This window comes from Eretmochelys imbricata, chromosome 1 (assembly GCF_965152235.1).
Source record: "Eretmochelys imbricata isolate rEreImb1 chromosome 1, rEreImb1.hap1, whole genome shotgun sequence".
Taxonomy (NCBI): Eukaryota; Metazoa; Chordata; order Testudines; family Cheloniidae; genus Eretmochelys; species Eretmochelys imbricata.
Window position 1 is genome coordinate 169,693,279 of NC_135572.1, and position 72,089 is coordinate 169,765,367.

A 72,089-nucleotide genomic window follows, 5' to 3' on the forward strand; every position below is an offset into this window, starting at 1 on the left:
CAGAAAATATTGACCAGCTCTGGGAAGTAGCTCAAGAAACTTCAAACGATGAGTCATTCCTGAAGCATAATGTATATAGCTCTGCAAATCCATAGATATTCACAGATAACCACATCCGTGGATGCAGATATCCACCACCATTTTTGCAGATGGATGCAGATCCAAATTTTATATCTAAAGCTCTGGAAATCGGTGGCTATCCACTTTATATCCAGAGATATTGGCTTCCGCAGATGCGGATATCAGCTGATCATTTTTGTGGATCGGATGCAGATACAAGTTTTGTATCCATGCAGGGCTCTAATAATGTAGCCTTTCATTGCCAACAATTTCTGATGCTCGCAAATTACTGTAACAGGGAATAAGCAGTACCAGGTCTCAGAGAAATTAACTATTGAATCCAAGTACTAGTATCTTCAGAAAAACAAAGGATTGCATAGAGAAATGAACAGATGCAAACTTTCATTTGTGAACTCTCATCCTGGCATAATCATTGAATGATATAATTTAAGACTAGGGATATGTCAATTTATATTACTTAGCACTTATATGGCAATATTTGTGTTGTAAATGGTTTACAAATGTTAACATGCAGTCTAGGTGGTTATCTAAAAAAGTATTCTATTCTTTAAGGAGTTTCCAGGAATGCTGAATTCAAACCCTAATCTGACATTCTTTTAATTGCCTGATAATATGGTCCTGATCCTGCAAGAATTTACACATGCTTAAATATAATTCCTGTGAGTAGTTCCATTAACTTCCATGGACTATTTGAAGTACGTAAAGTTAAACTCTTATGTGAGATGACACATAGATGTCCTAACCTGCATGGAAAGCTAAGTGGCATGGGCTCTTGCAACCCTTGTAAATATCCTGATGCAATCTGTCCTTTTCTGGAGAACCTCAAAGGACACACACCAAATGCATCATACTAGACTCCTTTGCTTCAAGCAATGATTTATCTTTGAGTTACTGCAAATGAAAGTTGTGTGATTTGACCTTCTCTCAGGTAGGTGAATGGGAACAGCAGAAGCAATGCCCTCCTATGCCTCAGTGCCCTCCTTTTCTTCAAGTGGAACAGGTTAGATGGACATCCTCGAGGGATGGTCAAGGTGTACTTAATCCTGCTTCAACAAAGGGAGGCGGACTAGATGACCTCTTGAGGTCCCTTCCATTTGTAGTTTTCTATGATTCTCTGAGGCCTGGCTTATAGTGGGTATGTCTACACTACGAAAATAGGTCGATATTATAGAAGTCAGTTTTTAGAAATCAATTTTATACAGTCGATTGTGTATGTCCACACTAAGCGCATTAAGTCAGTGGAGTGCGTCCTCACTACCATGGCTAGCATCGACTTACGGTGCGGTGCAATGTGGTAGCTATGCCACAGTCTCCGCTGCCCATTGGAATTCTGGGTTAAGCTCCCAATGCCTGATGGAGCAAAAACATTGTCGCCGGTGGTTTTGGGTACATGTCATGAGTCGCCCCTTCCTCCGTGAAAGCAACGGCAGACAATCGTTTCGCACCTTTTTTCCATGCGGATGCCATACTGCTTTCAGCAACTGGTGCAGTAGGACTGCTAACCGTCGTCATCCACCACTTCCGCTGCAACTCTGCTCTGCTGCTATTGTCTCAATAGTGAATTTCTCCACGTTGTCTGTCATGAGCTCCCGGGTACGTGTGTTCTTCCTTGGGAAATGTGTGCGGTGCTAACCGTCATCCTCCACCGCTTCCGCTGCAACTCTGCTCTCCTGCTCTCATGAATCCACCTTGCAGGTCCTCTTGTCGTGCTCTATAAATATCTATTCTCATGGCATCCTTTGTCAGCCACCGCTTCCGCTGCAATTCTGCTCTCCTGCAGACGCCATACCACGGCAAGCATGGAGCCTGCTCAGATCACCGCAGCAGTTATGAGCATTGTAAACACCTTGCACATTATCCTGCAGTATGTGCAGAACCAGAACCTGCAAAAGCAGGCAAGGAGGCAACAGCAGCACAGTGACGAGAGTGACGAGGACATGGACACAGACGTCTCTCAAAGTACGGGCCCTGGCAATTTGGACATCCTGGTGGCAATGGGGCAGGCTCATGCCACGGAATGCCAATTCTGGGCCCGGGAAACAAGAACAGACTGGTGCGACCACATAGTGTTGCAGGTCTGGGATGATTCCCAGTGGCTGCAAAACTTTTCCATGCGTAAGGGCACTTTCATGGAACTTTGTGACTTGCTTTCCCCTGCCCTGAAGCGCAAGAATACCAAGATGAGAGCAGGCCTCACACTTCACAAGCGAGTGGTGATAGCCTTCTGGAAGCTTGCAACGCCAGACAGCTACCGGTCAGTTGGGAATCAATTTGGAGTGGGCAAATCTACTGTGGGGGCTGCTGTGATCCAAGAAGCCAATGCAATCACTGAGCTGCTGCTATCAAGGGTAGTGACTCTGGGAAATGTGCAGGTCATAGTGGATGGCTTTTCTGCAATGGGATTCTCTAACTGTGGTGAAGTGATAGACGGAACACATATCGCTATCTTGGGACCGGACCACCTTGACAGCCAATACATAAACCACAAGGGGTAGCTTTCAATGGTGCTGCAAGCACTGGTGGATCACAAGGGACGTTTCACCAACATCAACGTGGGATGGTTGGGAAAGGTACATGACACTCGCATCTTCAGGAACTCTGATCTGTTTGAACAGCTGCGGGAAGGGACTTACTTCCCAGACCGGAAAATAACTGCTGGGGAAGTTGAAATACCTATAGTTGGAGACCCAGCCTACCCCTTAATGCCATGGCTCATGAAGGCATACACAGGCACCCTGGACAGTAGTAAGGAGCTCTTCAACTATAGGCTGAGCAAGTGCAGAATGGTGGTAGCATGTGCATTTGGACGTTTAAAAGTGTGCTGGTGCAGTTTACTGACTCGCTCAGACCTCAGCAAAACCAATATTCCCATTGTAATTTGCTGGTTGCACACCCCCAGCCAAGTGATATCATGTGCTTTACAGCCCTCTGTGGAAAGGATCACTTCTAAAAGCCCCAACAACTTCCTATCCCCATTTAAAAAAAAAGGCATAAAACTGTCTCACCCACTTAAAAAAAATACACAAATAACAATAAGGTAGGGAAGGAACCTTGCGGGATTCTTGCGGCTTGCAGGCAGCCATGGTAAGCCCCTACCACCCAATTCTCTGGGATGATCGCTTCACCCCTCCTCCCACCACGTGACTAGTATCAGGGAAGATCCCTGCAGCGAAACATGAACAGCTCAGCGTGAACAGGCCCCCCACCCCCCATCCCCACCCCCTGGCGTGGCTAAAAGCGGGGATGATTTCTTTTCAGCCTCAGGCAAACAGCCCAGCAGGAATGGCCACCTCTGAATGTCCCCTTAATAATGTCCCTGGAGGATTTCCGCTCCATCCCCAGACACGTTAACAGACTTCTCCAGTAGCTGTACTGGCCATCAATGAATCCCAAGTCTCCAGGGTAAATTAATCATTAAACATGCTTGCTTTTAAACCATGTATTATATTTACAAAGGTACACTCACCAGAGGTGCCTTCTCTGGCTTCATGGTCCGGGAGCCTGCCTTGGGAGGGTTGGGAGGGTATTGGCTCCAGGGTGATAAACAGTTCCTGGCTGTCGGGGAGAACGGTTTCTCCACTTGCCTGTTGTGCGCTATCCTCCTCCTCCTCTTCCTCATCCCCCAGATCCTTATCCCTGTTGCATGAGACTCCCCCCTTGCAGGTGTCCACGGACAGGAGTGGGGTAGTGGTAGGGGCACACCCTAGAATTGCATGCAGCTCATCATAAAAGCGGCATGTCTGGGGCTCTAACCCGGAGCGACCGTTTGCCTCTTTGGTTTTTTGGTAGGCTTGCCTCAGCTCCTTAATTTTCATGTGGTACTGCTGCGGGTCCCTGTTATAGCCTCTGTCCATCATGCCGTTGGAGATTTTTTTCAAATATTTTGACACTTCATCTTTTGGAACGGAGTTCTGATAGGACGGATTCGTCTCCCCATACAACGATCAGATCCAGTACCTCCTGTTCAGTCCATGCTGGAGCTCGTTTGCGATTCTGGGACTCCAGGGTCACCTGTGCTGATGAGCTCTGCGTGGTCACCTATGCTGATGAGCTCGCCATGCTGGCCAAACAGGAAATGAAATTCAAAAGTTCCCGGGGCTTTTCCTCTGTACCTGGCTAGTGCATCTGAGTTGAAAGTGCTGTCCAGAGCAGTCACAATGGAGCACTCTGGGATAGCTCCCGGAGGCCAGTACCGTCGAATTGCATCCACACTACCCCAAATTCGAACCGGTGATGTCGATATCAGCGCTAATCCCCTTGTCGGGGAGGAGTACAGATATTGATTTTAAGAGCCCTTTAAGTTGACAAAAATGGCTTTGTGGTGTGGACAGGTGCAGGTTAAATCAATCTTATGCTGCTAAATTCGACCTAAACTCATAGTGTAGACAAGGACAATGATTCTTCCTTCCCTTCTAAGGAACTGTTGTACTGTTCATCAGACAATTCACCAGAGTATGGATAGCTTTACATGTTGTGATCAGATGAAAAAGTAAATGTGTGTATTGTGTGTGTGGAAGTGGGGGGATGATCTAAGTATTTGAAAGCATTCCAAAGGTTAAAGTAAGTGTTAACTCTTCCCCACCCTGTCTCCTCCCTGGGAATTGAGGGAAATTACAGCCCACCCAGACTAAATGACAGTTTGCTTGAAATAATGACAGGCGTGTGTGCAGAAGAATCACAGTCATACAGACAAAGGGAGGAAATTTTTTGCATTTTCTTCTGACCAGTAAATGTGGCAGGTTCTGCCCTGAGAAGAGAGGCATGAATCTCCCCAACTTCTAAAGTCAAATGTTTTAGAAAACCTCCTGCAGCGATCTGTGTCCCTGCAGTAAATACAGGAAGCAGTAAGTCACTGTAAAACACCGGCTTGCTAATTCTTTTTCCCGTTAAACAGAGCAACTCATCCTTTTTGCTGGTTGCACAACCCTAGCCAAGTGATATCATGTGCTTTACAGCCCTCTGTGGAAAGGATCACTTCTAAAAGCCCCAACAACTTCCTATCCCCATTAAAAGAAAGGCATAAAACTGTCTCATCCACTTAAAAAAAATACACAAATAACAATAAGGTAGGGAAGGAACCTTGCGGGACATGAGGTAAGCAAAGCTTAGTCAACCCCGATCAGTTGTGAAATATCAAACAGTTCCAGGCGACACTGTGGCTTTAAATGATTCAAAGGAAATCTTGTGTTTTTCTTAAACATTTTCTCCCGGTCTCTCTCTCCTCCCCTCGCTCCTTCCTCTCTCTCCTGCCTTCCTGTCTCAGTCCCTCTCTCTCTCTCTCTCTCTCTCTCTCTCTCCTTTTCTCCTCCCCCCTCAGTCCCTCTCTCTCTCTCTCTCCCCCCCCCCCCCCCCCAGTTTCTCTCTGTGTCTGATTAAATGAGAAGGAAGTGTGGGAGTGGTGGTTTTGAAGCTCTCCCTTTAAGAGGCAGCCTGCAGTGACGAATTGTTGAAATTGCCATTGCAGGATGGCATTCCGCTATAAATTCATTGTTCCACCTCCTCTCATCTTCACATTTCTCTCCCTTCTCCTCTTGTTCACATCGACAGACTGGGGATAACAACCCGTACTAGAAAGGGAGAAGCTGTTTTACAAAATCCAGGGCATTATTATTATTATTATTATTATTTTAACCATCTCACCGGAGACGATCGAGCCTTTTTTGGCGTGTGTGTTTCTTCTCCTCTCTTCAAACAAAAGGGGGCAAAGGAAGGCGAGGCACTTGCTGCTGAAAGGGCCGATCTGTAGCGGATCCGCCGGCCTCTGCTGAGGAGGATGGTGCAGTGACTCCGCGAGAGAAGTGGAAGAAGAGCGGAAAGTGCTCAAACTTCTCCGCTCGCCGGGTGTGAGCCTCCCTTCTTCGCCTCCTGGGCAGCAGTTGTTTTAGGATTGTGGCGCTCTCCTTCCATGTGCTCCCGACTCTTCCCTGCAGAGAAACGCAAAAGTTCACACGCGAGCTGCCTTTGTTGACATTTTTTCCCCCTTCCTCCCACTCACACTTGCTTCAAGCTTGGGAGGATTCCCCCCCCCCCCACACACACACACACACCACCCTTAAGCTCCGCTGTTGATCTCCACCGGGTGACTTTTTTTCGTTTTTTTTTTTTAAAGAGAGACAAATATGGTCCTGAAGTTTGTTTCCCTGCTGCTGGCTGCGGAGTTGCACTTTGCCGCTGCCAAGACCGGATCTCCAACAGCAACAACAGCAGCACCTGCTGATGATAAAACCCGGCCGCCTCCCGGGGCAGCAGCAGCAGCGTCCCGTCAGCCTGGCCCCCAGCAGCTGCCCCGGACCAGCGGCCCGGTGCAGAACATTGACCAGATCTACTCCGGGGGAGGCAAGGTGGGCTACCTCCTCTACGCGGGGGGCAGCAGGTTCCTCTTGGATCTGGAGAGGGACGAGCTGGTGGGTCCGCAGGCCCCTGTGCAGCACCCCCGCGGCTGGGCTCACTGCTATTACCGGGGCACGGTGGACGGCAGCCCCCAGTCCCTGGCCGTATTCAACCTCTGCGGGGGGCTGGATGGCTACTTCGCGGTCAAACACGCCCGCTACACGGTGAAGCCCTTGCGCCGGGCCAAGGGGGCGGCCCCGCGGCGGGTCTATGGGCCCGGCTCCGCCCTGATCCCGCACCTCTTCCGCAAGGACCAGTTCAGCTTCCAGACGGTGCCTTCGCGCCCCAGCTGCGAGACGCGCGGCTCCGGCCAGGCCCCGCCGCTGGAGGGCAAAGGCGGGCTGCGGGGGGGTCAGGAGCGCCCCGCCCAGCCCCAGCTGGCCGCGGGGCCCTTTGCCCCGCCGGGCGCCGGGCGCAGGAGCAGGCGGTCCGTCTCCAGAGCCCGCCAGGTGGAGCTGCTGCTGGTGGCCGACGGCTCCATGGCCAAGAAGTACGGCAAGGGCCTGCAGCACTACCTGCTGACCCTGGCCACCATCGCCTCCCGGCTCTACGGGCACGCCAGCATCGAGAACCCCATCCGGCTGGCCGTGGTGAAGGTGGTGGTGCTGGGCGACAAGGAGAAGGGGCTGGAGGTCAACAAGAACGCGGCCACCACCCTGAAGAACTTCTGCAAGTGGCAGCACCAGCACAACCCGCTGGAGGACGGGCACGAGGAGCACTACGACGCCGCTATCCTCTTCACCCGGGAGGTAGGTGGCCTGCGGCCCTGGCACCCCTTGCCCAGCCCAACCAGGGCTCCGCACAATGGGACAGTGGTCTCTAGAGTCATAGATTCCAAGGCCAGACGGGACCGTTGTGATCATCTTGTCTGACCTCCTGTAGAGCACAGGCTAGAGATTGTCCCCACGATAAGCATCTCTTTTAGAAAAACTTCCGATCTTGATTTCAAAATTGTCAGTGATGGAGAAGCCACCATGGCGCTTGGTCAATTGTTTCAGTGGTTAATTACCCTCCTTTCTTGTCTGGCCTGATTTTCCTTCCTCCTCTGTTGTTTCCCTTTCTTTTACAGCCACCTTTACAGTCCTCCAGTCTGCAGGGTAGGTGTCTGACCCTCGCTTCTGTTGGTGTGTAGGTCACTGCGCTGGACAGCAACAAAGTTGATTGCAAACCCCGGCTGTGTGGGATCCTACCTCATTTCCTAACTAGTTGCTTAGTTGACAACACCACAGAATCATGATGATTAAAAAAACAAAGCAAAACAAAACCCTCCAAACTTTATGAGTGGTGCTATCTAAACTGAGGTGTAATGAGTGCAGGTGCTTTGCAAGTTTCTCTGGCGCATCTGCTGATGCACTGCCTCCCTGGCCGGCAGCATCCCATGTTTATTCCAGAGTTGGGCTACTTTTGGATAGAGACTGCAAGTGTTTAGGGCCGGTGTTAATTTGTATAATCTGGACACATGGCTACTAGAGATGAGACCGGGGATCGGCAACCTTTGGCATGCAGCCCGTCAGGGAAATCCAGGCCAATGGGGGCTGCGGGAAACGGCAGCCAGCACATACCTTGGCCCACGCCCCTTTCCGCAGCCCCCATTGGCCTGGAGCGGCGAAACGCAGCCAGTGGGAGCTGCGATCGGCCAAACCTGCAGACGCGGCAGGTAAACAAACTGGCCCGGCCCGCCAGCGGATTTCCCTGATGGGCCGCATGCCAAAGGTTGCCGATCCCTGGACTAGACCAAGATCAGCAAATTCATCTCCACTTGAGAAATTACATTGCTGTCATAGTCTGTTTCACATTTCCTTGTTAACAGGAGTTCATCTTCCATCATTTATGTATAGTCACAGTAAAGAACTGACAACACCCATTAGACCAAATTAATCCAAGAATGAATTTGACCGATTAAGATTAGGAAAACAGAATGAATTGGTAGTTAACACCTTAAGGAGCACATGACTTCCCTGCTTAGCAGCTATAATTTAACATGGTATTCCCAGCATGACAGAAAAATGGCACTAGGCCTGGAGGAATACAGAACTTGTGGTACAAAACTAGGACTTAAATATAAGACACATAAACGAAGCCACATTAACTCAGTTCAACTCAGTTTGTGGAGGAGCATGTAGTACCTTGCTATCCATATAGTGAAAAATTGGTCTCCTAATCAATTAAAGGCCGGATACCACAATTCTCATCCATGCAAAACTCTGCATCAGTGCCTTAATTGCATTGCCATACATAGTTAAGGGGCACTGCTCCTGTGGACATGTGGTATAGTTTAGGCAATGATCTATTGTAAGAATATCCCGTTCAGTTATATTTTTTCTTTCCTCAGTAAGAAAATAATAAAAAACTGCAGGACTTTCTGTTAGTTTGAATTCTCTTGCTTTGCTGCATCACAGGAGGCTGCCAAAAAGGATTCTTTGGATGGTTTCTGGAAGGAGGTGCTCAAGAGGAAAGGGAAAGAAAAAAGACTGGCTTACTTTTGTCGCTGTAAATACTTGAAATATTAGGCTCAGTCTCTGTCATCCCAAACTTGTACAGCAGGTACTTTCTTGTGGCAGTTCAAACCCATCCATTCTGTTTGTTAAAAGCTGTATCAGATCTCATTTTAAAACAGTCACCTTGCTAATTACAATCTGAAGGAGAGGAAGCTAGCTTGATAGTATCAAACTGCTTTCGTTTTTGATCAATATTGAATGGCGATTCTGGGCCAAATTCTGTCACTCTCACATGTCTCTGTAAGTACTTCTGTCGATTTCAATGGGACTAATCGTGCTTCACACAAATAAGGATGGCAGATTGTGGCCCTAAACTTTGAGATGATCGCTAACAATTGGACTGCATTGCATAATATCTTACTCTGTGAGTTAGGTTTCAAAGGGACTACAGGTGGTAGAATCTGATCCTAAACATTTATATTAGATGAAAATATCACAGCAAAGAGCAAAATATCACAATTTCTGCAGTCTCAGTTTGATCTTAGTGATTATAGTAATAACATTCATAGGACACATTAGCCTTCATATGGAAAAATAGTTTGCACTATTACCAAACAAACGGAAATATGTTCCAAGAAAAATCATTGGCTGCGGTTTGCTTGGTATATGGTTTTTGACACAATTAATTATTTGACATATCCTCAGCTGACGTAAATCAGCATAGCTCAACTCAATTTAATGAATTGCTGCACTGATTTACATCAGCTGAGGATCTGGCCCTGTATTTTAAGCTCATGGAGGTTGCATCATAGGTATATTTGTCTTACTGAGAAAAAACACAGGTATTTTCTTACTATGTGCATTCCTGGACTGTTTTTGAAGGGAATGTGCTGAGATCCATACCGCTTTCATCTGACGGTGTTGGAAGGTTCAAAGTGAATCTCAGTTAGACCTCAGAATGTAAACATGAAAAAGGGTTAAAGGATCAACAAGCAGAAGAGGTACAGCTCTTAGAAAATAGGGTTTTTTTAACCTCAAAGAAAGATCCCCCCCCCACACACAGTTTTGTTTTTCAATGAGAAGAAGCAGCAGTTGGCATGAGGATCCAACTTTTACAACTGTGTTTTGAATGTATGAAGTAGGTTGCTTAGCAACTAGACGCCAAGCTATGGCTCCATGTTTTCCTGGGCTCTGAATGCTGCTGGGCTCAGTGTTTGTACATCCAGATGTCTTCTTCTAAATGGCTTGTTTTTCAGGCATGGAGCAAATGTGTGAGATACATTTTCCGTCTGTTTATTAGCCAAGCCCACCTTGATCTTTGCGTCTGTGTGTCAACAGAATAATATTGACAATTCATTTATCAAACTAACACATTTCACAAACTTTAAGTAACTCATTATGCATCATCAGTGTGTACATTAAGCATGCATATTACCATGTAGCTCTCTAGCCTAACACTTACATTGATTCTGGAAGGACTCTTGTACCAGAACTCACATTACACACAGCAAAATATTTGAAAGACATACTGATCTTGCTTGAATGTGAAAGTGCTTTCAAGGTCCTTCCCCTTGTTCTTGTTTTCCTTTCACTTTTTTTTTTTAAAGACAAATCAATATGTAAATGTTCATAGTACTGAATGCACCAAGGGCTTTCCCTCAGTGTAGAATTATTACCAGTAATTATGTTGTTAGTATTTAAATTACAGGTAGTGCCTATGCAATCTGTTTTTAAGCAGAACTACTGAGTCCTGATTTAGAAAAAGCAATTGACCTTTATGGCTCAATGATAGGTGGTCTATCTGTATTTAATCTGGTAAGTGCTTCAAAATGAGCCATGCTGCATAACACAAGAGGTCAATATATAATTTGCAAGGGATCTGGGTTTAACTCTCTCTAATATAGACAAATGGCCAGGCTTTGAAAGGTATTTAGACACTTAGTGGGATTTTCAAAAGCATCTAGGCACCATAATACCCATGGGCATTTAAAACTCTGGCCCAAAGTTTTAAGTGAAAATACTTCTTAACTTGGATCCAGGGCTATGCACTGATATCAACAAGTGCTTCTCCTGAGTAAGGATTACAAAATCAGACCCATTAGTTTCAATTAATCCTAACTCTTGTGTGACAAATTCAATGATTTGCTTCAATGTTACAGAAAAGTGTTATAGAATTTAATAGAGGTGAAATTTTTAAATCACTAGGTTCTGTAGAAATGTGATAGGGTTATACAGATATTATTTCAAAGCCTACATAATTTCATAAAGAAAAATATTCTTTCTGTAGGCCTGGTTCTGCCCCTACTGTTGACTGTGAGAGAACCAGGCCCCGTAGAGTATTTGAATTCTATAGAATGGTTAAAAAAATATAATAGGTGATAATTTTCCATTAAATTATAAATTTGGTAGTCCCTAAGATGCCACAAGTACTCCTCAGGGTTTTTTGGCTGGTACAGACTAACACGGCTACTAGTCTGAAATCATTAAATTCTGTAGGACTTTTCATTAGGCCAGATAAATACATTCTCCATAGATCTGTTATTGTCTTTGTTTACTTTGTGGCTAGGTCTCTAACTATGGTTCTAAATTTCTGGGCCAAATTCACACTTTTTGTAAATTCATTGACTTTAGTGGAGTTACACCAAGGATGAATTTAGTCTGTTTGCTTAAATCTCTTTTGTTTATGTCTAATGCTTAGACTCTGGAAACTATTTATTTGCTATATTGACAATGCTTATTAACATTAACAGTAAATATCAGACTATTTGTCACAACACAAACACATGAGTGATGTAGCTTCCAAACTGTACTTGAACCAATACCATTGTTTTCTTGGGTTAAGTCTTCTCAGCAAGTACCCAATAAAATCAGGCCAGATTAACAAGTGTGAACTTGCACAGCACTGTCTGCCCCTTTAAGGGCTTGCAGAGTCAGGGAGCAGCAAGCCCTGGCCTAAGGAGAATCCATCAGACTGGTGTTGGGAACCAGCTGATACAGCCAAGCAGCAGTTTTAATGACTGGCTCTGATTCCCACTTGGAAGATATTAGTAAGGACCCAGATCTGTGAGTAGAGGGGGCACAAGAGAGACAAACACTTTCCTGAGCAGCAGTGGAAGGCTGCAACAGGGCAGGAAGGCCCTGTGGTCCCCCCTGAGGCTAAGGTATGGCCTTGAGCTCCGTGGGTGGCAGAAGAACTGCAGTACCAGTCCAGTTCAGGACTATCACTTTTGTTTCTTGTCACTATTTTTTGCCTTTGTGGGGCGGAGGAATAGAAGAGCTTGTGCTGAAAGCTAAAACAGAGTTAGGTATGGCTGATTGTTACAGCCCCCACCCATCTCAGGAGGTCCCTGACCACCAAACCAGCCTCCCCCCAAAACCTGATTGATTCTATGAGCCCCTGCTCCAGGTCGCAACCCTACTCACTCAGATTTGACCAGTCATGACGGAGTGGTGGCCGGGGCAAACCTGTGTGAGTGGTGCTGTGAACTGGCGCTTGGGCCCTCCACTTCTCCCACAACCAGCAAACCAAACAGAGGTTTTGCTGCATGCCCCCTCCAGCCCCGAAAATTTGACCATTCCCTGCCCCCAGTTGAGACGTTCCCTTCAAGGGGATAGCATTGTTAAGAGCGTATTGTTAAGAGTTTATAGGTGGGAAGCGGCACAGTGAAGTTTTGCCTACGGTGGCAATTGTCTTCTATATCACATGCTCTGTGTAGTTTAAGGATGGAGTAATTTCCATAATGCACAGGGTCCCAAAATTATTTAATCCAGGCCTGTGTACAATTCCCCCAACCTGTATCATTCATGACCTAAGCTAAATTTGAATGCAAGCTCCCAGAGGAGAACTACTGAAAACATCTGGACAAAATCCCGTTCTCTTTCTTTCCTTTCATTCCACCCTGAATCATATGAAAACTAAAATAGATACTTCTCACAACAAATACAGGCAACCAGAACATGAAAAAGTCTTTCATAAGTACTGCTCAGCATAGTCAGTGATAGTACCGTCATGCCTGGCTCTAACAAAAAAGTTCACATTAGAGCCAGAGGCCACAGTCCTGCCCTTTTCCACATAGCAATTATATGGGTCCTGCTTATGTGATTTAGTTTAACTATCAAGCTGACAGTGCTGTTAAAATTTAACAGCAAGCATTGGATTATCTCAGCTCAATGGATGATAATTTCACTGAGTGGAGAACGTGCTTTCTTTGGCTCTCATTATTTCTTTTTATTTTACCATCTCATCCAAATTATTATCCTTTGTTAGTAAGCCAGAGGTCACTCTGTCATTGTGCCAATTGCCAGCAGTATCTCTACATAGGTTTTTGATGTTTAATGTCCAGTGTAACTGATCCTTATTACACTAAACAATTACAACATTTGCTGTCATTCTTACTTGCAGAGCAGTTCCATTGACCTTATATAAATATCATATGTTTTGTGTAGGAAATGTCAGTGGGGAAAATAATATGTGGTAATTTTGTGCATGTAAGTAGATGTGAGCAAACCATTGCAATATTTCACAATATTTGTATTGACTTCCTCCCCCCAAAAAGCTAGGCCTAATGCATTTATGCACAGACTTCTAATTGTCTGCCAGATTACCAATTTGGTAGCCCAAGGCACTTTTTTTCTGGCATGTCCAGAAACCTCTTTCAAATGCTTTTAGACAGCTTTTACAGTTCTAACATGCAAAAGATGTTACACGATGAAGAATTAAGTGTGTTTGAAGAGCAAGGTTTATGAATGGAAGAAATGTGGGGAAAAGTTAAACTTCTTGCTCAAAGTATATCTAGCTAGAGCTTAAGGCACTATTTAATGTCAGGATTCAAAATTTGCATCTGTTACAGATCAGTTTATTCCAGTTCTCAGACATACAACTAGAATTAAAGATTTTCAAGCAAAATTAGTTTCCAGTCTCAGTAGGGACACTTCACACTTGTCTTCATTCACAACAATGCCACATGGAGGTGGCAAAAGACCAGACTTTCTTGATGCACTTCAAGAATGCTGAGAAAACTTGGCCTTTAATGAGCTGTCTAATTAACAATTGATCTTTCGATGCACAGCTCATTTTTCCTAAATCATTTCTTTGCCAAGCCTTTAGGATTACCATCTATTGTCTCCTGTACAGTGAATGCGTTTCCTATTGATACATCATTTTGAAACTACTGCAATCTAGATCAAAGGGCATACTGAATTCTTTCTTTAGAAACAGCAAGAAATGTTTATTCTTGAAAGTTTCCACCACTATTTGGAGATAATTAAGTGAGATAAAGGTCAGATGAAATTAGACAGATATGAATGGGTATCTAACTCTTTAAATGAAAACCACACATTATGTGGAAATAATGCTTGGAAACTAACTAAAAGCATTATATGGGCCCATGCTTGCTTAGTGCTTTTGATGCAGTTTGAAAAATTGAGCAAGCCTGCAGATTTATTAGGTTACATCATTACATCAGGGCCTGATTTTAAGCAAGAATACTCTTCAGGTGCAATAAAAACCTCCAATGTACTCCCAGCAATTTTACTTTAGGAGCATCTAAGGTTGCATCTGACACCTCCAAGGGAAGCTAAGAATGTTATTGATACTTACAACTAACCATCAATAGTCAGTGGGACCACTGATGTGTGTACATCAGGACAAAATTTGTCCTAAAAGTTTCAATCTGCAGAAGTATAAACAGGCTAGGTTTTTAATAATATACATTCAAGTCTTTGCTATTGAAAAAGACCAAGCAACTAGGGAATGGGTAGCGAGTTGAGGTAAATAGTATGAAGCAATGTAATTGCAGAACAGTTGTCTCAGAATCATCACTTGGTAGGATTAAAAAATGCATAGTGTACATATACAGAACCACAGTAAAATGAGTTACATAGGTCAAGTCTGAGCAGCCATGGAGATGCAGGGGAAAAGAAACGTAATTGAGATCATGAGCTGAGAACAGCATGGAAATGCGTGTCTAAAAGTCTGCCTAAGTAAATATTGATAATGATAGCATTAACTTAAGTAAAAAAAAAATGCATCTATGCACAGTTACCCAGGATTGAAAAACAGGATAAACCGCTGCTGGCAGTATGTAAATCTAAATCTCCAAAACCCAGCCAATTCAAGTTTGACTCTAGTTACAGCCATTGTTAAAGAGCAACCCACAGCCACACTCTTCCAATAATCGCTCTACACCACGAAGCTAATACCAGACAGCAATTCCAATCCCCACACCACAGGTCCTCTTTTAACCCCCCACCCCATCCCCAACATACACACCTCTCGTGCCCAACTCTCTACCAGAATTAATAGACTGAGCCTGCAGTGTACACCCACCCTTCTTCCACATTGCCTGGCACCTACTGCATCACAGGAATGGACGCTTAGATGACCCAAATAACCAAAGTTTTTACCACCACCAAATACTGGATCCATGGGTCTGCTCTCTACATCCACAATTTCTGTTGTTCCCTTCATCCTTCTTCTTTTTCCTGTATAGGGGTTTATGATCACATGCTTCATTCCCTCCCTAAGAGGGAACACACACCCCTTCCTAATAGCATGACACCTTAGGAACATCATGGCTTGAAAGTTATGGCATTCAGAGTAATTGATCTCCTCCCTTGGGATTTTCCGGTTGTGACGACTAACTAATGCAGCTCATCTGGGACTCAAATCGCCTTATGTGAAATTCTGTAAAAACAGGAAAAAAGGTTAAAGAAAATATAGGGGACATCTTTCCAGCCTGTTTTAATTTGGCTAAATTCAAATGTTACAAAGACGAGCACGGTAGTGACATTTGTAGGTTTGACTTTGGCATGTACAGCCCTTTGGTCAACTACTGGAACTGAGAATAAATACACTTTTTGGGTGGTGTTGCAAAATTTCTGAAAACATGTCTGTTGTGTGGTGACACACAGCATGCAGTCTGATGTGATGTCAGCAACATGTCCATATTAACAAAGCATTGCTGAATACAGATGCCCTGGCGTGTTGAAAGCCACATGTATATATGTAAAAAGAAAAGGAAGACTTGTGGCACCTTAGAGACTAACAAATTTGTTAGTCTCTAAGGTGCCACAAGTCCTCCTTTTCTTTTTGCGAATACAGACTAACATGGCTGCTACTCTGAAACATGTATATATGTGAGACAAAAAGTAGGTGAGGTAATATCTTTTATTGGACCAACTTCTGTATATGTAGCAGTCTTGACATTAATAGAAGTGGCAGGATGAAATCCCCATGCACCACTTTGGAAATTTTAGAGTAATATGTATGTTCAGGCTTGATAGAAGTGGTGCATTTTAAATGGAGATTTGAAGGAAGGAAGAAAGGAATAGAATCTGAATTATTTTAGAGAAAAAAGGTACCAAGCAGAGAGATTTCTTTGACAGATCCATTTGAAAATATAGTTGTGTCTTCAAATGGCACTTTCATTCAACCATGCTGAAGTGGTAGATGGACTATGGAATAGGCATATTTTGGTATTTTCCCTTTAAGCCATCTGACCATCTCTGTCTGTTAATTGCATTTTGCACATTACAGTGTGCTAAACTTTCTGACGATTTAGCAGTCCATACTACATATATGCAAAATACATAAGGACCTGATCCAAAGCCCATTGACATTTCAATGAGAGTCTTTCTGTTGACCTTTACATCAGGCTAAATATGTATATGCATGTCCACACAATGTAACATTAATGCAACCATCTGAAAGCAAAAGCATTGGGAAAGGTAATATTGTTGTTAATTTTGTTGTCTCTTTCACCAACAGAATTTGGTCCACTAAAAGATATGACTCACCTACCTTGTTTCTCTAATAGCCTGGGACCAAAATAGAATCATAGAATATCAGGGTTGGAAGGGACCTCAGGAGGTCATCTAGTCCAACCCGCTGCTCAAAGCAGGACCAATCCCCAATTAAATCATCCCAGCCAGGGCTTTGTCAAGCCTGACCTTAAAAACTTCTAAGGAAGGAGATTCTACCACCTCCCTAGGTAACTCATTCCAGTGTTTCACCACCCTCCTAGTGAAAAAGTTTTTCCTAATATCCAACCTAAACCTCCCCCACTGCAACTTGAGACCATTACTCCTTGTCCTGTCCTCTTCTACCACTGAGAATAGTCTAGAACCATCCTCTCTGGAACCACCTCTCAGGTAGTTGAAAGCAGCTATCAAATCCCCCCTCATTTTTCTCTTCTGCAGACTAAACAATCCCAGTTCCCTCAGTCTCTCCTCGTAAGTCATGTGTTCCAGACCCCTAATCATTTTTGTTGCCCTTCGCTGGACTCTCTCCAATTTATCCACATCCTTCTTGTAGTGTGGGGCCCGAAACTGGACACAGTACTCCAGATGAGGCCTCACCAATGTCGAATAGAGGGGGACGATCACGTCCCTCGATCTGCTCGCTATGCCCCTACTTATACATCCCCAAATGCCATTGGCCTTCTTGGCAACAAGGGCACACTGCTGACTCATATCCAGCTTCTCGTCCACTGTCACCCCTAGGTCCTTTTCCGCAGAACTGCTGCCTAGCCATTCGGTCCCTAGTCAGTAGCTGTGCATTGGGTTCTTCCGTCCTAAGTGCAGGACCCTGCACTTATCCTTATTGAACCTCATCAGATTTCTTTTGGCCCAATCCTCCAATTTGTCTAGGTCCCTCTGTATCCTATCCCTGCCCTCCAGCGTATCTGCCACTCCTCCCAGTTTAGTATCATCCGCAAATTTGCTGAGAGTGCAATCCACACCATCCTCCAGATCATTTATGAAGATATTGAACAAAACCGGCCCCAGGACCGACCCCTGGGGCACTCCACTTGACACCGGCTGCCAACTAGACATGGAGCCATTGATCACTACCCGTTGAGCCCGACAATCTAGCCAACTTTCTACCCACCTTATAGTGCATTCATCCAGCCCATACTTCTTTAACTTGCTGACAAGAATACTGTGGGAGACCGTGTCAAAAGCTTTGCTAAAGTCAAGAAACAATACATCCACTACTTTCCCTTCATCCACAGAACCAGTAATCTCATCATAGAAGGTGATTAGATTAGTCAGGCATGACCTTCCCTTGGTGAATCCATGCTGACTGTTCCTGATCACTTTCCTCTCATGTAAGTGCTTCAGGATTGATTCTTTGAGGACCTGCTCCATGATGTTTCCGGGGACTGAGGTGAGGCTGACTGGCCTGTAGTTCCCAGGATCCTTCTTCTTCCCTTTTTTAAAGATTGGCACTACATTAGCCTTTTTCCAGTCATCTGGGACTTCCCCCGTTCGCCACGAGTTTTCAAAGATAATGGCCAATGGCTCTGCAATCACAGCTGCCAATTCCTTTAGCACTCTCGGATGCAACTTGTCCGGCCCCATGGACTTGTGCACGTCCAGCTTTTCTAAATAGTCCCTAACCACCTCTTTCTCCACAGAGGGCTGGCCATCTATTCCCCATGTTGTGATGCCCAGCGTAGCAGTCTGGGAGCTGACCTTGTTAGTGAAGACAGAGGCAAAAAAAGCATTGAGTACATTAGCTTTTTCCACATCCTCTGTCACTAGGTTGCCTCCCTCATTCAGTAAGGGGCCCACACTTCCCTTGGCTTTCTTCTTGTTGCCAACATACCTGAAGAAACCCTTCTTGTTACTCTTGACATCTCTCGCTAGCTGCAGCTCCAGGTGCGATTTGGCCCTCCTGATTTCATTCCTACATGCCCGAGCAATATTTTTATACTCTTCCCTGGTCATTTGTCCAACCTTCCACTTCTTCTAAGCTTCTTTTTTATGTTTAAGAACCGCTAGGATTTCACCGTTAAGCCAAGCTGGTCGCCTGCCATATTTACTATTCTTTCGACACATCGGGATGGTTTGTCCCTGTAACCTCAACAGGGATTCCTTGAAATACAGCCAGCTCTCCTGGACTCCTTTCCCCTTCATGTTAGTCCCCCAGGGGATCCTACCCATCCGTTCCCTGAGGGAGTCGAAGTCTGCTTTCCTGAAGTCCAGGGTCCGTATCCTGCTGCTTACCTTTCTTCCCTGTGTCAGGATCCTGAACTCAACCAACTCATGGTCACTGCCTCCCAGATTCCCATCCACTTTTGCTTCCCCCACTAATTCTTCCCGGTTTGTGAGCAGCAGGTCAAGAAAAGCTCCCCCCCTAGTTGACTCCTCTAGCACTTGCACCGGGAAATTGTCCCCTACGCTTTCCAAAAACTTCCTGGATTGTCTATGCACCGCTGTATTGCTCTCCCAGCAGATATCAGGAAAATTAAAGTCACCCATGAGAACCAGAGCGTGCAAACTAGTAGCTTCTGCGAGCTGCTGGAAGAAAGCCTCATCCACCTCATCCCCCTGGTCCGGTGGTCTATAGCAGACTCCCACCACTACATGGCTACAACCACACTGCATACAGCATAGTTTTTCGACAATCTAAAGGACAGCAAGAAAGGCAAAATGGTTCAGTGGTCAGGGCACTAGTCTAGTACTTGGGAGATCTGGGATTCAATTCTCTCCTCTGCCACAGACTTCCTGTGTGACCTTGCGCAAGTCATTGAGTTTCTCTGTGCTTCAGCTCCCCATCCATAAAATGGAGATAATAGCACTGCCCTTCCTCCCAAGGATGTTATGAGGATAAATCAGTTAACGCCTGTGAAGTGCTTTGAGATCTACTGATGAAAAATATAGGTATTATTAATTATAAGTGCCATTTAGGAATGCATAGTTTTGTGGTTACAACAGGAGACTGCGAGTCAAGAAATCTGTTTTCATACCCAGCTCTCTCTAAGTGACCTTGAAAAAAATCACTTACAATTCAGTTCCCTCATCTGTAAAATGGCGATTAATAATACATCCTTGGCCCACGCTGCTTCCCGCAGCCCCCATGGGCCTGGAGCGGCGAACCGCGGCCAGTGGGAGCTGCGATCAGCCAAACCTGCGGACGCGGCAGATAAACAAACTGGCCCAGCCCACCAGGGGGCTTACCCTGATGGGCCACGTGCCAAAGTTTGCCGATCCCTGGCCTAGCACAATTGGACTCTGATGTCAGTGGGAGCCTCTAGGCACCATAGTAATTAATTACGAGTCTTATCCAACTCCCCTCAAAGTCAATGAAAAGTCTCCCATTGACTTTCATGGGGGTGGGATTGGGCCATCATGCTTTTAAAGTGCATTGAGATCCTTAATAGATGACCGTCCAAAGTACTAGTAGTATTATCCGGGTCCAGCTGTTTGCAAAGGGCCGGTGACTCTACTTGTTGTTACCTGTGGGTATAAACATTTATCTTAATGACTTTTTTCTCTTTCTTGGCAGGATTTATGTGGGCATCATTCATGTGATACTCTGGGAATGGCAGACGTTGGGACCATATGCTCTCCTGAACGCAGCTGTGCAGTGATTGAAGATGACGGCCTCCATGCAGCTTTTACAGTGGCTCACGAAATTGGTATGCAGTGCCTTTTCTGTTCCCTTGCCAAATCAAACACTTGTAACAGCTGCATTAGTAACCAAAATACTTCACAATTAATTCCAGATTTCCCCTGGTTCAGATGTACACTTGGGGATTAAAGCTGTATACATATGCACTTTGGGGTTAACTAATAAGAGATCAGAAGGCAAGTGAAGGCGCACAGTAGGTGTTTCCTTTCTGACAATGTCAGTTTAAATCAGTAGTTGAAGTGAAAATTCAAGGACTGCTACTGTCCAAAAATGTCAGTACATGTCCCTTATGAGAAAATATTGGCCCGGTCTATTATGGTTTATATGCATCTAGCATACATACTGTGGGAAGTAACTTACACTGCAGAATCACTTACTGGACCTTTCAGGAGCAATCGTTATGAACATTCAGTCAGTATGTTTTTTTATTGTCTGCTGAGTGGACTGAAATCAGCTTTCATGGAATGGGAAAATGCTGATATTATTTTCACCCTATTAACATTCCAATTTTATGGTGAAATGCAATATTAAAATCAGTTCTAAAATAGCTGAAAATAGTATTTAGGTGCCAGAGACTTAGTCTCAAAAATCACTCAACCATGTGTCAGCTGATGCTCAGCAGGCAATAATTTACACTAAAAATCCACTCTGTGGCCTTCAGAAGGTGACATTTAAGACTGCATTAATGATGGAGGAGGGGTTGCATACCAGTAAATTACATCTGGTATCATATATTCCTCGAGACAGATTGCTGACACCTTCGTCAGTTTTAATTTACCAGTAGATCCCACACTATGTTTCAGATCTTCACTTTCCTCAATCATTCACACTATCATAATTGCTGGAGATTTGTTTGTATAAAAACTATTAGCTCTGTAGCGTGAACGGTAATGGAAATGGAAAACAATTTTTTTAACATTCTTGGAAGGAAATAACAAGGCAAGAGACTTTCAGGCAGTGCCAACTTCTGAATTGCCTTATACCTCATGCCAAACCAAAGTAAAGTTTGTTTTGGGAGTATCATTGCACTAGTTCAGTTTTCAAATAGCTAGCAGGTAGGGGGAAAGAGTCCTGTGTCTAATATCCCTAGAATGGCATTCAGAAGTCACTTGGGCTTTACTCATGGTTTTCATGTTAGTGGCTCTAGCCCCTCCACCAGACACCCTCAAATAATAAGGAGAAACTAACCTGGCACTCTTGCAGTGACACAGTCGAATGAAACTACAGATGGCTTGAGCTAAATCATTTGCTGTAGGAAAACCTATAAAATGATGTCAGAGTGGATCCTGATCCTGAAAGTTCTTAAACAGGGGGGCTGGAATCATAATAGGAGATAAAGCCCTTCTAAGTCACAAATTCAAAGCATTGGTAGATAGGTGCCACTATATGATAGTTATTCATTGACCCTATAGGAATTGTGTTTGCTTAGTTCATTTCCCAGCAAGAAGAGTCCACATCACAAAACCCACCTTCAGAACTGGAGCTGACTGATTCCCTCCTTGACACCCTTAGCAGAATGGCTAAGGAATTAAGGAGCATATAGACTGAATTATCCTCTGACTTCTAGAGATGGCACCTCCAGCTAAAGGTTAATGCACACTGGCAGAGAATGATGTGGAAGCTTGCACTGCTGCCACTCATACTAGATCTGTTCTGTGGATACTTTTCACCAGTAATAAATTCATATAATACTTTTAAATATCTTATACATTAAAGAGAAGAGAGGAGATGAATGAGTAATATGATACCTTTGAACTCAATTAGAAGAAAATATAAACATGCTTGAATTATTTTTAGTAATTTGGAAGCAGATTTTTCTTTGAAAAAAATCCCACCACTTTCTTACCTAGAGGTTTACCGTGAACCTGTAAAAGCTATAATTTTAAATATAAAAAAGGCAGGGATTGAAACTAGTGGATAAATAAGTACCCCACTGCACACAAGAACTCTAGTTCTAAGTTGTTTAAACTAATAGCCAGGTTTTCCTCACCATAAGATTTTAATAAGGAGGGGGTGTCCAGTCACAGATTGGTCTTTGTGTGTGTTTGTTACCCGAAGTGTGAGATGCTGGGAAGTGTGTGTGTGTGAGAGACCCAAAGTGGGAGACACTGGCAAAAAACACACTAACATTGCTTAGTCTGGTACTTAGATGACAGTAAAAGTCAAGAAAAATAAAAGTGTGGTGGGACTACCCTGTAGTTAAACTCTTTGGGAAAAACCCTGATGTGTCTAAGCTGAAGGCCGAATTCCTTCCTACCATACTGGAGTCTTACAGTTCCCTTTTTTTGCAGGAAGGGAGTGGATTTAATTTTACAATAACTTAGTTATTCAGTGGAATTCACCTAGCAGGGCAGAAAACACCCTCAGGACAGGGGTATTCTAAGTATTCCAAAGCTAGCTGGTCTTTTCTATTAGCAGGATTGGTTAAGCAAGCCAGCTAAGAAGCAAATCAGAATAATTGTCTGCAGTTCTTTAAGGGATTTGTGATGTGTTATAACATGAGAACCCAAATGTGGTAACTAATTAATCTGACCCTGTGAATTGTTGTACACCCTTACTTTGACCTGAATTCAGTGGGATTTGAAGGCACCTACCACCTCATAGACGGCGCTGGACTTTTTGCAGGATTGTGTCCTTTCTTAGGAAGATCAAAAAAATAAATGGAAATAAGGATCAAATCCACAGCTGTGTGCAGCCCAAGTACACAGGCTGGGGCTGGGTAAATGCTGGGTAAATGCCAGAAGGGGACTCTTCTGTCTGCTACAGCATGGAACCTCAGTGGTTCTGCTACCAGCAGGACTTTCACACCCACATACATCGGGTTTGGATTTACCCCTAAAAGAGAAAATATGTGAATTTTTCACAGTGGTTTTTGAAAGACAGAATGTGAATGACTAGCAATGACAGGTGGAATCAACAGAGGTCTATGAACATGAAAGCAAAAACAAACTGGTGGAGTCTTGAAATAACATTCATAGAACACTGGTTAGCAGACAGTAAGTTAGACTTGGAGAAGGTTTCATAGCAGGGGACTCAGCAAAGTTGGGCTTCAATTTTCTCCTACTTATGCTGGTGTAAAACAGGAATAATTTAACTGAGCCCAGTGAAGTTAGACTCACATAAAACAGGCGTATGGTGAAGAAGAATCAGATACAACATTCTTCATGCTAAGGATGATGCATCAAAAACAGTATTTATGGAAGAGACCTCCATACCTTTGAAGGTAATAATCCAGTTTCTGCCACAAGCAAAAGCAAGCAGCAGGTATGGGCTATACTTTTAAAACATAACCTGTAAAGATATTCAATCATTTGTGGTGAATACATATGTACTGATTTTCCTGTATTAAAATATGCATTGGACATGTAATTGGGATGGTACTATTCATGTGGTTGATAACATTAGGAACTGTAGAGATAGGTTAATTATAACCGTAAACCCACAGGTTGCATACTAATATGAAACAGGTGGACATCACAGGTGTATTGGAAAGTATGAGGCCAAAGGTCTAATGCCTTGAACAACATGAAAAGGTCACCAGTAGGTTACTCATGCACACCCTGATTTGGATTTATCTTTACCTTTCAGTTTTAAAAATAAAACAGTTCTAGGAGTGGTTATGCAATGTATCCTTCTTCCATGGCAAATAGTTCCTAGTAGAAAAGTGAGCAAAACACGTAGGAAAAGGTTTGTAAATAACTTTTCCCTGTTACTTGGGATCTATTTTATTGGGTTCTGTTTCCTGACAGTTGCAGCTTTTTTGTCCTTCCCCTTAAGGAAGGGTAGTCCAGAGTTTAGGGCTCTAACCTGGAACTTAGAAGACATGAGTTAAATTCCCTGCTCTGCCACAGATTTCCTTTGTCACCTAAAGCAAGTCACTTAGTTTTCCCTGTGCCTCAGTTCCCCCACTTTAGAGTGGGGGTAAAAGTACTTGCCACCTCACAGAGGATAAACACATCAAAAATTGTGATGTGCTTAGACCCCATGGTAGTGGGGACTATAGAAATGTGAGAGAAAGATTTCATTGCTAACGCTGTGAAAGTCCCATCTGTGCCCTGTTGAGCTATGGTGCATGAGCGTGATGTTATTAAAAGGCTCAAGCAGCCAATGAGAATGTGGCTTTTGACATGATCCAGAGTCGCCAGACATCCTTTAATTTTCAGTATTACACTTGTCAATTTAGTAACCACTTGTTGCTATTTATATTACCGCCGCATCTAGAAACCCCAGCTGATTTCAGGACCCCAAAGTACTAGATTTTTTTCCCACACATAATTGGAGACAGACCCTGCCCCAGTGAGTTTACAGTCTAAAGAAATAAGACTGGCAAAGGCTAGGAGAAAGGACACAGTATAACCCCCATTCCACAATTGGGAAGCTGAGGCAAACAGAGAACCAGTGATCTGCCCAACGTTACAGAGGAACCCTGCGGCAGAGCCAGGAACCCAGTTTACATCACCTGCATCCCAGTCCACTGTCTTCACCGCAAAACAGCATGCAAAACTCCTGTTTACTTCATGGAGAGTTACATGTGCATAGAAACTTACCAGGTGAGGCTCCAACTGAACATTTAATTGTTCTTTATTTCAACTTTGCAGAAGGCAATTTTGGTAAGCAGTGATGGAGGGTAACATCAGTCTCTCTGCTAGGAACCTTAACATTCATCTGGCCTTTTGAAAATTGCCTAATTCTCCATCTGTGATCAAACTGGCACATCACTGCTCTCTGTATCCTCCTGAGTAATGTGGCTCACGTATGCTCTTCCCAGTGTTTTATTTTTAGAATGTAACTTGACATTTACAACACTGAACTAATTAAGCTTTTGTTTGTTCATTAATTTCATCCTTTTCCCTGTAATTCCTCCTCTCCACTTTCAACAGATAGGTACAGTCATGACATTATGGAGCTGTGTGGAAGCTACAATTTGGGAATAACATGTTTCTTACTGAAACTTTTTCTCTGTGTCAACATCCTACGGTATGCGTTAGCGCATGCTCCCATTTTGTGAGAACCCGTTTACAGTTGCAAGCGCAAATACTGTTAACACTGCAGACATGCTTCTGAGCTCAGTATAAAGACAGTGATATTGCAATCCTTACTCAGGAAAAACATACTGAAGTATAGACACAAACCAAAACCCCAGATGCAAAAATGATAAAAGGGTTGAGGGCAGGTTCAGAACCTGGACCCAGCTGTGAATTTGATAGTTGTCTCTTATCTCCATAAAAGGCCAAACCCAGAGCCTGGATCTGAACCTCCCTCACACTGAAATAGGCGTGTTTAAACTCTGCATGCAAACTTTGTGACTATGACCTTTCTCCACAAGACTTTGAAGTCAATGTGAGTTTCGCTTGATATCTGAGCACCGCTTTTACTCACAGGTAAATTATACTATATGACAGATATGTGAGTACGCAGAGAAAGTTGTCATTTTCTTTGTCTATGTCAGTGTTTTAACATTTGTGTTATTTCGTATATGCACAAAATGTAACTAAATTCACAGTAGCTTTTTGTTTTTACTGATGAAGATGTAGCCCTTTGAGTTTAAGGCTGTCAAGATAAAACAGATAAGAAAAAGCCCTAGGCTAGATCGGAACAAATCTTTTGTAGTCCTTCCATCCCAAGGGGATACAGTGCCAAGGCACAGAATCTCATAGCACGAGAAACAATGGTGAAGGATGTCTAACTTTCATCTTACTCTTCCCACATGAAAGGTAAAGTTTGGGCAAATATCCAGGTGACAATAATTAGTCTGAGTTCCTTTCTAAAACCGAGAGACTACAATTCATCCAAATCTTCTCTGATGGTATCCATGGGAAGAATTACTTAATACATTCTTTTTGTATCTTCTTTTTCAAGCTTACATTTTAACTTTTGATGCTACCAAAGCATCTGGGTTAAGACCTCAGAAACAAGATGAGCACTCAACACTAAGTCCTGGTGAGAGGTAAGGAATAGGGCAGAGACTTCAGCTATGGTTTCAAAATACAAACAGGAGCTGTACAAAAGGTTTGTCGTTAATGCCAGGTTAAATGTTTACTAAAAAATCTTGGCTCATCCAGAAATATTTTTATTACATTGTAATGATGATAGTTGTTCCACCTGCTGCACACATGGGGCTTAAAAATAACCCTTTTCCTGAAGCTGGGCCAGTTTGTAATTGGCTGTAGGTGGGAATGGAAGGTGGGATGGCGGAAAGAGGTTGATTTGATTTAGAATACCTGAATCCTCAATTTCTGAACATGCGTAAGCTTTTCTTTCTCTAATGCTTGTTTTTAAGCCTGTTAAGTTCCTTGGTTTATTGAAGGCTGTGAAGTGATTGTGAAGGAGAAGTGAGAGGATCCAAAATCAGAGCAAAATGTTCAGCCAGAGACTTTGGAAGTGACTCAGACACAACAGCCTCACTGCCGAGTTTTGCTGCTGTGGTTAGAGGTTTTCGGGAGTTGTGCTGATCTAGGTAGGAATATACCCTCATACATGATTAGATTAAACAAGGCTGTGTTTTGATAAGCTGCAGTGGATCTTGAAACATCATAAATTAAACCCACAGAGTCAAATATCAGCGTCCCAGCCATCTGAAGGGAAGTGGGAATGAAACCAGGTTTCGCCTGATGTTTCAACATGATCATTATTATCGGTAAAAGTGTATGTTGGGCATGTGTGTCCCGCCCCCACAGCCTTTCATGTTCTAGAGGAGAGCAAAGAATTTTTTAATATTCTGCTAGTGCTGTAAATGAAGATAAACATTGTGGTCCTGATCCCTGAAGTCCTCATGTTGTAGTCAGAGAATCAATGAACCTGGCACAGGGAGATGTAATTTATACATTCCTGCAATATCTAATCTCCTTGTGTCTCATAAGGGGATTCATGTGGTGTGCCTCAAAATTTGGGGAACAGATTTAAGGCACAGGAATCCTGCTGATGGAGGCTTCTGAGAGAATGTGCTGAATCAGCGCATCTCCTGGCCGTGCCTTCTTCCCAGGCAATGCTAAACATTTTTCGGGATGAGCTACTTTTCTACAGCCCTCCCCACCCACCCCCACGGAGGCGAGATGGCAGCTGTTTTCTTCTCTTGAACCTTTCCTCAGTGGCCTTTCTGCCACCCATGTGCTCCATCAAGGTCAACACCAGCAGATCCTGATGTAGATCCTGGACTGAATGTATATGTGAACTCCCATTGAAGCCTGTTATGATAAGTGACTGGTGGGAGTTCTGTCTATGTGATGTCTGTAAGACAAGGCCCTTTTGGCTGTGCGTTGTTCTCTGTTTTTGTCTGCTATTGCACTGAACTTTAATGCAATCATTAAGGTTCAAGTCAGTGGTCCAGAGCTTTATTAACTATGAGATTTTAAAATTGCCTCTGGGCTGAAGATTTAAATTAAAAAGTAAATTTTTGGTCATAATTGAAGAATACCAGTCAAAGAAAATGAAGATTCAAATGAAAGTAGAGGGAAAAGCACATTTTTAGATTCTCAGTGTGAATTTTGTTGTGCTTTTACAATTCAAAACACCTTATAAAACAGAACTTTGTAAATCACTATTGCTTATGGTTGTCAGTTTTTATGTAAAGCTCCCATTGACTTCAAAGTGATCTCTCCCTGTGAGTGATAGCAGGATGTGGCTCTTCATGAAGACCAATTGTTTTTCATAGTTAGAAAAACAATGTAAAAAATTTGTTTTTATCCTAAATGAGTTACTGCATGGAAGAGAAAAAGTGATTATCCAAAATGTATGGACTGGTGATTAGAGCAAAAACCTCTGAGCCAGGAGATCGCTGGACTCTAATCCCATGTGAGCTACTGACTCATTGTGTAACCTTGGGCAAGTCTCTTGACCTTCTTATATCTCAATCATCCCAGCTGGAAAATTAGGTGAAAGGCATGACCTCACTGAAAACAGATGCTTCATCTGAGCTGAGCTTTCCTAAGTAAACAAATTATAATGTTTAGAACATTTTTTAGCACGCTCTGTCATTGCATATGTCCAATGGTCAAATTTAATTTAGGGACAATACTTTAGTATGCTGTTTAATCCAGGGACTAAACGATAATGTATACGCATAACAGACTTTGCTCCCCAAACACTATTTTGGATCTTTGATTATATTTTACATTGTAATTTACATGCTATATGTTGGGCCAGATTCTCATTCACTCTGTTCTTGTGCTTGGGACAGGGATGGAGAGTAAAGGTGATTTGACGCTACCTTTGCACTCCCCATGTACAGAGGCCCACCTGGGATCTACTTGACCCCCAGCATAAAGTAGAGCAGACTCGGTGTGCTCAGACTTCTGTTCTGCTTTCACAGTCCATGGGAAGAAGAGAACAGCCAGAAAGTTTTGGTCACAGCTCCCAACACACCCCATATGTGCCCCTGAACCACCCTTTATGCCAGACGCTGTGAGCAAGGCTAGCATAAAGCCCTTTATGCCAGCTCCATGCTGGTCAGAGAGACCCTCTGCACCCTTTTGTTCTGCCAGAGCACAGTAAAGGAATTGTGGTATAACTGAGAATCAGGCCTATTGTGCACTGGTTTTCAGAGAGGATTTAGGCTTTGGTGGGTTTGTGACAGTCCCTTAGGAGTATTCTCATTTTTCTGCAAGATTCTGTGTGTCCATCTGAAAATATAGGCCTCAATCCTGTGAGGTGCTAAAAATTCTTCCATGGTGCTGAGTTCTATCCTCTCCCATTGGCGTCAATAGGATTTGAGGGCACTGAGCACGTTGACAAAGAACATTCAGCATTTCTTAGGACAAAGTCCTTATACTGTTTTAATGTTGCTTTGGAAAATGAACAATCCTTCCCTAATTTCAAAACAGAAGGATTAATGAGGCTGTGAGTCCATTTAAATTTTCTTTTGCTGTTTTGGAAGAGAACAGTTTAATGTGTAAGAAGACTAGCATGCACCAGGGGGAACCTTGCATCATCTACTCTGTTTCTTTTACCCTTTTATGCATTCCTGCAGCATAACATAACTAAAAAACATCCTTCTGGGAAAATGATATTGTATCATTTTCACTCAGTGGGAACTGTCAACACCAGTAAGATGCTTCATTAAGTAAAAAACATAAAATGATCTACTAACCCAGTCTGAATCAGTCATTGTCAGTCAGCTGTTGGGAGCCTTTTTTAGTATTATTATTATTCTTTCCTGACTTAAGTTCATAGAAGTACAAAATAGTGTCATGCTGCAGTTGGCACCATTTATAAAAACACTTGTTAGAAGAATATTTTCCCAAGGTTTCTGTTCTTACCTGCAGTTTTTAGTGGGGTTTTGCCTGCTTATAGTTTGCATGTGCAACCTTAATTCAGGCATTCCCTAACTTTTGAGTGCTTGACTTTGCTACCCTACTATTTGTGTGTGTGTGTGTGTGTGTGGGTAGGTTGGATAGGTGGATGGATGGATAGAAAGGAAGGTACGCATGGCCAAGAGGGAACAGTCATGCCTGTTCCCCATGTGTACAATGGGGATAATAATTCTACCTTTTTCCCGCTCTTTTTTTGTCTTGCCTACTTAAATTGTCATTTCAGATTTACTATCTCAGAAATCAGTAAGCTACTAAAATTGTTTTCTGACAGAATTGATTTCTCACTTTTTTTAACTTGCCAGAAACACTGATTCTTCATTCTCTAAATTTGCTTTAGTTGATAAAATTGTAGCTGTATGAACAAGCTCCAAAATCATCTGAGCCTTTTACTTTGAGATAGGAGACCCAGTAAAATCTAAACTAAAGGTGATTAATAGTTTCCCAAGCAGCAACAATGTTATTCATGAATTATAGTACTGAGTTATTGCAATATTCTTAAATGAAAAAATAACAGGCAACTATATTGCTCCTAAAACAATAGGCCAAATTCTGTTGTCAGTTACATTAATGTAAATCTGGATTAGCATCAGATTCTGCTCTCAATTATACAGATATAAATCTTGAGTAGTTCCAGTGGACAGTGTGAAACATTGATTCACTACAGCACTTGCAATTGTGAAAAGTTTAGTAGTCCATTGGGTGACTTAGGTCACCATTAATTTTGTTGGGTAGTAATTGGACTGAATGAGCAGATGGCATATATTTACAGGGCCAGCTTTGTGGTGCTCCAGCTATGTTACCCTGGAACATGCTGGGGAATATATAAAAATGCATAAATACATTTTTTATTTAACCTCACTGATGCTTAATATTAACTTCAGTGGGTCTTCTCTTTTTATTGTTAAGTTTTGTACTTGCTGATTCACACTCAATAACTATCCATACCCAAATATTTAGTGAATAGTATGTGCCATGTAATGTTACATATCCCTTTCTGTGGTAATCGTAGAGTATTTATAGGCACTTAATAGCAAATATTCAGCACAATGCCCAAAGACTTAGAAATGCAGCTCCTCTTGTTGTTCATGGGATATGAATGCCTTATTTCACAAACACACTATCCTCAATGTAATTAATGCAACCTTAGTGTCCTCTAATGACCTTTGATATTTAGACATTATGCTGTCAATTGTTTTTGAGCCGTTAAAGCTGCCATCCATTATGCTGTTAGATCCATTATGTTGTTAGATAGAGCTGTTAGATCAGTATAGCATTCTCATGGCTGTTGGGCTATTTTAAATTATTTTTTGTGTTAATACTCCTATTAATCAATGCATCAACAAGTTCATTTAGCTGTAGTCATGGTAATAGCCAGTTGTTCTCATTAGAAACTGACCAACACTCCTGCAACATGTCAGCAGAGCTGTGGGAACTAATGGTGTAAATTTGTTACGAGGCAGTGATTTAACAAGTCAACAAAGCAGTTCTAGTTACAGTGGCTAAGAAGCTTACGTGAGTCAGACTTTATTAATATGTCAGTTGGATTGCACCTAGAGTTCTTTTCAGACATTGAATTACACCCTGGTGCCTGCCATTCATTTCATTAATATGATACAAGTACTGTGAACTGATAACATCATATGGTGAGACAGCGAAACGAAGTGTGGTCTTAAGGTTTCTTGAAGAAGCTCATTGTTTGAGTAAAGGCTTGCAGGGCTTTTAGCAAAGTCAGAAGCAGAACATCATAGAGCCTTCATTGTTAAATTAGTTGTTGATCCGCTAAGCTATCAGTCTATAACATCATAGAATTTGTAATATAGGTTACCAATGGCACATTGATTATTCAGTCGCTCTTTCTAAGAGACACATCTCTTCAAGATAATAATATTTCCAATAAGTTTTATTCAGCATCAATACTTGCCTTAAACAAAAAAATTGTCAACTCTTTTAAACTGGTGTTTGCATGGGGTGTTTAAATAGTAACATAGGGCCAGAATTGACCACCCTAAAATATGAGTACTACCTTACTGCAGAGTGAGGGTAGCAGAATATGGCTCATACATATTAAATATCCCCAAAGGAAAATATTCATATATACAGAGAAAAAAACAATGCCTACATGTCATAGATATCACAAGTCTATAATTAGACATTCATCACATATAAATAGTTGGTTTAATATGTTGCTACAGTAATGTATGAATGAGTGCAAGCATACTGTTGTATAGAATTGTTATTTACACTGTATTACCACATAATAATATCGCATTACTATAGCAGATAGTAACGGAGATCAATTTTTATTGTAGTGTACAGGTTTTAACTATATGAGACTAATTACATTTAAAGAGAGTTGCATAGCTAAATTCTGCCGAACATTTATGCCGCAGTATGTCGGAATACATTATATGTTTTCGTGAAATAGAAAATGTATTTGAATGAATACATTGCTTCCCAGAGACTGAGAGGAGTAGATGTTGTTGCTAGATTTAGCAACTGAGTAAATCTGGTATTTGAAAACACTCAGAGATATTCATCTTGAGCGCCCTCCTGACCAGTCAGTCACAGAATATCAATGTATTTGTAGAGATCACTGTTTGTCCTCCTTGTTACACCTTTTGTCCCTGATCCTGCAAACACTAAGGACCAGATCCTCAGTTGATATAAATCATCATTGCTCCATTTATGTCTCAACTAGTGTAAATCAGCAGAACTCTATTGACTTCAAGCTGAGAATCTGACCAATGGAAAGCTTAAAAGTGGCCATCTTCACGTTGTCATTTCAGATTGATGCATCCCACTCTGAATAGACACTTCCCTGCTAAAATCCTATCCATTGGGAAATAATATAATTACATTTCCTACTTGCATTGCTACAGGGCACCTGCTTGGGCTTTCCCATGATGACTCCAAATTCTGTGAGGAGAACTTTGGCTCCATGGAAGATAAGCGCTTAATGTCCTCCATCCTGACTAGCATTGATGCGTCCAAACCCTGGTCCAAATGCACTTCAGCAACCATAACTGAATTTTTGGATGATGGTCATGGTATGTATTATTAAACCTGGTGTCAGATATAGACCTCAGCTTTGCACACTCCTGTTGTATATCACAGCAGTGTTGACAAAAAGCTCATTCTTATGTTGTTAGGAAAATTGTGGACCAGATTCTGCCATCCTTACTGCTATTGAGAAGTACCAAGCAGCTACTTGCAAGCAGTAGGTAGTACACAGCATGCCTAGGAGCTTGTTTGTATGAACAGTTAGCGTGTGGCAAGCATGGGTGTAAATCAACTCCTGTTTCAAAACAGTGTAGATCAAAGCACACTATGGAATGTTTAGTGTGTGGTGTCCATATGACAGTTAGTACACAGCAGGCTGGTGCAAGATAGATTTACACCCAGCTTGCACTGCATGCTAACTGTTCATATAGACAGGTTTCAGAGTAGCAGCTGTGTTAGTCTGTATCTGCAAAAAGAAAAGGAGGACTTGTGGCACCTTAGAGACTAACATATTTATTTGAGTGTAAGCTTTCGTGAGCTACAGCTCACTTCATCGGATGCATTCCGATGAAGTGAGCTGTAGCTCACGAAAGCTTACACTCAAATAAATTTGTTAGTCTCTAAGGTGCCACAAGTCCTCCTTTTTCTTTTTGTTCATATAGAGAAGCCCTAAGGCTGGCATAATCTAGCCCCTTGAGTAGCCTGCATGATAAACATGGATGGAATGTAGGTGGATTATGTGATGTTTTCACTGGGAACATTGGTAAAGTTTAGCTAACAACCACAGTATTACTTTTTTTTCCAAATACTGAAGAAGAGAGTCCAGGGAGCACTTTACCCAAAAGATGCATGAACACCTTGGCTTATCAAGGAATTAAAATCAGCATTAAAGGTTATCAGATATTCGGCTAAAAAAGTGAAGATGCTACACTTAGAAGCCTCATTCCTCCAACTTACTATTTTTTATTATTTATGTCATGTTAGTGTCTAGAGGTGCCAGCCAGGAATTAAGACTCCTTTGTGCTAGGTACTATTGACACACATAACAAAAAGACAACCTCAGCCCCAGTCTACTATACAGTACTTTAGAGGACAAAACTAATATTCTATCTCTTGCCAAAACGAAGTAGCTATTTAGAAATGTCTAGCATACTCAGAGGAGAAGGGCTCCTCAGCTAGCAAGCCAGAGTCTTTAGTCAGGGTCTTTGATTATTAACCTGATCCTGAAAAAGTACTGTACAACGTAGTATGTTAACATTTTATTGTAACTTTGACTTAATAAAAAGCTTTTTTTAAAAAAGCATAATCAATAATCCTAAATGCATTTTCAATTCTTCATTATGCTTGCAAAGCAACTGCAATTCTTAAAAAAGCCATAAAAATTCCAAAATACTTAGATAAAAATTACGTAATTGAGCGAATGGATCAAGTTGTTATGGTAACTGCAACACTTATGGATGAAAGGTACCACATGTCAGAATGTCCGGGATTTTTTTAAAGCAAGTAAGGTAAATATTTTATTGGCTAATTTCAGGGCTGTCCAAAATGCTTTATCCTATTATTGTATCTGGAAAATTACTTCATTTTTTCACTCCTAATTTTATGAGCTCCATTAATCTAGGGTTGTCCTGTTTTATGGTACATATCGCTTTGGCATTAATTTAATTTTAACAGGTAAGTTTCCACATGTGCAGGAGCAGATCTGTATCACATAGCTGTGTCAGGCCTGGAGCAGACCAAAGAATGAATTGTGATTCAGAACCACAGTTTATTCCCTTTCCCCCCACCTTTCTCTGGGGAGGGAGCAAGTTACTTCATCCCTTTTCTCCCCATACTGTGAACCCCGCCAGCTACTCTATGAGGGGCAATGAGTGTGAGTGCAAAGACAGGGCTCCTCCCATTCTCCTCACTGCCAATTTGCTTGCATTGGGCAGTGTATACTGAATAGCTGCAGCGCCCTACCCCATGGCTGGAGTCACAGTCTGAGCTGGAGAGTAACTGGAGTTGTGGCAATCAAGCCCAAAGGGCTCATGCCGTTTACTTCAATGGGAGCAGGATTGGGCCCCAAATCATTCAGGGCCATGTTCCAATCCTCTTATTCACAATGAGTACTACCTTACCACACAAAACATCCCCAAGATTTTTGTGCCACTTCTCCCACAGTAATATACTACACAAAGTGAGGAAGACTCTCAGAATCTGGCTTTCATTTAACATGATTGGGTCAGGTTGTGTTGCCCTTTCTCACCCTGCTGAGCGCTTAGTCACGAACACCAATAGTTCCATTGAAATATCCAACATGGTGAAGTGCTCCACAATCTGACCTACGAGCCACTTTCATGCCTGGCACTACTCCATTTATTTCAAAATCATAATGGAGTCTCTGTAGAAGCTCGGGCAGTCGGATTGTTTGATCATCTGAACTTACATCTTTTCTAAACGGAGAAGACATTTTTTGTAATAGTTTTGTTGCATTCTATTGTATCCCCTGTGGGTGGGATTTTCCATCTATTTTAAAATCAAAGATTTGCATTGACAAAATATAAACATAACCTATGAAATCAAGCCCTTCTCCCCAAAAAAACCCTAATCAACAGTCTAAATGGTTCAATTTCCCTGAATAATAATGTTGCAAGGGCATTCGGTGTACAAGGAATGGGAATCTTTTAGTTTATTCTTTTTCAGATTAACTGAAATCACAGATGAACAGCTCCCACTTAGATTAACACCCCAGCAAGCACTATACAAATGATGTCACTTCAGCCACTGAACCCTATTGGATCATGAAGCCAGTTTGAAGGCCAGGGTGTATTAAGAGTAAACAGGACCTAGATCAGTGGTGGGCAACCTTCCCGCAGCTCCCGTTGGCCAGGAACGGCGAACTGTGACCACTGGGAGCTGCGGGTGGCCGTGCCTGCGGACAGCCAATGTAAACAAACTGTCTCATGGCCCACCAACGGATTACCCTGATAGGCCGCAGGTTGCCCACCACTGACCTAGATACATCAGATTTTTCAGGGCTCCCCAAAATAATTTTGTGCCAGCCCTTCCCCATTGCACCCTTTCCCCTCTTGGCCCACTCCTGGTGGCTGAAGTTTAGGATGGCTCCCTCTGAATTTTTCGTTTGAAGAAGTTACTTTTCTGCATTTCCCCACGTAGACAGGTGAAAAGATTGTGACTCCAAAATGCTATCAGGCAGAAAGAGGCACCTACCCATTCATTCAGACATCATGAGCGCGGAGCTGCAGGTACCACACTATAGAGGAGGAGATACCTTGTAGAACACACTATAGCATCTCTGAGAGAGAGAGAGAGAGTATCTCCATGCTTTGGAGTTGTTTGTCTCTGACTTTTACATTGTCCTGTGCAATCTAATATGGAAGAGATTGTACAAGAAGAAGAGATTTACTTTCTTTCTTTGGAACATAGTAAACTAGCACTGTATTTTGCTTTGGACAGACCAGAAGCTTGTGAACCATTAACTGAGATAACTAAAGCATGTTGAAACTGAAATGAAATCCAAATTGCTGGACTTATTAATAGGCTGTCTTCATAAAAGAAGGGTGACTTCCTTACTAAGACTTTAGTTAACCTTCCCATATAGTTCCCCACCTCCCCCCATCTATCTAAGGTGCTTTTATGGCCCCATTACCATAGTATTTGAGCACCTCACAATCTTTAATATGTTTATCCTCACGACACCCCCTGTGATGTAGGCAAGTGGGCAACATTATTCCCATGTTACTGACAAAGAATCAGCAAAACTAAGTGGCTTGCCGAAGGTTACAGAAGAAATCTGTGGTGGAGCAGTGAATTGAACTGAGGTCTTCTGACACCTAGCTAGCAGCCTAACCACTGGATCATTCTTCTGGTTTTGCAGCCATGATTTAATTGCTGACTTTATGTTTCTGATTTCACTTAAGGCACCAATATGATATTGTGGAAGAAAAGGCCTAGTTACTCTTCAGAAGACAGGAGAAAATTCCTTCCATTTGCTTTTACCTTCTTTCTACCATATTGTACTGATTATCCGTATTTTTGGTCATTATTTATTGCATGCCAGTGTGTTCAGTACCATACAGAGCCTAGACAAAGAGAGTCTCTGTCCCAAGAAGTTTACAACCGCTGCTCATCTGCCTCATGCAGAGTTTTATTGTACAATTCTCTCTTGTGCAACATGTGTGTAAGACTGCTAGAAGAGATAGTGAGATGGCTTGGACTGCATTGCCATCAAATGTCAATAACGCTTAATTTTAGATCTTTGTTTAATCAGATCTGGACTGTGCAGTCAGTCACAATGCAATTGTGTTCACAGATCTTGGCTGAGATAGAGGCTTGGATGAGAGCTAAACTGGCTGAAATCACCCTGCCTAAGTTTATAGTCCCTAGATATATTTGTCCAGGGACTGGTGACAGGGTATTTTTAGTAAAGAGAATTCATTTCTGGAATTGACTCCCCACCCAGTTAGGAAAAACTTGAGTTTTTTGATTTTCTGGGCATGAGGGCTCATATGTAGAATGTCTGTTCTTGAATGAACAATTGGATTTTAACATGTGTTAACTAAGAGAACAGAAAATTCTAGTGTATAGAAGGGCACAATCATTTTAGCTGGTCATGGTTAATCCAAGGGTCAACTAAAATGATTGTGTCCTGTCTACATTAGAATTTTCAATCATGTGAGTTAACACGTGTTAAAACCCAATGGTTTGTTCAAGTGTAGACAAGCCACCGGGGGCTGAGGAATGTTTGAGTATTAATACTATGGCAGTTTTGTATTATTTTTGTCATATGTTTTAAAATACTGAATAGTTGGTGCTGTAGAGTTTGATAAGCACTATGTATATCTGGTAGTAATAAATACAGCTAAGTCTAACAAGCTGGTCCTCTTTCTTGTCAGCATCCCAAAGTGATGCTAACTTCCTCCATCAGCAAGAATGGTGTGACGGGGGCAGACATTTGCTGTTTTTTTATTTTTACTGAACACAGTTTTTGACAGCAACTGCTGCTAGTTGTTATTTTCCTTTTAGAAACCCAAGCCCTTCATCTTGTAGAAAACATGTGTGTCCTCACCCTCCACTATGCCTTTAATATTTTATGTTACAAGACACATTACACAGTAGGGTCCTTTTAATGACTTTCATCTTGGGATACCAGCCTATCTGTTAGAAGAAGCACACCTTGTTTTCATTTTTAAAAAGTCAGTGTAGTCCAGACTAAAGATAAGATCAACATGTTGGGTAAGTCAAGGCCATCAGGGGACAAATGGAGCAACAAACTTAATGAGATGGGTCTTCTCAGTAATAAATAAGTGATGATGCTGAAAGGATTTTTGGCTGAATTTAGCTGTCGAGAGCCCTTAGTGGTCTTTAGGGAAAGCAAACAATTGCAGTAAATGTGTTTCTTGAGGGAAATGAAACCTGTTGTTCATTTTTTTTAAAGCCTCTAAACTAGGTCTTGAAACATGATGCCAGACCTTGAATTCTCATATTTTGTAAGCTACAGTAATTGTGAAGTATTTATATTACACATTTTTTTTACCCAGGATTGGGCAGGGGTGGTGCTGGTGTTGGTTGCAAAACAAGATGGGTTGTGGTAAATCATTCTGGCTGAGGATAAGTGAAATATGCCCATACCACATGATATGACAGAGTTTAGAGTGAAGACCGAGTTTCCCATGTCAGCATGTGAGTTTGTCAGTGGCGTGAATTTTTTTGTTAGAACAGGGCTCTTGAAGAATGTGAATGTGGCATTGCATTTTTAAAGAGAGAGGGAGCCAGGCAGATTTTTGAAATTTTGCAAATAACAGCATTCTATCTTATATTTTAATTTATTTTCTTTTTTTATTTAAAGATTAATAGAACTGGGTCCAGAAGTGGCTAACTGTGATTCTTTACATGAGGAGCCCAATTTAAATTTACCACCAACATAACCTTTGATTTGCTGCTTATATTTTTCTTTGAACTGATGTTTTTTTCTTAAAGGGCCCTACTGGCTACAGATCTATTTTTTCATGCATTTTCTGGCTTTCCTTTAGCAGCTTTGCCTTTTCAAATGTTCTGTCTCAAAATTCAAATGACAGCTTTGCTTATTTTATGTGACTCTTGATCATGCCTCAAATCACAGATTGATAAATAGAGTGGAACCCACTTTGAGTGAACTCAGATACAGTGAAACACCATGCAAGTCCCAAATTGCCTCAGTGCAGTTCAGTGCCCTAATGTTTATAGGGGTTTGGGGTTTTTTTTTGGGGGGGGTGGGGGCCGGGAGGAAGGGCTCACCACAGGACAAAATAAACAGCTAGACAAACAAGAGTTTGATACCTGTTCCCTGGAGTGCTGAAGATAGAGAACCCAGTTGCAATAACAGTGTCTGATCCAAAGCCCACTGAAGTCAATGGGAGTATTTCTGTTAGCTTCATTGAGGTTTGGATCAGGTCCATAATCGTTATCACAGCTTGAAAGCTACAGGTCCTATAGTACAGATAACAAGGAAGTGAGTAATAAACTGGATTGTTCTTTCAGGGAACTGTTTACTTGACCAACCACGAAAGCAGATCTTGGGCCCTGAGGAGCTTCCAGGACAAACGTACGATGCCATTCGTCAGTGCAAACTGGCATTTGGACCTGAGTACACAGTGTGTCCTGGCATGGACGTATGCTCTCGCCTGTGGTGTGCAGTTGTTCGCCAAGGTCAGATGGTGTGTCTGACCAAGAAGCTACCTGCTGTGGAGGGGACACCATGTGGGAAAGGAAGGATCTGCCTCCAAGGAAAATGTGTTGACAAAACTAAGAAGAAATATTATTCGGTATGTTAGTGCTCCAAGGGCCAAAGCCTGGGGAAATCTTAGAAGGCCTGATCCTGCAATGTGCTGATTATAATGGGTGTTAAAGGGACGGAGCATTGGCAGGGTTACGCCCATTGTCTATCGAGTAAAAACTGCCTTCTTGTTTATCTGATATGCAGTTAAATTGTTGCTTGTGAAGACCCTCTTCTGATACCTCTGGAAAAATGTTGCTGAATGTCAGGAAGCACGTTTTCTTCTCCCAGGGTATTGGAGCTTTCACCCTAGGAAAACTGGAAACATTATTTTAAAATATAGACCTTGATTCTGCAGTGAGGTAGAACTCAGGAGATGGAGGGGCTGTCAGGCTCCCATTCATAGCCAGGCACCTCTGATGTAAGTTAAATATGCATAGCTTTAATTTACATCACAGAAGAAAAGTTCCTTGAGGACCTTAAACCAGTGGAGAATCAGGTATATTGGAGCTCCTCTTCAACATGCCTGTGACACCAAGAACAATTTTTTGAGCGGGAGGTATCAGAGCTGGTACAAGAGGTGACAGAGCCCCTCCACCAGCTTTACATGGATGGAGTTTCTCCATAGACAGGGGAACTGTCCAGTGCAAATCTTGAGCTGCTTGAAGTTCATGTTGCACGACGCTGGTGCGAGAAACAGGATAAATCCTAAAAGAAGGTCCCTGCCCCAAACAGCTTTGTGAGAATGTTTAAGAAATGTTAGAATAATTCAGACCTACATGCATTCTTTCTTTGTATAACTGTATTTTCACAAATGACATATTCCCATCCTCCTGGTATAAAATGCATACATTTCAGAAGTGTAATTACAGTGGAAGTGGTGTATTTTGCACAGAGTTAGTTGATTGGCAAGCTTAGCTGCAAACGGTATCTGACTGCTCTCTCTTATGCCAATGCCTGTCAGCACTTTAGCACACTGGTTGAGAAGTTACTTTAACTACACTCCTTTTGCCAAGCTCTGTTTTACCAGCTCATACCTTTGCATCTTGAACTTAGAACAGCTATGAAATTCAATTTGTATTTCTGTTTATGTGCTGAATAAACGAAAGACAGTCACTTAATTGGGGAAGATTATAGCAATATAATTCAGGAAGATCATTTAATTAGCATTCTGTGATATGGCTGGCATGCATGTGAAGTGTCACTTTGAAAACAAAAGTGATTTTGATAAAGGTACCATGAACACTATTCACATTTCTTGAGAAATCTAAAATACAAGTCGGAGTCACATAATCTTGTTTAGGTTGGTCGGGTCATGGCTATTTATCTAACTGATAATCTAGCAAAAGGACTCCACGATGAAGAACAATATCTCCTTACCACAAGCAGTGGCATACAACTGTACTACTTAAATATTCAGGGATCACAATGATCAATAATAGCAGCATATTACCTAGGCAGAGTGGAGCTAAGTGAAGTGGGCCTGGCAGAGCAATTATTACAAAGAAAGAATGGAAATGTGATTAGGAGTCCTTTAAATTGAAGTGTTTGTTCCCAGTGAAATGGGTAGAATTTGGTTCTGCAGAGTTAGGCCATATACTGCCCTTGACCCACATCCAGAACTCCGCCGGACATCATGCCACCTACATGAAGATCAAGGGCAGTAAATGGATATGACTGCAAGTGAAAAGTTTCTCAGAGTTCCTCCACATCCTAATATGAGGAAAGCCCCAGTTTAAACGAAAGGAAATACATTTTCCATTTTGGGGACAAGTATCTGTGCTTTTGACATATAGTATCTTCATTCTGGTTTGAATCATTTTTTCACAACCCACTGTTTCATGTGTTCTAGGCTTCAAACCACGGTAACTGGGGTTCCTGGGGTCCTTGGGGACAGTGCTCCCGTACATGTGGTGGAGGGGTTCAGTTTGCCTATCGTCACTGCAACAACCCAGCTCCTAGAAACAACGGGCGATACTGCACTGGAAAGAGGGCCATCTATCGCTCCTGCAACGTTGCATCCTGCCCAGCAAATGGTATGTTCTGCAGCAGCCAAAGCTGCTTGACGTTACAGCTCTTGTTCCTGTTATATGGTAAATAGTAATCTCCATAGGAGAAAAAAAAAGAAGAAGCTGTCCATTATAGCTTCCCCCAAGTGTACCACAATGTGGAAACTTTAGCTACAAGTGATAACAAAGTCACTGTAACCCAGTTTAAATTCAAAAGCATAATTAACCCTGTAAAGAGATGGTGGCTACTGACAGAAGGATTCCATAAAGAGCAGCCCTGCTCTGCAGAAATGAACCAGATGAGCAGAGTTTTGTCATTAAGATGCTTATAATGTCATGGGAGCATTGCCAAAATAAAAGATTCAGAGGATTTTCAAAAGCCGTTAACAGGTGTTAGGGCAAGGAGGAGGGATGGTGTGAATTAAACATGGTATCATAAGACCAAAGAAGGTAGCTGTGCATACTGACATTTGCAGTATATCCTACATTAAACACTAATGAGATGAATGATAATTCTCCAGCTAAAGCCTTTCGACAAGAACAATGTGAAGCAAGAAATGGCTATCAGTCTGATGCAAAGGGTGTCAAAACATTTGTTGAATGGGTCCCTAAGTATGCTGGAGTGCTTCCTGGAGATGTGTGCAAGCTCACCTGCCGAGCCAAAGGGACGGGTTACTACGTCGTGTTTTCTCCAAAGGTAATGTACCTTCAGTGACAATTTCAGTACCAGGCTCTGAGGGTATTTTGGAAAGCTCTGTAGCTAGGCAGAGAAGAGTAAAAGGATACCTTTTGTTTAATCGTGTGTTCCAGAAGAGCGTTGGCCAGAACTGACCTCTAAAATTAGACAGTTTTCCACATCTAAACATGTGCATGCACATGAAATTGTGTTTGCTAATTCAGTCAATACTATTTTCACATCAATAGTAGGTGAAAAGATTTCTCTCTTTATAGATGGCAGTGCACACTGGGATCTTTCTAGTTGAAAGGAGTTGCTTTGTCTGTCTGTAAACTGCTAAATTTTGCTCCAAGCTGCACTGATATGAATCCAGAGTAACTCACTTAAAGCCAATGGAAAGGAGGACTTGTGGCACCTTAGAGACTAACAAATTTATTTGAGCATAAGCTTTCGTGAGCTCAGCAGCTCATGAAGCTTATGCTCAAATAAATTTTAGTCTCTAAGGTGCCACAAGTACTCCTTTTCTTTTTGCGAATACAGACTAACATGCGAATACAGACTAACCTGTCTTAAAGCCAGTGGTCTGTTATGTGACCTATGATCAAAGTTTATTATTTCTGACAAGGTAGAATCAAGAGTGAAATGATTCCTATGAATCCCTTAGTTATGTGTTTTTCTTCCTCTAGATGTTCTGAGGCTGAGTTAATTCAGGTTTTATAAAGTACTTTGAGATGGTCAGATGAAAGGCTGTAGTGCAAAGTATCACTGTTCATAAAATCATCCTTAAATCAGCACTTCTGATTTAGTGCCTCAGGGTAAACAGAAGAGCCATATGTCAGATGCCTGTGGCCCCTTTGTTAATGTTTCTGCTGCTTTAGTGCCCTGAGGGTTAGATTGCATCAGTCCTGGCTGGCAGAATAAGAACTGTATTCTGTTAATCATCACACCAAATGCCAAGCAAGCAGAAAAGTGTGAACTAGAATTCAAACATGCAGAGGGCACTGTTAAAAACTACACTAATTGTTCCTTTATAGTACAGCTTTAGATAACTCACAGTAGGTATACTGTGGCTGAACTAAATAAATAGCAATGCTTGCCAATCAAATACACAAAAGCAAATCTTTTTTTTTTTACAGTTTTAACTAACAAAGATTTAATTCCCTAGGTGACTGACGGAACTGAATGTAGGCCATACAGTAATTCAGTATGTGTCCGGGGAAAGTGCATTCGAACTGGTTGTGATGGCATCATCGGTTCAAAGCTCCAATATGACAAGTGTGGGGTGTGTGGAGGAGACAATTCCAGCTGCACAAAAGTCATGGGAACCTTTAATAAAAAGAGGTAATAATTCTGGATGGAAATAACTGTACCCTTTTGTGCAAGCAGAATTATTAGCAGGCTTTTATAACTATAGATGCAAATAAAGCTTACTGAATAGATGTGTCTAAGTTAGAAGTAAAAGTACTGCTCATAAGTAAGGCTGCAAGTTTCTCACAGAGGTCACGGAAATCATGGCTTCTGTGACTTTCTGTGACCTCTGTGACTTCCGCAGCGGCCGGTGTGTCCGGCTCAGGGGCGGCTCAGGCAGTCTGGGGCCACCGTGCCGCCGCGCAGTAGAGTTTGGGTGTGGGAGGGGACAGGGAGTTGGGGCACAGGATGGGCTGAGGTGGACTCTGGGCGGCGCTTACCTGTGGGGCTCCCTGGAAGCAGCGACATCCCCCTTGCTCAGCTGCTAGGCGGAGGCATGACCAGGCAGCTCTGCAGGCTGCCTCAGCCCAGAGCACTAGCTTCACAGCTGCCATTGGCCGGAAACCACAGCACCCGCGGAGCCCCCAGGCAGCCCTCCTCATCCGCCACCCCCAAGTTCTGTTCATTGGTATTTTTAGTTAGAGTCATGGATAGGCCATGGGCCGTGAATTTTTGTTTACTGCCTGTGACCTGTCCATGACTTTTACTAAAAATACCTGTGACTAGAACATAGCCTTACTCATAAGACCTTGTAAAGGCACAAGTCTGACTGGGTGCCAGATTTCTATTCATGAATTTCATTTATATAAGACATCCCAGACAGGCCTAAGTTTTATTGCACTTCTCAGATGCTTAAAACAAGCTTCCTAACACTATCCAGGGTATGTAATAATCAGAGAAAAACACTGCACCGAATTCAATTCTGAGGTTCTGCTAGAGAACCTAGGCTGCAGCCCCAGCAATGAAAAGTTTGCCCGGAATAGAGGCGTAGTTTTACAAGCTACCTGTAACCATAGATGTGTACCAGAGGGCCTGGAGCCAGGTTAGTATCCCCTAGAATGTGGGGAACCAGGCAGCAAGGGTTGGGGCTGGAGCAGTCAAGTGATGCACTGATATGGTGCATTTCCCAGGTGACCTGTGCTTGTGAGGGTCCTATGGAGTCACAAATTGAATTTAAAAACTCAACTCTGTTGGAGGGCTGGCACTATTACTTGCCCCTTGCTAGGTTACGTGCAGTCTGGAGGCATGGTTGCAAATTACATCCCTCTATAATCATGTGCTCAAATCAAGCATATTGCCTTTAATATCTCATTGTCTGTATATCACTCTCTACCTATGGAAACTAAATCAGTCAACCTTTGGTGGCCCTTATTTCCCAGGCAGCTGAACAGTTGTGATTAATGCTGGCCAGCAAGGATGGATTTTTTATTCAATTAAAAATATTTACAGCAAGTTGTTGATCAAAAGTTTTACCACCATCACTACAAATACAATACTTAATTTAAAAGAAAGCTCTCCATTTAAAAAAATCTCTTTGTCACAGAAAAGACAGAATTATTACTGATCTTAGTGGTATAATTAGTTTCTGTCCAACCAGTATATCCTTCACAGTAAAACAGTGGCTGTTGTTTTTCTATTTATAAGGGGAACAGTAATATTCCTTATATTAAATTTACCTAATAATTCCCATTGTAAAAATTGCTCGTAATAGAATTTGTTTACGCCTTTTTTCTTAATTTTTAATGTAATTTTCTAAGGGTTTTTTAATGTTAAAGAATTTTAAGGTTACAAAGTCAAGCACTCAGAAGTTAGAAAATGCCAAAACTAAGGCTTTTCGTGCAATCTTTTGTCTTTGCATTATGATACAGTCTTTAATTACATGATCACATACTGTTTTTTCCATGAGCGACCTTAATTCTGACATTTCCTAACTTTTGGGCTCTTGAGTTTGTAACCTTAATAACATTCTTTTAACACAGATTTTTGGATATGTATTTTATGTAAATATGTAATGTAATTTTATACAAATATTTCCTGCAGTGGTGGATGGTGCAATTCATAGACTTTATCTGTACCTCATCACTCCTGGCAGTGTAACTCGATTTTAATCATTAGTTATTCCAGGAAAACAATGGAATAATACAAGTACTTAATCTAGAGTAGCACATTTACTTAGTCTTTACATAAATACTCAAAACTTCATAAACATAGCGACCTGTCGGCTAACTGGCTCCCAGAGAGACTTCTTCATTTTTTATATTTTTATCACATTTTCTCATGATTCCTTCCTTTTACTTTAAAAAGATATTACACTGCCTTTTCAAACACAAATGTGATACTTCCAGCATCAGCTTATTTGTCAGAGATTTATAAGTGAAAATAAATGTATCAACAGTTCAGCTAATAGTTTATAATGATGTATTTATTATTTCTCTAGATTTATTGTATCCCTCTTGAGATATTAGATATTCTAGAGAGCCTACAATTCTGAATACTTGTGACCTTGAGTATAAGAATTAGACATCTCTTTCTAAATCTGAATTGAAATAAGATACCTTGCAAGTAGTGGTTGACAAATGAAGTAAAGATGCTGTAATTATCTGAGTTAAACATTTGACCGTGCCTTTCATTAGACATTTTGCAATTAACCTTTAGCTTTATGAAGTTTCAAAGGAAACACAGTTTTTTCTCAGTGTTCAAGATTATTTTTAAATGTTCCCAAGGTACCTTACCCAGCTGTTAGCTTGCTCACTCTTTCCTTAATCATCATTATAGCAAAGGCAGTATGAAACAGCTGTAACCAATGCATACAGAGGTGGCAGAAACTCGATTTGAAGTGGGGGTAGAGTGAGGTGCTCTGCGTGAGGAGCGGGGAAGCAGACAGCGATGGAAGGACGGAGTGTCAGAGATAGGAAGGCGACTGGGATAGATGCTCTGCATGGGAAGTGAGGACTGCTATGGAGACTCAGCTGTAGGGGGTGGCTACCTGCTCCAGATGCATATCTTTTTAGCTTTCCTTGGCAAACCTAATGTGCTTCCAATTTCATATCTCCCCTCCTTTGCTCAAATGCAGAAGCTTCAGGTATATAAACTATCAGTTATTGTTCATTCTTCTTGAATCCAACTCATATAATATTAGTACTGAAACCAAAGATTAAGTCATTTGAAGTAAGTGCAGTGCATTTTATTCAAGGACATAAAAATGAATCAAAAATACAATGAACAACGTGTTAAAAATTAATTGGATAGCATCAATCTGAGATGGGCCTCAAGCCGAGTGCTTTCAAGGCCTGATCCAAAGCCAATTGAAGTCAACAGGTGGCTTTCTATTGACTTCAGTGAGCTTTGAATTAGGCCCTCAAAGCATGTCCATTTATTTCTCACTAGCTACTTAACATGTTCCTTTCCTCCTTGCAGTAAGGGCTACACGGATATAGTGAAAATACCCACAGGGGCAACTCACATCAAAGTCCGGCAGTTCAAGTCTAAAGTCCAGAACAGGTTCACAGCTTACCTGGCCCTAAAGAGGAAGAATGGTGAGTATCTTGTCAATGGCAAATACATGATCTCCACTTCAGAAACAATCATTGACCTCAATGGAACTGTCATGAACTATAGTGGCTGGAGTCACAAGGATGATTTCTTGCATGCAATGGGACATTCTGCCACAAAGGAGATTCTTATAGTACAGATTCTTGCCACTGACCCAACTAAAGCAGTGGATGTCCGTTACAGTTTCTTTGTGCCAAAGAAGCAAACGCAGATGACTAACTATGTCACGAGCAATAGCAACAGTAATAAAGTAACACCACAGCTCACGCAGCCACAGTGGGTGACTGGACCCTGGCTTTCTTGTTCTCGAACATGCGACACAGGATGGCATACCAGGACTGTCCAGTGCCAAGATGGGCATGGAAAACTAGCTAAAGGATGTCTTCTCTCTCAGAGACCATCGGCATTTAAGCAGTGCTTACTAAAAAAATGTTAACCTGTGGTTATGATCTTCTTAAAAAGAGGTCTAAGTAAGCCATTGTTGACATACTAGTATTAGGTCTACCTAGCCAGACAGAAGCCAACGCTTCAATGTACTTACATACAGTTTCAAATTATGGGCAGAATCTGCCTATTTGGACCAAATGAAGATGTGCACTGCTCTAAGTGACAGTGGGGTGATCTTAGTATGTCGCAGAAACTAAACATTAGAATTGTTATAAGCCCTCTGTGTCTGCAAAAAAGGAAGAGGAAAAACCAGTGAATGGACAATCATGGGATATTTGAAGGTTACAGAATCATCTCCCCCTTTTCAGCTACCTCTAATACAGTATGTCCTTAGACAACTTTGTCATATTTACCCATGATACCACAGAAGCTTATTTTATACAGTTTATAAATGTCTTCCCTTTGGTATGTCACTTTATATCACTTGGTTCTACTAATTAAAAAAAAACAATCTTTCTATAAGCAAAGTGATTGACCAAAGTATGTCTGCAGCCATTGTGGACCTCTTCCATTTTTCAGAAATGGCTGTGGACGTTTTACTGGAAAACGAAGAGCTTGCTGTTGTTTTTAAGAGTTGCTACAATTTTCTGACAACAGGAAATGCATTTCCATTCTAGGAATTTCCTGACAGCAAAATTTAATTGTATAATAAACAATGCTCTTCCTCCAAGAAATTCTCACAAGAGGGAGCATCTCAGCAGCCATGCAGATGAGCAATAGCTGCTAGTCTTTAAATAAAATAAAGGCATATATTATTTTGTAGAAGCAAGTTATAGAACCAAAAATTACAGTTCAGATAACTCAGATATTTTGAGACTGTTCTCAGCTGCTTTCTCTGTTGTTTTCTCTATGGCTTCCATGTGAAATCTAACAATGTGTAATGTACCTACATCTACTGAAGAGACTATAGAAGGTCAAAAAACACAGCAAGCAGTTAATAGTATTTGATCAGTGTTTTGTCCACCATATCTAACTCTGGTATCCATTTTACCAGTAGAAGTTTGTAAAAAAAATTCAGTTTGTTTCATTGTGTTTTAAAAAGCTGTAGAAGTCATTCACATTTCGTACACCTTGCATATTTTGGAGGATTAAGTGTCACAGGGAAGTTAAACCACGTCAGGATGTGGTGGATATAATCAATCTCAGTAAGACTGTTTCCACAGAGTAGGTAGAAGCTCTTCATGTTTTTCAGCAACTCTTTCCAGATCATGTTATTATCTGACAGAAGGTCTGGCACTGCTCAAGGCCATTTCATTGTAGGCAAGTAACAAATAGTGGGCTGATTCCAAGCCCCTAAAAGAACAAATGTTGCCTAAAGTCTACATAAACCTGCTGATGCACCTAATAGAACCTAGATTAGAACAAAATAGATTCTGACCCAGACCTTATCCACCAGTTTGTCCACATGGTCTGAGTGTATGTAATTAGATGTCTGTTTTTCAGTCAGGATTTTCAAAAGAGCCTAAGGGACTGAGGGAATCTGACTCCCTGAGGCTCTTCTGAAAAGATCAGTCTTTGACATCACCAGTAACTCAGTAAAGGAAACTGGTTTGTTTGCAAAGCCCAAAAGGGAAATTTCCCTTCAGACTGGCACAAGCATGTATTTGGGACTCTGAACTCTAGAAAGCAGATAGTCATTTTCAAATAGCAGAGAATTACTACAGCTGTACATTTGGAACTTGGAGAAATGTCTATTTTTGTACAATATATTAATTATACTAATAGAAACAGGACATGTTAATTTGTGATAATTGGATGCGTTGGTATGTTACTAGACACGAGACCAACTGCTGTTGTCAAGAGTAGTGTGGCCTTATTGCTAGAAATGTACCTGGACAAAAAATATTGATTTTTTTTAGAATTCTTACACTTAATTGAATGAAATGAATCTAAACAGACATTGACCATCCCCAAACTTTTAGTCAGTTCAGATCCAAACTTTCCGTCTCTGTTCGTTACAAAGAAAGACTATGCCCACAGTGTCAGTGTCTCTTCTAAAATTACATTACTAATGAAGACAGAATGTGAAAGCAGTTGTGTTTGAATCATATTTTTCATATTTTAAACAGTGATGAGTAAACTTTTTTTGGATGGTATACAAATTCCAGAAAATGAAACCACAAAGGATTCTAAATTTAAAGAATTCTTAGATCAAATGTATACTTTTCTTAGAGTTTTTGTGTAACAAGTAAGTATCAGAACAAGCCAAACAGTGAATATTTCCCTTTCACTGTCACCCATCCTTTAACTAAAATTAGTTTTTCTAACTCATGTAGCACCTTAGTGGGATTACCAAATACATAAAATTGGGCAACTGAGCGGAAACTGGATTGTCAGATCTTCAGACTGATGTTCAAGAGTCGATTACTTTGTAGGTGTAGAGAAAATGTGAGGGGGAGTAGACAACAATCTCACAATGGGACTGATTCAGAGCTCACTGCCTTCAATGGTCTTTGGTTCAGGCTCTGATTAGGGGAGTGAGATTTGTCTTTGTGCGTGTGTGTGGAATGTTCCCTGTCTCTCCCCAAAGCTGCATCATGAGCAAGTGTCCCAAAGACACTTGAAATCAGTGAAGTTACACCAGAGATGAATTTGGCCCTTACTGAGTGGCAACCTTTTACAGTAAAAGGCATGTGCTAGAGGAAACTTGTGAAGTGAACATGGACTGCTCAGGTGCAGGAGAGGGAGGACTCAAACGAAGAGGAGCAACTTCCTTAGAAGTCTCCAGGCCAAATCTTGTGGTGGTATAACTAGTAGTTTAAGTTATGCATTTGGAGTAAGTTGGCTAGAACACAGGTGAAAGGAGTAAGATAGTATAAATTGCATCAATTCAGCATTCAGTGAATATGCAAAACAAGTGTAACTTACACAGTGAGGGGGCCTAGAGTGGCATAGCAAGGAAAGCAGCTAACAGGATGGTGAAAAGTAAGGTAAGTCTGCCTGCTTTATTTTACACCCTGCTTTTAGCTGCTTTTCCTGCTACAATGCCAGTTCCAGCCCCTCCACGTGTCAGTTACAGTTGTTTTGTGCATCTGCTGGATGCAATTTTGGCGCAAGTTACATGACTTTATCATTTTGACTCTTGTTTTACCAACTTAATCCCTAAGTATTCAATTAATATTTTACACCACAGTTTATATCACTGCTGAGTTTTGCCCAAAGTGCTTCAGAAATTGCTTCTAGCTAATGGAAACCCAATTCAAAAACCCAAAATAATGTTCTCTATGTAGAAATAAAACACAGAAGGAATCTCCTTTCGTGTCTCCAGTACTAAATTCACAGCTGATGTATTGGGATGCATCTCCATTGTCTTCCACTCGTGTCGCTATTACTTGGTGGGTCTTACACTACATAAGACATCTCACATTCTTAGAATAATTATTTTCACTATGACAAAGGTTATTACGTTTGATCTGAGTTGATCAAGAAACTTAACTTAGTCACCTTCCTGTGGAAACAGTTTTGTCCCATGGGGCGGGGGGGGGGGAGAGGGGAGTTTGGGGGTTCATCACAAATGTAAAAAAAGCAACACAGCACTGAAAATAAATAAATAATTTATTATTTTTACAGCTGGTATGTGAATGGATGTAATGAATTTATTTATTCTTATTTAACAAAATTACCAATTGTGCAAATTCTATATTTAAAATGTTTTGCTATCATCTTTTCTTTTCTTTTTTTTTTATTTATGCTTTATATTTGTGTGGAAAATACACTTTCTGAGTTTACATGATGTGTAGCACTGGTTGCTTTTGCGTTTTGTTTGTTTTGTTTGGTTGTTTTTTAAAGGAAGTTTTCTGCATGAAATAGGTGTGTGTATACACATATGCACACACAGTGTATATATGTATATTCATTTTCTGCTACCAGATTTTTCCTTTCCAAAAGAAGTTTTGATTTTTAACTTTTGTGAAACAGTGTGCAAAGCTCCTTGATATACTTAATGTGCTTCTGAAGTCTCATAACAACCAAATCGTAGAGCCCATTGACCTAAAAATCATTGAACCACAAGTGCCAGATTCTCCTTTCATACAGATTCTATTAGAGGCCTCAATCATTGACCATTCTAGTCAATGGGAGTTTTGCCATTTAATTCAGTGGAAGCAGGAGCAGGCCCATAATGAATGGGAGATGTGTATATGCTTCCAACAGTGAAATTTGTCTGAGTTGTCGAGATGGTGTGTGAGCGTTCAGTCGCACAACCGCTTGTACATTAATGCGGACACTATGAATAGTTCTTCCTTTGTGCCTTTTAGAAAATATACCACAAATACTGTAGGATTTGATTTACAGTGACATATGCTACTTTTCCAATCACATCAGCACTCGTAGTTCAATACTATCATCTTCCTATCGTCAGGTATAACGAAAAGCCAACCAGAAACACTTGCTTCATTTTATTTTCAGTATTTTCTAGCCATGCATACTATATTGCACTTCAAAAAGACACACACAAAAGTCATCCAAATGTGCATTTGCCAAAAAGCCCACAATGTCTCCCTGGACAGGACTATGAGCTCTCATTGCTTCCACAGTTTGTCTGATTCAGCTCCTGTTGAAATCAATGGGAATTGGACTGGGCCCTATTTGAGGAGAAATTAGCAGTGTAAGCAAACTTACAACATCTGTATAGTCATTTATTTAATGATGCAAAATAACCTTCTCATCACTCCAGCTTAATGCTAGTGCCACACAAAGCAAACAAGCTAGTCCAGATTATTCAGCTGTGTATCGTTTATATAGTGTGTACAGTTCTCCCTCACTTAGGACCTGATCCAAAGCCCACTAAAGTCAATGGAAGCCTGTTCATTGACTTCAGGGAGCTTTGAATCAGACCCTAAAAATAGACTTTTGGGGAAGGAGAGTTAATCATTTTGTCCTACAGAGCAATCTTTTTTGGGTAAACATTCTCCTCTCATTAAGACTGATAAGAAAAATTATATGTTGTCCTCTGCAAAGAAATGGTAGGAGCAAGGAGCACTTTGCTATATTGGGGTTGCCAAAATCGAACTTATCTTAAGTGAGGACTGCAATTTGTAGCTGAAACAAGGAGTTTATTTTTGGCACATCCCTGCAATAGTGCATAGTTTGTAAATAGTTGCCAACACATGGCTTTGCATTAATATTCGTCACGAGGAGCATTCTCAAGAGGGTTATTGTTTGTCGTTACCATCCATATGAGTGCACAGAATAATGGCTTGTTTATAAGGCTGGTTCTCTAGTTTGGAACTCTACACATTTGTCAGTAACTTTGCAAATGCTTGCTAATGTTTACACTTGTCAGCTCCATTAACTGTTCCTTCAGCTATTTCGGTTTTTAATGTGCACACCTGTAGTGATTCTTAGCATGAGAAAAATTGTCAGTGACATATCTTCAGGTGGAGTTAATTGACATAGCTCCAGGATCTGACCCATTGTTGTTGCAAATTCAAGTTTTCAGTGGTAACACAAAAGTCTTGGAAGAACCCAACTAGAATAACAATCTTCTGGGTAAATGAAATGAGAACTTGTTTCCTGACACTCAATATTTCTCCTGAATATCTTGGCAGATTTGTTGTCCTGCTTCTTTCTCTATGCAGTGTTAATTGTCAAAAACAAAAGCCACACAGTTGTTTCTCCTTACTTAGATATTTACAATAGCTGTCAGGACATTAAAAACACTTCTGTATATATCAGCTGAAATCTTATCTATTCAAAATTGAACAATTAGGTATCTGTATGACTATGTATAGATTAACTCAGTCTATATAAAAATGCATTTTGTATATATGGACAGGTACATGGGTCTCCAGTATTCTCACATATACAGGGCCAAATTCTGATTTGTTATACCAATGTAGATCTAGAGTAACTTCACGGAATGATTCGGCTTCTATTTATACTATTGTAACTAAATGCAGAATTTCTCATAATGTATCATAAACTGGTTTGCACAATTTGACTTATAAAATGTGATGTAGTGTGCAGTGAACACTGTTCGTCATTGAAGCATTACTCAGTGAAAGTCATGCAAATGTACATTACTAATGTCTCGTGAGACACAGGAATTATGCTGAATCTAAACACTTTGGGGCAGTTGTTTAATAATCCATTTCAGTTCTACCACTGGGACATGTACATAAAGTCATGTAGGACCAAAATGAGAGGTGTCGTAGGGAAGACTAGGGGGAAAACACATAATTATTGTCTCCAGTTAATTTCACATACCTCTTAATAAGCTGTACTCACATATTCAGTGAGGCGTTACATAGCGTGTTGTTGAAATACCAGTACCTTTTGGGAAACTGAGATATGTTACTAAAATTTATTTTTGTTTTGATAAATGACTAATTAAGGTGAATTAACAAAATAGAGCACAACCATGTCAGCCAGTTTACACCATAAATAATCTGTTATATAGGCTAAATCTGTTTGAACTTCATTGTATGAGATCTGTACTGTATCCTGACAATACTTTACCAATGTACTATTCCCTGTGTATAATTTACCAGCTGTAATTTTAAAACACTTGATTCTGTGGTTTCAGTGAAATTAATAAATATAAATTGTATCGTAGATTCAAATATTCATTCTGTATGGTATGTCTGTGGACTCTTGTTTCCCAATTGTATCCCAAAGATGTACAAGCTAAAAGAGGTTGACCTCATCCAGAAAACAAGGCATACACTTCTTCTACATGTAGACATCATACATTTGTACTGGTGGGCTTGGGGTCTTCCATAGCGGTTTTTGTGTGTTCTGTGGAAAATGGAAACACCTATGTGTTTGTTCACAATCACAAAGCTCGCATTTGCCCCAGTCCTTAAATATGATGAATGTAGGTGGACAACTGCAGTCACAGAGCCCTATTGGAGCCTCACTGATTTCAGGTGAGTGCAGAAATCAGTCTCTGAGTATCATATTCCAGGAGCAGGGCCAATGACTTCGGTCATGCAGAATAAGACACATAATAAGCAATTTAGGCCACATTTCTATAAACCAGATTAAGAATAGTTAAAATATGAAACTCAAAAACAAGTAATGGAAACATATAAGGTATGCACGGAGGAGATGGAATTGTGTATAAATAACAAAGGAAAGAAAACAGTAGTATCTCTGTGAGTAGAGAACTGATATGTTGATGGAGTGGCATTCTCCAGTGATTAAAAAAGCAGAACACACTCAACATAAATATAGCCTAGTTCTGGCCTTTAAAGGCTAGTTCTGGCTTTTATCAACCTAAATTTTTTTTTTAAACCCAAGTCAGGAGGAGATCTATGTGATGTCCCAAAAGATGCTGATACAAAACTATTCAGGTCAAATGGTCACATTCCACCAGGTTTCCCCTGTAAGCCTTCTTCTGCTGCCTACTACTGACCTCAAGTAGGTGAGCTCAGGCAGATTCTGAGACAGGAGATGATGAGACAGTAGCTAAGGGGAAATGAAGAGTGCTTTGTGGATTTCTGTCTTCTCTTGTATTGGTAGGGACAAAACAAATATGATGGCTTTAGTTTCAAAATAAATGCAGTGTACAGATAAGACAACTTCTGTCTCAGTGAATTGGTTTCTGTATGTAGTGTTCCTGCAAATTCCCAGTCCTGTAAGATATGGTGGTGGAGTAGAAGAGGAATGCTTCGGAAGACCATAGTTCTTTGACACATTTTGTAGGTCTTCAGGATTTTCAAAGCTCGCTGTTTCTGAGGGCAATGCAATTTGTCATCAACTTTGTTTCAGAGAAGAGGTTGACATAAATAATGTATCTCATAAATAAACATTGACCACCCACACAAAATGTCTGCCTACGCACACAGCAGGCTGCACAGTGAGGTGAAGCAGAGGTCCTTGGATACTATGATGATGGACACAATATGAATATGCTAGATTAGATGCACAGAAATACAGACACCGGCCAGTGCATTCTGTTCACAAGAAATCCTGTCAGCAAATGCCAGGCTTTCCTACAGTGACCTAGCTCCATGTTCTCTGCATTGTTCTTTTCTGCTCTTTCCAACAGTTGCCAATTGCTCATTGATAATGACAGTGGCTTGTGTTATGCTGAGGGAAACATAAACTGAGATTATGTAGTGCTGCTCAGTTTGGGATGTTAGCCAGCTCTGTTTGTGTTTGTTGTCAGTTTGGTCTCTTATTATTTGAATGTATTTATGTACTGAATTATGTGTGTATATGCCTAGCGCATCGATGGTCAATGGAACTTGTGCTTCTAAATCACTCAGCTGCTTTGGGAAATCCTACCCTTATGCTTTAAAAATAATCTCCTAGCACAATATTCAGCACCATGAAATGATTCTGGGCAAGCACTCTCATCCCACGCAAGGCTGCTTGTGCTCTGCTTTGCGGCTGTCCACACCCTTTCTTCCAGGCGAGCCAAGGGTAGGATACAGCCAGTGGTGAGCTGGAGCCAGTTCGCACCGGTTCGCGTGAACCGGTTGCTAAATTTTGAAGCAGTTTTAGAACCGGTTGTTAGCCCGCTTCCCTGCAGGGGGCGCTGAGGCTTTGATGGGCTCCAGCCAGGATGTGATGTAATTCCTCCTCCGGCCATGGGGGGGCGCTGTGCTGTGGGAGCCATGTGGGCTGCCCCCTGGCACGAGCCCTGTTGCTGCTGCTGCTTCCCTGGCCCTGGGGCTCCCGCTGCTTCCGGGTGGGTCCCCGGCTGCTCTGCTGGGCCTGGGCTGCGTCCTGCTGCTTTCCCGGTGAGCACCCACCACCCTGCCCGCAGCCAGCCCCTGCCTCCAGCCACTCCCGCACTCCCTGCCTGCAGCCAGCCCCTGCCTCCAGCCACCCCCGCACTCCCTGCCCGCAGCCAGCCCCTGTCTCCAGCCACCCCCGCACTCCCTGCCCGCAGCCAGCCCCTGTCTCCAGCCATCCCCGCACCCCCTGCCCTGCCCGCAGCCAGCCCATCTGCAGCCAGCCCTGCACCTCCCTGCCCTGCCTGCAGCCAGCCCCTACCTCCAGGCAGCCCCTGCCCTGTCTCCAGCCAGCCCCACACCCCCTTGCCTCTAGCCAACCCCGCACCCTCCTGTCTCCAGCCAGCTCCGCACGCCGTGCCCTGCCCACAGCCAGCCCCGCACCCCCTTGCCTCCAGCCAACCCCGCACCCTCCTGTCTCCAGCCAGCTCCGCACGCCGTGCCCTGCCCGCAGCCAGCCCTGCAGCCCCTGCCTTCAGCTAGCCCTGCCCCGCGCCCCCGTCTGCAGCCGGCCCCATGTCCACTGTTGCCCTGCAGTTCCTAGGGCAGTAACCCTGCACACCTGCTTCAATGAGGGGGGTATGGAGCAGCTGGGACCCACACATGTGCACACCCTAGGGTGACCAGACAGCAGGTGTGAAAAATCAGGACGGATAGGAGCCTATATAAGAAAAAGACCCCAAAAATCGGGACTGTCCCTATAAAATCAGGACATTTGGTCACCCTAGCACACCCCCAGGGAGTGGTGGGGACCCACACATGTGAAACGGAGCTCATTTCTAGTTCAGGCCCATCTTTTTAAAAAAGAACTTTAGGCAGGGTTAACATACATCCGTATGTTCCCAGGCAGGTCAGGCTTTTTGGTTCTTAAATCGCCGTCCGGGAGGAATTTTTAAATTTTAAAAATTCCTCCCGGGAAAATACGGACATATGGTAACCCTGTTGGTACAAAAAATACATACTGGGGCACATCCCTTAAATCAGAACTTTTTATAGGGAACCGGTTGTTAAGATTTTGGCAGCTCATCACTGGATACAGGCCTAAAAGAAGTATATCTTTAGTGTACCAACACCAGAGAGACCACATACAATATACTATGATCCACCATATTGAACAGATTGGTTCCACCAGGGCTGGTAATAACAACATGTATTTTAAAAGGTCTCTTTACCTTAAAGAGAAGTTTATTTAAAAAATTGCATAGTAGTTATGGCAACTGCTTCCTGCCTCCTGCATGCCAAAAGCCACAACCCATCCATGAAAAGGAACTCTTCCATCCAGACAAATTTTTCAGTGGATAGCAACATTCCCTGGCTGGCGCATACTCTTCCATTCCCTTCTGGCAAACTGGAAGCCAAACAAAATCTGTCACTAATGTGATTTGAGAGAGTCGTGAACTTCTTACTAATATCCTTCACATTTTAAAATAAAACCTAAACAAGCAAAAATGTAAAACACAAACAACCAACACTCCTTTTCTTACATTAAAAGAAAATTCTTCTCTACATACAGTGTATATTTAACACTCTCAATATTCCCAAATTTTGTCACAGTTAAACAACAAAACAAAAAACAGTGAAAGGTTTCCTCTTCCTTTGGTAAATTTTATCCTTAATACAGGTTTCAGAGTAGCAGCCGTGTTAATCTGTATTCACAAAAAGAAAAGGAGTACTTGTGGCACCTTAGAGAACTAACCAAATTGGTTAGTCTCTAAGGTGCCACAAGTACTCCTTTTCTTTTTATCCTTAATACAGATGTTGGTGTCCGGACTTTTAGGAGTCTGGTGTACATAGAATCATAGAATATCAGGGTTAGAATCATAGATCATAGAATATCAGGGTTGGAAGGGACCCCTGAAGGTCATCTAGTCCAACCCCCTGCTCGAAGCAGGACCAATTCCCAGTTAAATCATCCCAGCCAGGGCTTTGTCAAGCCTGACCTTAAAAACTTCCAAGGAAGGAGATTCAACCACCTCCCTAGGCAACGCATTCCAGTGTTTCACCACCCTCTTAGTGAAAAAGTTTTTCCTAATATCCAATCTAAACCTCCCCCACTGCAACTTGAGGCCATTACTCCTCGTTCTGTCATCTGCTACCATTGAGAACAGTCTAGAGCCATCCTCTTTGGAACCCCCTTTCAGGTAGTTGAAAGCAGCTGTCAAATCCCCCCTCATTCTTCTCTTCTGCAGGCTAAACAATCCCAGCTCCCTCAGCCTCTCCTCATAAGTCATGTGTTCTAGACCCCTAATCATTTTTGTTGCCCTTCGCTGGACTCTCTCCAATTTATCCACATCCTTCTTGTAGTGTGGGGCCCAAAACTGGACACAGTACTCCAGATGAGGCCTCACCAATGTCGAATAGAGGGGGACGATCACGTCCCTCGATCTGCTCGCTGTGCCCCTACTTATACATCCCAAAATGCCATTGGCCTTCTTGGCAACAAGGGCACACTGCTGACTCATATCCAGCTTCTCGTCCACTGTCACCCCTAGGTCCTTTTCCGCAGAACTGCTGCCTAGCCATTCGGTCCCTAGTCTGTAGCGGTGCATTGGATTCTTCCGTCCTAAGTGCAGGACCCTGCACTTATCCTTATTGAACCTCATCAGATTTCTTTTGGCCCAATCCTCCAATTTGTCTAGGTCCTTCTGTATCCTATCCCTCCCCTCCAGCGTATCTACCACTCCTCCCAGTTTAGTATCGTCCGCAAATTTGCTGAGAGTGCAATCCACACCATCCTCCAGATCATTTATGAAGATATTGAACAAAACCGGCCCCAGGACCGACCCCTGGGGCACTCCACTTGACACCGGCTGCCAACTAGACATGGAGCCATTGATCACTACCCGTTGAGCCCGACAATCTAGCCAGCTTTCTACCCACCCTATAGTGCATTCATCCAGCCCATACTTCCTTAACTTGCTGACAAGAATACTGTGGGAGACCGTGTCAAAAGCTTTGCTAAAGTCAAGAAACAATACATCCACTGCTTTCCCTTCATCCACAGAACCAGTAATCTCATGATAAAAGGCGATTAGATTAGTCAGGCATGACCTTCCCTTGGTGAATCCATGCTGGCTGTTCCTGATCACTTTCCTTTCATGCAAGTACTTCAAGATTGATTCTTTGAGGACCTGCTCCATGATTTTTCCAGGGACTGAGGTGAGGGTTGGAAGGGACCTCAGGAGGTCATCTAGCCAACTGCCTGCTCAAAGCAGGACCAATCCCCAACTAAATCATCCCAGCCAGGGCTTTGTCAAGCCTGACCTTAAAAACTTCTAAGGAAGGCGATTCCACCACCTCCCTAGGTAACGCATTCCAGTGTTTCACCACCCTCCTAGTGAAAAAGTTTTTCCTAATATCCAACCTAAACCTCCCCCACTGCAACTTGAGACCATTACATTCTGTTTTGAGACCAAAGTTGTCTTTATGAGTCAAGAATAAAATGTTGAGACTCTTTGCCTTGTACAGAAATTTTGCTTTTGGGCATTGCCATTATGTCTAATCTTCACAATCAGCATCTCTTAAATGTTCCACTTTAGAAAGTAGGAAACTGTTTTGTATTATTAGTTTTATGGCCCTATATTTATAAATGTTATTTTCTCTTACTTGGTTCCGTTAGGTTTCACTCCAGTAAATTCATGTAGGAAGCCTACATTCATAATTTTAACATTGCAAGCAAGCTTTTAACCAACCTGAAAATAATTAGCAAATTTTCCAACAGTTTGTTGGTTTCATGCTTCTTTATTATGAGACAAAATTGCAATATACTGTTTCTGCCAATAGTTTAATGCATCATCATTTCAAGCTCATGTATAATGAATAAAAACAAACATAAAAGAATGCCCAGTAAAGTATGTGATAAATATATTTTTTAAAGCTGATGAATATCTCTTCAATGGTTTCTTGGATTATATATATCTTGAACCTGACAATTTGGGGTACATAGTAGACACACTGTTTGCAATAAATCATTTCCTAAGGATATGCTCTTTTCTGGATGCCACATACAGGATGAGGTTGTAGTTCTTTAACTCTAATCTAACTGTACTCATTAATTTCTATCTCAGTAGCCCCTTTGTATGAGATACTCTTTAAACAAACCACACAAAGACAGTGCTTGTCTCAGTGAGCTCACAATCTAGTATTTTAGACAATACACAAGGTGAATAAAGAGATAGCTAGAGGACAAAGTAACAGTAGAGATGGGTGATACTGTATTGGAACTTGTGATATAAGGTATCAAGGTCAGTACTACACAATGAAATTAAGTTTGTGTTTCCAAGGTCTCATTGGTAAAATCTCATTGCTTTGGAATTTGTCCCCAATTGGTTCTGATTAGCCAGCATCTCTTTCCCATGGGCGGGAATATATGCCATATACATGTCTTTTAAAGTTGGCTGAGAGTTTTGCCTTAGAAACTATAGTCTTTTTCACTACTTCAATTAAAGTGATTCATGATTTAGTATTTTAGTCTTTATTATATGAAACACATAGTATGCTATAACAACAACACTTAAGGATTTCAAATCCCTTTACAAAGGTTAGCACTGTGTCAGGAGTCAGCAAGTAGAACTGTTATGCATAGTCTTCCAATTTTATATTGTGAGAGCAAGTTTTGAATATGTTTTGGAGTTATGCAAGATTTTTGTACAGAGGCAGCTTAGGGGGAGAGAGAGCTATGTGAACAGCAGAAGAATTTGCCCTCTGTTTTGGTCTCTGAGTAGAGTCAGTTCTGGAGCCAGAGTTGCTCTCAGGGTCATTGGCTGAGATTCCTGTAAGAAGCTGTTTACCATTTAATGTCAGAACTGGTATATCTGTGTAAATAAAGCAATTTACACTTAGGGTAACTGTCGGGTTGGTTGTGTGCTCCAGGTCAGCAGTACCGCCTAGTGGCAGTACTTTGAGACATGACTCCGAATGGTGAGTCCAAGGGTTGATTTATCTGGCTGTTCCAGCCCAAGGTAGTGTTGCCCACTCTCAAGAGTCCAAAGGCCACTCTGCCTAGTGGCTACAGTTCAGGGGTAGCATCACCTACTGGCAAGAGTGGGTGGGTAGGTAGGGGAAGCTGGGCCTACCCTACTCCACCAGGTTCTCACCCAGGACCCTTTGAAACAGTAGCCCTCATACAGGGCTCAGGGCCTGATACCCCACAGCATGCTCCCTGGGTCACCTCCTACCCTTGTTCCAGTCTCTCTGGCATCATCATGGGCTGGACGTGGGATCTCTCTGATCCATCTCCACATTCTCTCCCGCTGGCCTCAGTGAGTCAGTCACCCTTGGCTCCTGTGGTCAACTGGCTCCCAGTGGCTTCACTATGAGGCTTGGTCCTAGCAGTGTGGAGCCCTTGTAATTTCCCAGTAGGAGTCTGCTGCACCTGACTGCTCTCCTCCGCAGTCCACCCAGACTGAGCTGAGTTACTCCCTTTAAATGCTCCTTCAATGGGAGCATGCCTAGCAGAGGGGAGGGGATGTGGCCTGTCGGGCCCAAAGCAGCTCCTTAACTCTCGCCTCACCAGTGCAGGGTTGGTACACCCTGTCACAGGTACACACAGACCCAGGTTACTGATTTGTCCTTCACTAAGAAAGCAAATTACAAGGCCCCAGAATTCTGCTATTGTTTGGCAGAGAGTAATTCTGACATCAAAAGAAGGGGCAAAAGTAAGTGGGTATTATTACTAGAGCTGGTCTGGAATTTTTCAGTGAAATATTTTTTCCTTTGAAAAATTATGATTTGTAAAAAAACTAGGATTGTTCATGAAAACCAGTTCACCAAATTTCCCATTTTGACATGTTCAAAAAAAAAACTTCAGTTTTTTGGTTTGAAACAACTTTTCATTTCAAAATTTAAGTTAATTTGTAGTAAAAAAAACTAACCAAACAAAAGCATAAAAAAAATTAAATAGGTCAAAATCAAAACAAAACATTTTAAAATGATCAAAATTAAATGTTTTGAGTGCCCTGAATTGTTTTCTGTTTGCAAAAATAGTTGAGATTTCAACTTTTTGGTCCCAATTTGCAATAAAAACATTTTTGAAATCTTGAAAATCTTCCTTCCCAGCTCTAATTATAACCCTTATTTTTACAGCAGAAGACTCTGGGGCACAGAAAGGTTAAGCGACGTGCCTGCCTAAAGTCAAACAATGATCAGAGGCACAGTTAGGAATATAGCCCATTTCTCCTGATGTGCAGATGGTAATATCAAATCACTGTACTTGCATTCATCCCTTGCTGGGATTTTTCTCCATTGCTTTCAGTATCAGGTTGAATGCTTGCTAAATTATCAATATTATCAACTCAAGTTGAGAGCCTGCAAAAGGAATCATCAGTGGGTGATATTCCTACCCAAAACAGTGGAAGTCTCAGGGCTTGTCTACATGGTAGGCTAATGAGCTCTACAGAGGTGTGATTTTCACACGGCTTGAACGTGTTGTGCATGAATTGGTCCATGTAGACCCTGCTGGTGCACACTAAAGGTTCCTTGGTGCGCTTTAACATAGTACTGTTTCAAACACCACTACTTTAAAGTGCACCAGCAGGGTCTATACAGACCAATTAATGTGCAACATGCTAGTGCACTAGAAATCACAACCCCATAGAGCACATAACTCCACTGGATAGACAAGCTCTCAGTCACTTAGTGTCTGCTGGAGAGTGCTTTATAAAAATCGCACAGTGATTGTCATTCATGAGATCCAGTCCATGAAGACAAACATGACTGCTGCTGTAAACTGAACTAGTAGTCTGCTGTCTTCCCAAGGCATTGGACACTATGGGGGTCGGGTATGTCTATAGACTGATAGGGGTTTTGCCAGCAGTGCCCTTCACTGTATATGTTATTTAAGATCATTTAAAAAATTTTAATTCTAAAATATATGAAACTGTAGCAATTGTGTTTCCATTTTTTTAAATCAAAGGAATAACGTTAAAGGGCCTCTGGCCCTTTGAAGCCTGTGCCAAAGCTGCCACGGAGAGACCAGCATTGCAGTCTCTGAAGGATCGTGGGAGCAGCATCCCTGTTTCCAAGCAGTTGTCCAGCAAAGGACAACATGCCAAATGGCTGCATTTCTTTTTGGGAATTGAATTGGTAAGAGAGAAGGGTCCAGTGTTGGACATGTTGTGCTACAAGTTTTACCAAGGTACTAGTGAAAGATTTAATACTGTTCCTATTTAAATCCTCTCTCTTTCTCCCTCTCTCTCTCTGCTCATACTTCATTACTATGCCCTTTGTTTTCTAATTTTACTAGTTTGCCCTCGAGTTGTATAGGGAACTGTACATCTTTTCGTCAGTATGCAAAATATTTGCAATTAAATTAAAAAACCTCAGAACGTGAGGTTTTTTGCATTTTATTGTAATTTCATAAAATACCTCCAATTTTTTTTTCTTCACCTTTAAAACATTTTTTGGATGGGGGGAACCTCTACCTTTCTTGTAAAAACTTTATTTGCAAAATTTTGTAGGAAAAGAGAAATGTTGTCAAGATAAAATTGCTTGAATTCAACTTCTGAGACTTTGGGCAATAAAACATTTTTTGTTTCATGCAGCTTTAGTATACAGTATTTTATGCAATATTTATGCACCATATCCAGATGGAACTGGGAGTTAAGGTCAGGGAAAACCCTCTGCCCCTTCCCCAGAAACGAAGAGAGTCCATGAAACAGGAACTCCAGTCGATGCTAGTGTTGGGGGTGATTAAGGAGTCTTTCAGTGACTGGAAAAGCCCTGTGGTACTAGTCCCAAAACCCAATGGGAGTATTCACTTTTGCATTGTCTTCCACAAGGTCAATGCAGTATCAGAGTTCAATGCATACCCAATACCACGTGTTGATGAGCTGCTCAAGCGGCTGGGAAACGCAAAGTATATCACCACCCTGGACTTAACAAAGGGATTTTGGCAGATCCCCCTCACACCCGAATCCAAGGAAAAGATAGCTTTCACTACCCCCTTCAGGCTCTTCCAGTTTCAGACCACACCCTTTGGTTTCCATGGCACTCCTGCCACATTTCAGTGACTAATGGACCACATTCTCCACTCCCATAGCTAGATGATGTGGTAATTTATAGTCACGACTAGCCGAACCACTTAAAACATGTGGCCGCAGTGCTACAGTCCCTCAAGGAGGCCGGTCTGATGGCGAACGCCGCTAAATGCCACCTCAAGAAGGATGAGGCCACCTACCTCAGATACACGTTGGGAAAAGGCACCATCCAACCCTTGAATGGCAAAGTCCAGGCTCTCCAGCTGTGCCCCTCTCCTTCCTCAAAAAAGCAAGTACAACAGTTTCTAGGACTGGCTGGTTACTACTGCCACTTTATCCCAGGGTTCTCCTCCACGCTTACCGATCTCCTCAAGAATGAGAGTCCTAAAAGGATCCAGTGGACCATAGCCTGTGAGGATGTGTTTCAAACTCTGAAAGCCCAATTCCATCAGGCGACAAAAATCCCATCCTCTACATTAGTAGAAAGCTGTTCCTGAGGGAGAAGGCCTACTCCGTAATCACGAAGGAAGCCCTGGTGGTAAAATGGGCTGCGGACTCGCTCCGTTATTATCTTCTAGGCACATACTTTACTTTAGTCACTAACCATGCCCCTTTCCGCTGGCTGCATGCTATGAAGGACACAAACCCCTGAATCATGAGATGGTACCTTTCCCTCCAACCCTTCTCCTTCCACATACAGCACTGGGCCAGGAGAGCCCATCTAAATGTAGACTTCTTCTCCCCGGATGTTTGGGGGGGGGAAGGGGCACACCACAAATGTGGTCATGAAGGGGAGGATGTGTGAAGGAGCAGAGAGTCGGCTGCCTGGCAAAAGAGGGGTTAAAGAAAACCCATGGGTTCAGCTAGCTCAGCCCCGTTATACCTGCAGCCAATGCCAGGCCTGGAGGAGGGAGAAAAGAAGGGAGCCTGGCTTAGTCAGGGGCTGATTGGTGAAGAGGCAGGAGCTCTCTGTTTGCCGGCCTGAAGACAGACACTGGCACCCTGCCAGCCACGCAGCCACAGAAAACAAGTAAGTTTTTCCCTGCTAAGCGGAACCTACAGCTAAGTCCAACTGTGGGGAAACTGGACTACTGGGGCCACGCCCCAAGTTGAAGGACTTGCACAGGGAGCAGCCCAGGAAAGTGTCCTGAAACGCCCCCTCACAGTTCGGAGAAAGATCCAGCCCCACTACTTAGAGGTGTGAGCGGCACAGGACCCTGGGCCAGGAACTGAGGGAAAAGGAGGGGTCAGGTCCCCTTATGGCCCCCCTACCCAGCAATCTGGCCACTAGGCTGCCTGGCCACTGAAGGCCCTATCACAGTGCCAAATATTTGCATGGGGCCAGGAGAGATAGCTGACGCAGTTATGGTATTCCATGAGAGTTTTATTCTCATACCTGAGAAATTAGCAACATAAGCATTGCCATACTGGATCAGACCCAGGGGCCACCTAGTCCAATATCCCATCACTCACAATAGCCAGAACCAGATGCTACAGAGAAGGTGCAAGAAACCTCACATTGGACAGAATGGAATAATCTACCTCCTATGTAAAATCTCCTAATCCCTAGTAGTTAGAGATTGATTTAAACCCTGAAGCGTGAGTTTACTATCTCTTCTAAAATGTATGTTAGCATTAACTATTCTCTTTTTGCGGATACAGACTAACACAGCTGCTACTCTGAAACCTACTATAACTGTGGATATCCTTGTTATCCATATAAATATCCAATACTTTTTGAAGCTTGCTAAAGCTTTTAGCCTCAACAACATCCTGTGACAAACTGCACAGCTTAATTAGACATTCTATGAAAAAGTATTTCTTTGTATCAGTTTTGAATACTGTTTACTGTGGCAAACCTTTTAATGTTGTTGACTATTCTCTTGTTCTTGTGTTGTGACATAAGGTGAAGAGAAGCTCCCAATCTACTGTCTCTAGACCAGTGGTTCTCAAACCTGGTCCGCCACTTGTTCAGGGAAAGTCCCTGCCGAGCCAATGTGCTGGCCACCCTTCCCTCAGCCCCCATTGGCCTGCAGCGGTGAACTGCGGCCAGTGGGAGCCGCAATTGGCCGAACCTGAGGACGCGGCAGGTAAACAAACCGGCCCGGCCCGCCAGGGGCTTTCCCTGAACAAGCAGCGGACTGGTTTTGAGAATCGCTGCTCTCGACCATATATTATTTTATATACTGTTATTATGTTAAGTCTTATTCCTCTTCTTTCTAAAGTGGACAACCCCAGTCTTTCTAATCTCTCTTCATATGAGAGTTTTTCTATGCCCCTAATCATTCCCGTAGCCCTTCTCCGAACCCCTTCTAATTCTGTAATATTCTTTTTGAGATGGAGTGACTAGAACTCCATACAGTTTTCCATCTGAGGCCAGAGCGTTGATATATAGAAAGGCATTATAATAATCTCCATATTATTCTTCATCCCATTCCATATGCATCCTAATATCTTGTTTGCTTTTTTAACTGCAGCTGCACATTGAGTAGAGGGCTTCATTGAGAGGTCTATAATGATGCTCAGATCATTTTCTGAGTCGATACAGTTAATTTAAAAACATGTAAATTGTTTGAGTGTTTGGGGATACAGGAAGGCTCAACAGCTGTGTTCTGGCTGGTTTTGGCTGTGGTAGCAGAAGCTCCAGTAGTAAGATGGGAAGCACCGGAGACTTGCCAGGGTGACAACTCCACAGGCTTAGTGGCTGGGAAGAGTGCAGTGATGGAGTTGCCATCATACTGTTCAGGTATTTATACCACATCAACCGTGGGTCTAGGTGTTTTATAAATACTATGTGAGGAAGTCCTAACACAAAGGCAAGCTTGTGAATATGTGGTGTTGTCTGATCCATCTGATATTGGTCTCTTCCTGTGTTCTGGAACTACTTGCTAAGCTTGATTTGCCTCAGGATGCTGCTGAGACAGATTTCACTTCATAGCTATCTCTGAAGCCTTCAACAGAGAGCTATCATTGGACCAAAGGGCAGAGACTGAGCAGGGATTCAGTATAAAGAAGGCAGTCTTTCTCCAATCCCCCATCTGTTGCAGAAAGCCAGAGAGGCAAGTAGACTCAGTGGGCCACATTAGAAGGAAGGAGAGATTCTTCCCTGCAGTCATATTTTGATGGATTTCAGATGAAAAACCAGTTGTAACTGGAAAGTAAGGTCTTGCATAGTGGAGGTCATTTAAAGCTTTCACCAGGAGGGATGTTTAGCTCTCACCTGATATCATCTTAATTATCCATTAGTAGAAAAATAATATCAGTTAAAACCTATTTCTCTATACTAGTTCCATTATTCATGAAGTAACCAGATAACATAACATGCTATCAAGTGCTGTCTCCCCACACAAACTAGTAAGCCCCAAAGAGGACTCTCTAAATAGGACTCTTTTGTAATCTGCTCTAAAACAAAATCCATACACCGTGTATATAGTAAAACATCACTCCCTTTCTGGGGACTGGTTTTATTCATGAAAAAAATAGCAATAACATAAAGCAGAGCTCAAGCCTCCTCTGCCTCAGGCCTGTTTGTTCATGAGATTCCTACCTCAGGACTGTTCAATCTAGACACTCTCAAGTGAGAGCCAGCTATTCCCACTTTTCTTATATGTAGGTGCAGTGACAGGCCACCAGTCTACATGAAGTTGCACTTAACCTAGGCTGACCAGATAGTAAGTGTGAAAAATTGGGACGGGGGTGGAGGGTAATAGGAGCCTATAGAAGAAAGAGCCCTAAATATCGGGAGTGTCCCTGTAAAATCGGGACACCTGGTCACCCTAAATTAACCCTTTCCCAGATACATCAGCACCTACTAACAGGGTGGGGTGTTTCAGGCAACCGTTGTCAACTCCCTACAGATTTGTTTGGGGAGATTAATGTTTTACTAACTCATACAGTTTCAACTGACAAATCTTCTTATGGCATAACTGATATGGCTGCTAAATTAGCATGACTGCTTGTTCTGTGTTGGTCTGCACTTGGGTGTCAGAACTGGTTGTCCTAAAATCTAAAGGCCTCTCAAAGAAGACAAATCTGATAGGGTATGAATTCCTTTGTCTGGGAAGAATAACCCTCAGCTAGGTGCCAATTCTAGTACTTGTGCAGATGGACCCATTCCTGCACAGAGTCCCCTTGGTTTCATCGGGGCATTGTGTGTGCCATCCTCACAGAGAGCACAGATGTCTGTTCAGACAGAGCTCCTTGCAGGCAGAGGTGGATTAAGAGTTATTGGGGCCCTGGGCACAAAGGACATTTGGGCCTCCCACACTCTCCTCACAATGGAGTCCCACCCCCTGCTTCTCCTGTTCCCCCTGAGGCCCTGCCCCCTGCCAGGAGCCAGAGCCAGGCCACGGTAAGAGCCGCCCAGGGAGCACTGAGTGGCTGTGGGAGCATTCATGCAATCTGGCTAAGTGTGAGGCTCCACATGCAGTTGTACTGAGTTGTAACAGAACCTGGAGGGGTTTGCTGCTTGCAATGAGTACGGTATTGTGAGAGACAACCCAGATTAGTGAATTAAGGGGGCACAGCAGACCCACAGTCCCAGGCTGCACCCCGGGGATCCTGTCATATGTATTATGGAAAATATATAATCACAATAGGCCAAATTGTGCCATGTCAATCCAGAGCAACTGCACTAGCTTTAGTGGAGTAACTCCAAATTTATACCATGTAAATGAGAGCAGAATATCTGGCCCAATAATCCTATATTTAGATAAAACCCAAAAACATAATACATTGATTTCAAATTCTCCTGAAGACCAGAAAACTTGATGTTCAACTCCAAACTCCCAAATACTATTTCTTTAAAGAAAGGTATAGCCATTACCTATTATAATATTGTCATGCATATGACAAAAATGTTTTCAGGCAGGCCTTGAAAAACAATATTTCCTTTCTTTGGACTTTGATTACATGAATCTGCTCCTTCTCAGTTTCTCATTCGTCTAATTCAGAATTACATAGGAGAACTTGGGCTTTTGCACAGAAAATTTCAGAATTAAGCCAATCTACCATTTCTTTGTGTTATTTGAGTAAATTATATATACATAAATTATATACAGTGACTAGCTGTTGTTTAGTGCCATCTTTTGGGCGGTCCTATTACTACAGAGCAGCTTAATCAAACAGATTATATAAATTTGCATTCGTTCTCAAAATAAAGTGTTACTGTTTCTTTAAGTTGGTTACTAATTTTTTCTGTTTACCTATTGTGATATTTGAGAGTTCAATACAATTCTGCACTTTTAAATGTGTCTGAGGCCTTGAATACCACAAGGAATGAATAGAAGTGGGATGGGAGATAGGGCTGGGTGGCTGGTTTGTGCTACATGTATAACTGACTGGTTTTTAGGCTGCTTTGCCCTTTTCACAGCAGCAACCTTTTCTGAGGGCTGTTTGTCAGCTACCGTATCTAGGAGCAGTGGCATTTGTATGGCATAATGGGAAACCTGTGGTTTAGAAGAGTCAGGTTCAGGAATCAGGAGAACTAATATAATAAAAGGGTCTCAGTCAAGTACCCCAACTTCTGAGGTGGGGTCATGTGCAGCCACCTGTCTGTAAGCAGGCTACACAATTCTAGGACTTGGTCACTTGGAATTTTGGGGGAGGAGGAATGTTTTCACCTGTCCATTTACCAGACTTCAATAACTTATCACTGTGGCGTAATGGATAGGGAGCTGGAGGTGGCTGTGGTGTCTGGTCTAGCAACTGCCCAGCAGTGTCCAGAAAAAAGGATGCTGAAGTTTCTTACAAGTGCCTTCTGAGACTCTGCTATAGAAGTACAAATCATCTCCTTTGAAAATCAACCTGCAGATTTGCACTGTTGGAATGTAACCTTCATGCCTACTTTCCCATTGCTAATGCTACCCATACCTTCCGTGCACAAAATACCATTGCAGATAGCAAAAGAATATGTAACAGCTAAACAGCCTCTCTCTCTCTGCTTCTTTCTCTCTGTCCCACTGTGCCAAAACAACAAGATTTAATTTTTCAAAGGAACTTTTAAATAAGTGTGTACATGTACCTTTAATTATAGTAAGATTTTATCTTCCTCCTGTAGCAAAATGCTTCCAGCAGCTCCCACACCCAAAACAAGTGAAGAATTAACTCAAAATGGCTGAATCATAAAGATCATATGTTTATCAACCATAATTGACTGGAATATTTTTATGATACTTTGACATTTCCCTCTAGTCTTGTTTTAACACACATACTCTAAAATACCCAGCAGCTAAATATTTTCCTATTATTATTTAGAAACATTAGTTTCTCCCATTCTGGTCAACACTCATGCTATTTTAACAAGTTTTTATTCAGTTAACGCAGCTCTGCTATACATTAGCAACTTTTTCCTTCCCACTCTCGACACTAACATAGCAGCTAACTCATTGAATCTCCCCACCTTTCCCTCAAATGTTCTGTTAGCTCCAAAAACAAATCATATGACAAATTTAAAAAACAATCAACAAAAAGCCAGCTGATAACCTACATCACTGTATACAAGATTATACTTGCAAGAAATACTAATATGAGATCAATGCATTAAAGCAAATATAATAACCACATACATTTTTAAAAGACTACATTTCCCAGAGATCTCTGAGATAGATTGTCATCCAAACAGGAAATCATATCTGTAAAAAGCTTTCACGGATGGTAGGCTGGCTCCTAGTGGACTCATTAGGAAGAGCCTTGCAGTAGCTCAGGTAAGAAGGAACTAAACACTGAAGAACAAACTAAGTTATTTTATCAGATTCTTTTTTTCTTGTCTTTTCACATTGCACATACTGATTTGGGGGAAGGCTTTTCTTCCTTTTAAGCATTTTAAAATCCTTAAAAATAGCTTCTTCCACTTGTGCACAGAAAGCTCTACATAGGGATCATAAAGCACTAAAAGCTGCCATGGGAGGAGGGAAAAACGAAGGGAAGGGTCTGGGAGATGTGTAACAAAGAAAATAATAGTTGACCACACTTTGGAAATAACAAAATACATGTCAATGACAGATATTTCCTATATCCATAATGAAAGTCTAAAAAAAACCCAGATATGTAATGGAGGAGAAGAAAGGCTTGAGGCTTCTTTTTAATACCAAACAAATCTGGGGCATTTATAACCACAGTGAATAGAGTCTCTCAGAATCTTTAGTGAAGCTTATAGAAAGAAATGCACCTCTTCTGTCCCATTTCTTTATTAAGCCTGCAGTTACTCACTTTTGATTAGTTTAATGTCATACTACAGCAGTGGGCAAAGCTAAGGGCCTGCTTCTGTCACCACTTATGCAGGTGAATAACTTTACTCATGCCAGTAGTCTGTCAAAGTCCAGAGGACTACTCCTGTGTGTTAAGTTACTCAATTGAAGTTGTTTGCAGAATTTGTCTTTCACTGAGCTAAAGCCTGGAGGGACAGCTTTTCTTCTATCTCCACCCCCACACCCTCCCGCTAATCAAACCCCCAGAATTGTTTAAAAGCATATTTATGTTTTTGGTACATTATTCTACTGCATGAGAAATTGTTTTTGTAACTCCTTTTTACAGCTAAACTTAAATTTAATAGGAGCCCATAGCTGTTATGCTGAACTTGAGAGGTGCACATAGTATAACAACTTTGGCAAGGCAGCCTCCCGAAGAAAATGCTGATGTCTGCACAGAATTTGTCTGTGAATAGAAAGGTTCCCTAGATACTTCTTCCCGATCTAAATGTTGCTGGAGATTTTCAGGAGGTGCAAGGGAGTCTGTGTTCCCCTGCTCGTGCATAAACAAAATGCTGCTCAGAAACCTGTTCAAGTCACCCTAAGCAGATAAGTACTATATGTGAATGTATAGTTGGTAGCATTATTCTTATGTTACTTAGCATGAGATTCTATTATCTAATAAGGCTCCACATGGGGCCCATCTGCACAGACCTGATTGTAGGATTGGGGCCTATAATATTAATTGACTAATGTGTGACCAGGGGTGGTAATGCTGAGATGCCTGTCTTGTACAATGTCCTTGTTCATATCATTCATTGGTATTGCATTTTTGGGTTTCTTCACACCACTGTTGTACAAATCAGGTCAATCAAACTGCATAGGATTTAGAATACTATATTTTCGTCTGTAATTCT

The 72,089-nt window shown here is 42.0% G+C and overlaps 1 protein-coding gene across 1 annotated transcript; it reads left to right on the forward strand.

Annotated features, from left to right (window-relative positions):
• Positions 1-6,200: 6,200 nt before the first annotated feature.
• ADAMTS5 (ADAM metallopeptidase with thrombospondin type 1 motif 5) lies at positions 6,201-47,314 on the forward strand. Its single transcript, XM_077807270.1, has 8 exons — positions 6,201-7,220; positions 20,203-20,335; positions 32,516-32,683; positions 39,159-39,442; positions 41,246-41,429; positions 41,924-42,099; positions 43,244-43,419; positions 46,744-47,314. Exons 1-8 carry the CDS (start codon positions 6,201-6,203, stop codon positions 47,312-47,314), a joined length of 2,712 nt encoding a protein of 903 aa, XP_077663396.1.
• Positions 47,315-72,089: the final 24,775 nt, after the last annotated feature.

Bases quoted from the DNA above. Each gene is read 5' to 3' on its own strand.
- ADAMTS5 (XM_077807270.1), top strand. From the start codon at position 6,201: ATGGTCCTGAAGTTTGTTTCCCTGCTGCTGGCTGCGGAGTTGCACTTT. The intron at 7,221-20,202 runs GTAGGTGGCCTG...CTTTCTTGGCAG, and splicing joins CTATCCTCTTCACCCGGGAG to GATTTATGTGGGCATCATTC. The intron at 43,420-46,743 runs GTAATAATTCTG...TCCTCCTTGCAG, and splicing joins GGAACCTTTAATAAAAAGAG to TAAGGGCTACACGGATATAG.